The 72,089-nt window shown below is 38.3% G+C and overlaps 3 protein-coding genes and 3 long non-coding RNA genes across 7 annotated transcripts in view; 5 read left to right on the top strand and 1 right to left on the bottom strand.

The window, feature by feature from the left end:
• The first annotated feature begins 4,153 nt into the window (after positions 1-4,153).
• Positions 4,154-23,463, top strand: LOC148160725 (NACHT, LRR and PYD domains-containing protein 12-like). Of its 2 annotated transcripts, XM_088013167.1 has the most exons (9): positions 4,154-4,257; positions 5,797-5,831; positions 6,549-6,830; positions 8,932-10,681; positions 12,457-12,636; positions 13,604-13,780; positions 20,495-20,668; positions 21,192-21,344; positions 21,862-23,463. In XM_088013167.1, exons 2-9 carry the CDS (start codon positions 5,804-5,806, stop codon positions 21,872-21,874), a joined length of 2,757 nt encoding a protein of 918 aa, XP_087869293.1. In that variant the 5' UTR covers positions 4,154-4,257; positions 5,797-5,803; the 3' UTR covers positions 21,875-23,463. The 2 variants fall into 2 exon arrangements, with proteins under 2 accessions (XP_087869293.1, XP_087869299.1); XM_088013173.1 differs by lacking the exon at positions 13,604-13,780.
• Positions 15,822-17,084, bottom strand: LOC148160726 (uncharacterized). Its single transcript, XR_015765489.1, has 2 exons — positions 16,757-17,084; positions 15,822-16,120 (listed from the first exon to the last, which is right to left on the bottom strand). It is a non-coding gene; the product is annotated as an uncharacterized LOC148160726 (long non-coding RNA).
• Positions 23,464-37,712: 14,249 nt separating the features above from the next.
• Positions 37,713-38,892, top strand: LOC148160724 (uncharacterized). The gene is made up of 2 exons (XR_015765426.1): positions 37,713-38,217; positions 38,353-38,892. It is a non-coding gene; the product is annotated as an uncharacterized LOC148160724 (long non-coding RNA).
• A 1,561-nt stretch (positions 38,893-40,453) lies between these two features.
• LOC106913029 (uncharacterized) lies at positions 40,454-42,246 on the top strand. The gene is made up of 2 exons (XR_001417096.2): positions 40,454-41,672; positions 42,171-42,246. It is a non-coding gene; the product is annotated as an uncharacterized LOC106913029 (long non-coding RNA).
• A 436-nt stretch (positions 42,247-42,682) lies between these two features.
• LOC106913274 (NACHT, LRR and PYD domains-containing protein 3-like) lies at positions 42,683-67,372 on the top strand. Its single transcript, XM_088013215.1, has 10 exons — positions 42,683-42,823; positions 44,358-44,392; positions 45,712-45,993; positions 56,720-58,463; positions 59,571-59,750; positions 60,713-60,886; positions 63,218-63,391; positions 65,205-65,378; positions 65,908-66,060; positions 66,620-67,372. The coding sequence occupies exons 2-10, from the start codon at positions 44,365-44,367 to the stop codon at positions 66,624-66,626; spliced, it is 2,916 nt and encodes a 971-aa protein (XP_087869341.1). The 5' UTR covers positions 42,683-42,823; positions 44,358-44,364; the 3' UTR covers positions 66,627-67,372.
• A 3,334-nt stretch (positions 67,373-70,706) lies between these two features.
• The window catches only part of LOC148160723 (NLR family CARD domain-containing protein 3-like), a 15,379-nt gene continuing 13,996 nt past the window's right edge, over positions 70,707-72,089 (top strand). The window contains exon 1 of the mRNA XM_088013177.1: positions 70,707-70,936. The gene's annotated coding sequence lies outside the window, so the exon portion shown is untranslated. The remainder of the gene's footprint in view (positions 70,937-72,089) is intronic.

Raw genomic sequence — 72,089 nt, 5'->3', positions numbered from 1 at the left:
CCATCTTATTATAGAAAGTTGAGTGGAAGAAAAAAGTGTGGTTAAAAAAAGGAAGGTGTGCCACCAACTAATCCACCTAAGAAGCTTCACCTGGAGTCGACGCATCAAGAGTTTTGAAGCCAAGTGTGACGTTTCTACAGTCGGTGACAAACTGGGTGCCGAATCATCTACTGGTTCTGGTCCACTGAGTTTTCCGAAGTCCACAGTCAACTCGGACATCTACCAGGACATCCCAGAGCTCTTCAGGCTTCCTTCTGCTGAAAAACGTTATGGAGATGCTGATTTAATTTTCCAGCAGGCCCACACTGCCCAGCATACCAAAACCTGCTTCAATAACCTTTCAGTTAATTGATCGATTGGTGAATTGATCTGACCTGACCCCATAGCGGTATTAACAGGAGCAGTGCAGATGACCTGAAGGCCGTTGTCAAGGAAACCTAGGCTTTAATACGTAGCTCTCATGTAACGTCACACTTCTGGCAGCCATCTTAGTAGGCAGTCGCTATGGAGCCACAAGCTTAGAACTAGCTCTCGCTTCATTCCTATCTAACTTACAAACAATATAAGTACATTACAACTATTAGACAATTATAGAGTACTCACCTCTGTGTAATACTAAGATAAATATTAGTGATATTTACTGCAACACGAACTAGCAAGATTATCTTAGCTAGTGTAGCTTTTATCTGCTAGCTAAGATGGACATGTAGCCTACGTGTGTGTTGCTACATGTACCAGTCACATGAACCTGGTTATTCACCTGAAGAGTTTCACAAATTCATTTAAACATTGATTCTCTGTCTTATGTAGGTTGATCCTGACAGCAGCCATTTTGTTTCTCTCACTTATTGGTCAAGAGTGTTAAAATATTTACTTTCTGTTGGTCTGGAAGCCATGGTTCATCTATGCCTTACGTATGTATTTGCCTAACATGGCGCCCATCACTTCCGGTTCAGACTTGTGGGAACTTTGAATTTCACAAAGTCCGATCTTCTTCATGCTACGCCGCATTGATGCAGTAATTCATGTAACCGACTATGGAGGCATAGAAATTAAAATACTTTGTTTTCTGTTTAGAATCTCTTTTTTTTTATTAATCTAATGCAATGTTGTAACATTCCTGAGACTGAATATTTGGGTTTTCATTTTCTGTAAAGCATAATGACCAGAAACTACAAGAAATAAAGGTTCTCTGCATTTGTGTTAAAATGTCCCACAATTTGAATTGAGATGTCAAGTTTGCATCAACCTGTTGATTGAAAACTTTCCAAAGATGTTGAAATAACCAGTGAGTGGATTTGGAGTCCAACTTTTTGTCACCATCGTGTTTTCAGCAACAATTAAATATTATGATATACAGTCGAAACTGCTGGCTCCAAAAGCAGAATTCATAATTATATTTTCATTCAAGTTGTCTTTGAATCATAAATCTGCTCAATGTTTACGAGTTTGCACTGATCAGCTGTGAATGTGACCCATGCTGATCACATCTGTTTGAATTTTTCTATTTACTGGGAATCTTACGTTCTTGTAAATGTGGATGAAGCAAATACAGACGTCTGACACAAACTGTTTTTTACCCAGAAATATGAAGGTAAATAAAGTTACACAACTATAACATAACATTCTCACAATTTCATTTACAAAATGGTGAGTTTCTATTTCAAGCCTGGTCCACAAATCTTTACAGAAATACTATAAAACTTTTGCATGTGTGCTGGTTATATTTATATTTTGGTTTAGTTTCAACTAATAAAGTTTTGTAGGATCATATAGAAGAAAATATGAAAATTCACTGTTGTAAGAATCGCTATATATTATTCTGTGGTTCCTCCTGTCAGGACAAAATCAAACGTCTAAAGCAGTGTTTCTCAGCCTTGGTCCTCACCGCCCCCCTGCTCTGCATGTTTTAGATGTGCCTCTTTTCCAGAACAGCTGATTCAAATGATTGCATCACCATCAAGTACTGCAGAAGCCTGTTAATCACCCAGAGATACAATTCAGGTGTGTAGCAGAAGGGAAAAACCTAAAACATGCAGGATAGGGGGGCGGTGAGGACCAGGGTTGAGAAACACTGGTCTAAATCAAATGTTACACTGTAAAAACAACATTTTACCAAGTATTTTGGTTTAGTTTCCACTCCACAGATTCAGAGTCATAATTTCGACTTTCAAAGTCATATGACTTTGAATCTCATAATTATGACTTTGAAAGTCAAAATTATGACTTCCTGTTGGTCTTATTTTTTTCTTTCATGGCGGAAATGGGCTTCCATACACAAGTTTTTGGTTGAGTCCAAGTTTTTTTTGAAACTCCTGTTTTTTTGGTTGAACTCAACGTTTTTTGATTAAACACAACTTTATTTGCTTGCTAATCTCACATGAACATTCTGGGCGGGGCTTAAGGACGAGCGATGTAAGACGCGTTCCGATTGGTTTGCGCTGACCTAAGCGGATGACTCCCTGAGATCTCAGAACTCCGTCCCGAACTGCAGGGCTTCGGTGACGGGACACACAATGTGAATGGTAAGTAATCTTCACAAAATTACACCGTTTAGCAGCTACTAAAGTGTACTTAGTTTTATTCTGAATTAGATGTAATATGCCTTTTGCTGTGTTATGATATTAAATTAAATTGGTATTTCCTCCTTTCTGGGTCTTTTTCTTCTGTCCAGATAATTTATTTATCTGGACAGATAAATAAAAAGCTGACTTTTTTTTTTTTTTTTTTACAAACGATGCTAAATAATAGACATGAAAGCGAAACCTTACCCGCCTGATCCATGGAAAGACGGGATGTTGATTCCCAGGTTCAGGTGGTGTCAGACATCCAGAGGAGGAGAAAGTGATGCAACATTGTTTGCTTAATTTTTACTCTTTTGGGGACTAGATTAAATAGTTTAACCTTCAGTCTGACACGCTCAGGGTGGCAGATGTGACCCGCCAGAACCGCACACGGTATAAAGCTCAGCCGGGATCCAAATGACCGCTGTTAGAACCAGAGTGGGATCAAACTCCGCTCGTTCATTTTTAGCTTACAGAAAAAGCACCAAGCCGCCAAATAAACATAAACTGACATTTATCTTTGACGTGCCCACCGCCATAGACTCGCTACTACAAGACGTTTTGAAAAAAAGAGGGTTTTTTCTGCACGTTTTTGCTAATAATAAAGAGGGTTAGATAATAAAACATCCATATTATTCTTTTCTTTTTTTAAAGTGGGTACAAAACATTTAATTGAATATTTTTTTGGGAGTGCTCCCTAATGACAATGGCTGTTTTTAGAACTTGCTGGCGGGCGATTGACAAGGTCCCCTTGGGCACCATGTTGGTGACCCCTGAACCTGAACAATCTGTCCTGATCTGAACCAGAACCAGAACCAATAGAGAGCAAGTCAATCTCAAAAATTTCACATTTTAAGATTTATCAGAAGTTTGTTAGAAAATGCAGCAAAGACATTTCTACGTTAAATAAAAGTATTGTAGAGTTAAATGTGAGTCTGTGTGACATCAGAACCTCGACCCAAACTGAGGCATCGAGGAAACATTCCTGCACAGCAGAGAGAGAAACTGATGAACATCTCACAGTAAACGGCAAGTTAAAACCTGTTTGTAACTCAGAAGGTTTTTAATTTTTTCACTGAAACATTTGAGACAAACCAGTTAAACAACTCAGAGCCTCCAGGCTAAAAGAGGCCAAAGCTTAAAGAGCATTATGTTCAGAATGAAAGAGGTTCAGGTGAGAATCAAAGTTTCCTTCAGATCAACATTAAACACGATTAAATAAATTAATAAAATCTGTATTTGATAACATTAACATATCAGATGGTCGTGTCAACATGTGGAGAAACTTCAACATTTCAAGGTTCTTGGTTCTGTTGGCTCAGATTAGAACAAGCAGAAACTATTATTAGTTTTATTGCTCTTGTGTTTCTGAGCAGAAATTTGTTGAAGTTTTTTATAGATAAAACTGAAAATATCCATTAATTTAATAAAATATTGATTAAAAACACTAAACATATTTAAAACATAAAGAACATTTGTACCAAAATGTGAACTTGCTGTTTTTAAACATTTATTTCCTGGTATCAATGATCAGACAGGATTCCTGTCATTTCAACAGGTGAACACACCTCTTCTGTCAGAGGGGGCGGAGCCTCAGGTGGGTCCGGTTCAGGTTCTGGAGTATCAGGTCCAGTTCTCTTGTTCGCTCCGACTCGGTTTGTGTGAACAGAAGGAGAAGCAAACATCTGATCAGGTGAGTTTTAACTCCACTTTTTACTGGTTTCCAGTCCTGACTGGGTTCTCTGTCTTTGAGCTGCTGGACAGAACCAGAACTGGGTCTGGTTCTGGTTCTTGTTCTGGTTCAGAGCTGCAGCTCCTGATTTCAACCAGGATCTCTGATTTTCTCTGACTTTTCATCTGTAACCCAGACAACCAGCTGAGTTTGCTCCCAGTTTCATCGTGGAGTCAAACTGGTACCAGAAGGTTCTGAATGTTTGTGGCCCGGCTGAGATATCTGGGTTCTGGTTGGTGGATGGAAAATATTTCAATATGAAGTCAATAATTTATTGATCAGAGAGGATTTCTCTGGGCTTTTATCAGTAGAAAATCCAGATTGAATCAGTCTGTGGTGACAGAGGACAGCTGATCACATTTCAATCAATTATTGATCAATAATAAGTGATTATGGTGACATAACACAGCGCCCCCTAGAGTATTTAAAACCATCCACTGCTGTTATTTAGACCTGAACTGAGTTAAAACATCAAACCATCAGAACCGATAAAAACTATTGGACCCGATTTACACACCCAGCAGGAAGTCGGCCATTTTGGATCAAATGTTTTATTGTATTTTATTTTTTATTTTATTTTATTTTTTGACATTTTGACCTTACAAGTAATAACTAAAGTAAAAATCTGAGATTTGTTTGTGAAAGCTCAGATGTTTAAACTTCTTTAATACCAAGAAAACTTTCCTCCACTCTGACCGTCGTTCTGTTTCTGAGTCTGTTTTTAAAATAATTTAGCAAATATTCGCTTAATTATTGGTTCAATCACAGTAATAATTTTGTCTGTTTACATGTTTTATATTTTAATCACTGAATTCTTTCACTGATATTCCAGCCTTCATTTTCTCCTTTAGTCTGAACTTGTTTTAATGAAACAAATCAAAGTTCCTGGTGAAGTAAAGAAATCTACTTGTTGTTAAATCTTTATCTAGTTTTGGTTCAGTGCTAAATGTCTGTTCATTTAATATAAATGAACTGAGTCTCTTTAGAATCACTGCAGCTTTTCCTCTTTGGGTTGGTGGCAGGATTTTGACCTTTGACCCAAATGGCTGCAGTGAGTCTTTTAGTTTCCAAGTAAAACTGCAGCAAATGTGTTAAGTTGTTGTTTTGCCATCTGGTGACCGAAGACGGAGAATAGCAGAAAAAAACTGTTTCTGGAGGAGCTTTCTGCAGCTGATGCTGCCACCTGGTGGCAGCAGCAACACATTACAGTCAGATGGCAAAAATCAAGAGGTGAAGATGTTTACATTTCAACCTGAAGGAAATCAGACGAACATTATTTTTTGTAAATAAAGATGTGATAAATGTATTTTTATATCACTGATGGTTTTTAATAGTTAGCTCTGAAACTTTCATGATTACATAAATGTGTTTTTCTGGAGGGGTCTGAGCTTGTGTGTTTTAAATAAGTACTTTTAGGGTATTTAGTTTCCATTCCAACTTTATAAAATAAACTATTCATGAAATGAAGCCTCAAACATAATGAATCTTCATGTTTTCCAGGTAAAAGATGGCGCAGCAGCAGGAAGAGGATTTCGGTAAGTGATGAGAAGCAGAAATGAAGAATCTTATAGGAACAAACTGACCAATCACAGCCTGTGTTGCTGCCATGTGATGAAGCTCAGCCTCAGTGTCTTTATTGTTTTCATGCTTCCTGTTCAGTGAAGCTCTGGTGGAAACATTGTGAGTTTCTGTGAAACCTGAAGGTAAAAACTGAACTCAGATGGAAACTAAAAGGAACCGAAGTGAAGAACAGGCCAGCAGCTCTGATACTTCAGGAATATTTACTATAATTAATTTATCCAGTAAACACATCATTTATTACTAATTTATTATCTCAGACTTGCTGTGTCTTTTATTCCAACACTTGGTGACAGAGATAATAAAGCTTAGAGATGGAGATGAAGAAAGAAAAGTGATGAAAATGTTAATCGTTCAATATTTTCATCACAATATTCACCAATAATATCATAATTTCCTGTTTTCCTAAAATAGTGCAGCTCCATATTTAGAAGGTGTTTCTTTTATTGTTCTTCCTGCAGTGAGGAAAGAAAGTGATGAACCAGAAGCTTCATTTGGTCTCATGTAGACAGAATCAGTGGTCGTCACTCAGATATGAGGCAGAAACACAACAACAGGTTTAGACCTGAGGATCAACAGACTCTGAATCTCTGGATGGAGCAACATGGATAGTTGATCTTCATCACGTTTTTCTCTCAGTTTGAATTAATTATGTTTCTGATTTCTGCCTGCAGAGAAAAAACTTTTAGAGGTTCGCTCTGAGTTTGTGGAGAGAGTTTCTGAGGAAATCCTGAAGCGGCTCCTTGATGACCTTCTATCAGATCAGGTCTTGACTCAGTCAGAGATGGAGGGTATACTTCAGAAGAACCAAACCAGAGAAGACAAGGCTCGTAACACCATTGATGCTGTGATGAAGAAAGGACAGGAAGCCTGCAGACTGATGATCAAATGTCTTCACCACAGAGATCCGACTCTGTTCAACCAGCTGAGTTTGTCCTCTTTGTCTCCTGTTAAAGGTGAGACACACAGTTCATTAAAGCTGTTTTTACAGCCTCTACTGTCTGTGATTCAACTCTAAATGATAATTAAATCATTTAGATTCAAATATCGTTTCAAATATTTTCTGATTTCAAAATTTGTCACCAGAGAAAAGGTTAAATATATTAATCTGCTTGATGTGACACAATATGGATTCTCAGTTCAGCTTGTTGAAAATTAAACTGCATGAAACTTAAATTCAACTGATTATGTTATTGTGACATGTTAAATTAAAAACAATTGATGGGTAAATATAGATTGTATTTTTTGACACTGAATGATGATCAACAAAAGTTTAGAGCAACTTGTGGAGCCAATGGAGGTGAAATAAATGCTTCTGTAGATTTTTAATGATCAAACATTTTCTCTACATTTAAAAATAAATGTACCGAAGCAGCTGAGGCCAATTTTCCTCTGATGTTTGCAGCGATGGAGAACCTCCAGGTTCTGGTTCTGATGGAGTCAGATTAACCCAGATATTTAATTTTGTCTTGGAGAAATTAATTGTTGAGCCAAACATGATGACAAAGACTCAGATCAGCTGATTATTTCACTATAAATATAAATAAATTTTGGTATTCTATTTTCTTAAATGTCAACCTCTTTTGAATGTAGGAAATGCAGTCAAAAGATGTAAACCAGTAGCCACACCTGAACTTTATTTATTTTAAATCCAAATTCACACAACACCAAGCTACTATTATTTACTTTGGTCTTTCACATGTTTGTGCAAACAGCAGCTCTGACTGAACTCTGACACAGCTGCATCGTTTCTCTTTTTGTTGCTTCCTGATCTTCAGAGCGATAAACTAAAAACTGAAATATGGAATATATTTAGATAACCATTGATGTAAATCTTCCCAGAAGGCCTGAGCATATATACAATCATGGAAAGGTGGTCAGAGGTCTCAACATGGTCAGTTCAGGACAGATGATTAATAAATTCAAAGCCAAAACATTTACATAGAAAATCAGAGGATGAGTTTGAGCTACTGAGAATCTCTTCAGCTTTAGGTACTATACTGCCTTCGCCACATGAAATGCAACTAGAAAGTACAGCTAAACTCTTCCTTATATCAAGACTCTGAGGAAAGTTGACCTTTTATCCACAGGTTTATTGACTCCAAGGAAGTGTGAAACTAAAACACAAACAAAAAGGAAAACATCACTTTCACCGTCTTTGTAAACATGTACATATAAGTTTAACGTAGCTAAATTAAATACTGTCCCAAATGAATTAGCAAAGTTGTGCAAACTTACAATAAACATCCAAAAATATTTTACATCCATCTCAACAACCAGAAATAATATAAAAATAATGATGCACAACAATATATTAAACTCAGCGTACCTACAAAGCTTCGTCAGGGCAAAGATGAACGCAGATGGAACTGGATTGACTGAACACACAGGTGACCTGAATCTAACTCTGTCTGGTTTTCTGGCTGAAGCCACATGACATGCAGCTGGCAGCTCCTCTCAAAGGGAACGACCCCCACACACAGACACACCCACAAAAATCCCCAACAACACAGGTACAATAGAAAATTAGTAAAACTTTGATCTTGATGCTTTTTTCAAATCTGATATTTCACTAGACTCATTTTGATTGAGATTTCAAATTAACCAGTTTGGTAAAACTCAAAGGTCAGAGGTCGCTCTGTGGGAAACGTGTCTGAGACCTTCAACCAGAGAAAAACATGAAAGAGTTTTAATGACCAAAACTGATTCTAATCATCTCTGCAGTTTTTGTTTACAGTTTTTGTTACCTAACAGATTTTTTGTCAGGTTTTAACTTTTTGTTCATTTATTTACTTTGTTCTTTTACCAGTCGCCTCAGTAGCTCAAGCCTGAGTTTTCACAGAAATTACAAATTAATCTCAACATTTCTTCATCCTCAACGACTGAAGTCGGAATGGTTTACTTGTTTAGATGAGAAAATATTATAAAATACTATAAAAATGTATTTTTTCCTTCATTAAAGTTTATATTCAAACCTCCTCTGAGAATATCAAAAATAATATTATTCCTTATGTTTAGCTAAAGTCTCTCCTGTTGTGCCTTTGTCTCTTTTTTTAGATCTTGTTGGTCTGTATCAGCCTGACCATAAACAGTTTCTGAAGAAGAAGTTCCAGAGTCTCTTTGAAGGTGTCGCTGAACATGGAAATCAAACGTTTCTGAACCAGATCTACACAGAGCTCCACATCACAGAGGGGTTAACTAGAGAGGTCAACCAGGAACATGAGGTCAGACGGATTGAAACAGCATCCATGAAACAAGAAACAATCGGAAGAGAAGACCTCTTTAAAGCCCCACCTGGAAGTGATCAACCAATCAGAACAGTGATGACCATGGGAGTGGCTGGCATTGGGAAAACCCTGTTAACACAGAAGTTCACTCTGGACTGGGCTGAAGGCAGAACCCACCAGAACATCCAGTTCATATTTCCATTCACTTTCAGAGAGCTGAATGTACTGAAAGAAGAAACCAGTTTGGTGGAACTGATTCATAGCTTCTTCATTAAAACCAAAGGAATCAGCAGCTTTGAAGAGTTTCAGGTTCTGTTCATCTTTGATGGTCTGGATGAAAGTCGACTTAATCTGGATTTCAAGAACAATCCCATCCCGACTGACTCTTCAAAGTCCAACTCAGTGGATGTTCTGCTGACAAACCTCATCAGGGGGAAACTGCTTCCCTCTGCTCTCCTCTGGATAACAACACGACCTGCAGCAGCCAATCAGATCCCTGCTGACTGCGTTGGCATGGTAACAGAGGTCAGAGGGTTCACTGACCCCCAGAAGGAGGAGTACTTCAGGAAGAGTTTCAGAGATGATGATGAGAAGGCCAGCAGGATCATCTCCCACATCAAGGTATCACGAACCCTCCACATCATGTGTCACATCCCAGTTTTCTGCTGGATCACTGCTAAAGTTCTGGAGGAAGTGATGAAGACCAGAGAGGGAGGAGAGCTGCCCAAGACCCTGACTGAGATGTACGTAGAGTTCCTGCTGGTTCAGTTCACAATCAAGGAGGAAAAGTTTGATGGACGACGAAATACAAAATCTATCTGGAGTTCAAAGAACAAGAAGCTGATTAAGTCTCTAGGAAAACTGGCTCTAGATCATCTGGAGGAGGGAAACCTGGTCTTCTATGACAAAGATCTTGATAAATGTGGCATCGACATCAAAGATGCTGCGTTGTCCTCAGGAGTTTTCACTGAGATGTTTAAAAAGGAGAGAGGAACGCGCAACATCTCCGTCTACTCCTTTGTTCATCTGAGCATCCAGGAGTTTCTGGCTGCCGTCTACATGCTCCACTGCTTCACCAGCAGGAGGTCAGAGGTCATCAAGACGTTCCTGGGAGAAGAATACAATGAAACATCTCTAGATGAGTTCATGAAGAAAGTCATGGCGAAATCCCTCAGCAGTAAAAATGGCCACCTGGACCTGTTTGTCCGCTTCCTTCATGGTCTCACTGTGGAGTCCAACCAGAGACACTTAGAAGATCTGCTGGGTCAGACAGAGAACCGTCCAGAAACCATCCAGAGAATCATCACCAACCTGAAGGAGATGAACACTGATAGTATCTCTGCTGACAGAAGAATCAACATCTTCTACTGTCTGGTGGAGATGAACGACGTCTCATTTTATCAGGAGATCCAACGGCTGCTGGATTCAAGGAAGAGACTCTCAGAGTCTGACTGTTCAGCTCTGGCCTTCATGCTGCAGATGTCAGAGGTTCTGGATGAGTTGGACCTGATGAACTACAACGCATCAGAATATGGACGACTGAGACTGCTTCCAGCTGTGAGGAACTGCAGAAAGGCTCGGTGAGTCCAGATGTTTTCATTGTGTGATGCTGATTCAGCACTATTGTCCTCCTGTTTCTTCTTCTTTCTTCAAGTTGATTCTGGATGTTTTTGGCCTTTAACTACTTCCTTCATCCTCTGGATGGTTTCAGCCATTCAAACATCTAAACATTCAGTTCATCCAGGACAGCTGCAGCTTCTGGTTTTTATACATTTAGATCATTTAAAATATTTAACTTTTTATCAGTTTTCAGGTTGAAATGAATAGAAAACCCTGAACTCTAGAAAATGTCTATTTCCTCTAAGATCCAATCATCCAGAGAGACTTTTTAAACTTTAAACTCTCTTCACTCGTTGAGCTGCTGCTCCATAATTCACCTTTTAGGATCTTTGACTGTTTTTATAAAATAATTGTTTAGGTTTGATGGAAATTTGGACCATTAAAATAAACCATTGCATTAATTATAAACTTTGTGAACAGCGTTGATCTTCTTCATCCCGTCATCATCCTCACCTCTTCCTCCTCCACTAGTTTCCTCTGAGTTTGTAACTGAGACCAAAATGTGGTGATTGTTGTCTGGTTCCAGAAAAAGTCCTAGTTTCTGTCAGATCCTCCCAAAGCTCTGAGAACTCTGCTTCCAGAGCTGGAACCATTTTCCTCATCAACTCTTCATCTGCAGCCTTTGTTGAAGCTGTTAGCTGTCCTCCATGAAGACCTGCAGAGACATGAGCTTCAACTCTTTAGACATCCCAGCCTCTTTAGTTCTGGAGAACTTTCACTGCTTCACCATGAAGATGCTGCTGGACCCAAACGCTCCGTCTCCTCCAGGGGTTTTGCTCTTCAGCTCTTTAGGAGTTTAGCAACAATTTCTTCTGACATCCAAACCTTTGTTCCTCTGAGACGATGGACAGACCACTGCAGAGACATGTGTCCCTCTTCCAACCAGTTTGTCCCAGTTCCTCTCAGACCAACAGAGGACGGTCCAGACCTGAAGGAGCAGCAGGACCGGTTCTGCTGCTGCTCTGCAGGACGACCAGAACAATCTGCAGCTTTTAGCTGAAGCAGGTTGACGACTGTCCACTTTCTACTTTGTTAAAGCATCAAATCCAGCAGATGAACGGAGACACAACTGGGAGCATCATGTGTCTGGTCTGCTCCCAGTTTCCTCTGTGGCAGCATTTAATAATCTGCTGCTGGGAGCCACGTTTCTATAGAATATACTACTATTATTAATGATGAGGAGGATTCTAGATGCTGCAGCAGCAGATATGGGCTAAACAAACCCAGAGATGCCAGAGGTCCACAGCAGGCTGGACTTCCTGCTCTGCTCACTTCATTTATAACTCACTTCCTGCTTGGTGGAAGATCTCAAGGAGCCAAACGGTCTAGTCCAAGTCAGTGTGACTTGTCAGAGCTGTGAGCAGTTCCTCCTCCTCTCCATCATCTCCAGTAGTTTCCTTCATTCAGCTCAGTCAGCCTCTTCATCAGCTGCTGCAGCTCCTTTGAGGCTCTGATGCTGCAGAGAAACTGAACTTTCCTTCACAGATTATAGAAGATCTTCAACATCTGACTGAGCTGAAGGTCTGAGGACATGAAGCCTGGACCAGAACCAGAACCAGAACCTGGACTTTAGTCAGGAACTGCACAGACTCTCTGTCGGGTCAAACTCAGTAAACTGAAGATCAGATGTTGATCAGATGATGACATCATGATGACATCACTGTTATCATATTTTATCTGTTTATGATCCAGATTGATTTCATTAGAACTGAATTTATTTCTTCTCTCATCACAGACTTGGTAGCTGTTCGATCCGAAAGGCTGAATGTAAAGTTTTGGCTTCAGCTCTGAAGTCCAACCCAGATCTGACTGAACTGGAAATAAGTCGGATCTTCATAGATGGAGGTGGAGACTCTGATAGGAAGAATCTGCTTGAGATCCTGGAGAGTTCAGTCAGTAAAGTGAAGAATCTGAGGTTTGTTTTCTCTATTTATACAACAAAATGATTCATTGATACTTTAGTCGTTAGTTTAATTAATAATTTAATTGTAATATATTTTAAAAGAACCTTTTTAAATGTCAGATTAAAATCTCTAAAACATTTTACCTTATAAATTAATTATTTTCTCATTTCAGACTTTGAGATTATTGAACTTTGTTTTTCAGTTTTTAAAATGTTTCTGACTGATGAACAAAATGAGTAAAATAATTCAAATGAAGTTAATTAATGATGGAGATGTTTCAGTTTGGTTGGTAAAGATTCAGATTGTTTTATTTCTGATTCTCATCTTTACATCCAGAATGAAATGTTTTCCTCCAGTCGAGCCACAAACACTGACCAGTTCAAATCATCATTAATGAAACATCTAAGAAGTGACTGATTGTAGAAAAGCAAATCTAGATGAACTGAATGACAGTGAGGTTTGCAGCAGCAGCAGGTTCCTCACTTTGTCCTGAAGCTGTGGTTCTGTTGGGCCGGGTCAGAGAGGAACCGTCCTCTTCAGTCTGACAGCTGTCAGTCGGTTGGAGCCTCGTCTCTGTGATGAAGCTTCATCAGGTCACGTCTCCTTAGGAAATAATGGCCTCCATTGGCTTTCAGCAGCTTTAAGAAGAACCCAAGGCCATTCATGAATTAACTGAGTGGTTCTGATCCGGTTACCAAGTCGGGTCTCCAGCTGATGATCAGGAACCAGCAGAAATAGCTCACCTCATCCAGGCTGCTGCTCATAGAAAACTTTGAGTTTCTTTGTTGATCAAATGTTCTGGTTCTGCTGGTTTGGACTCTTTAAACCAGTTTGACTGGATCAGTTGTTAGAATCAGTTCATCATGTTTCTTTTACATTCAGGGAAATTCATTTTCTACATTTTTATTATTTATTTGTTCATATTTCAGTTTTAACTGCATCCTGTTGGCTTCAGCTCATCTTTTATTCTTTATTCAGATTGTCTCACTGCAGGTTGTCAGAGACCAGCAGCTCGACGTCTCTGTTCTCAGCTCTGAAGTCCAACCCGACCCATCTGACAGAACTGGACCTGTACAGAACCAACCTGGGAGATTCTGGACTGAAGGAGCTCTGTGGTTTTCTACAGACTGAAGGCTGCAGACTGAAAACATTGAGGTTTATAATTATATAATTATTGATATTTCAGTGAATAATTATCTATAATTGATCATAAATCAAAGTTCATTTCTTCTGTTCTAATAAATATTTTCTGAGTTTGTTCCTGGACTTGGATCCAGAGTTTAATTTAGTCCCTCTGTGTAACTGAGTTGGACCTGCTGACCTGAGGACAGAACAGGACAGCATTCGGACCCCCAGTGTGTAGAAATCCCCCTCATGTCAAGCAGGTCAAAGGTCAGATCAAAAACAGAGAATTAAAATCTCCCTTTATTGAAGTTCCTCAAATCTCACACTTAGTTTTAAATATTCTGCTATTAGTTGATAATAATCCAGTCCAGGTGTTTCAATGTTTAACTAGAGCAGATTAAAGATGCTGGTTGTAGTGAATAATTAGGTGGAATCGCCCTTTATCCATTTCCTGAATCTGAAGCTTCAATCACAAACCAACTTCAGCTTCGTCTGAAAAAATCCAGACCACTGAGTTTTTCTCTGAGCTCAACAGGCTGCAGGTTCTTCAGGACATCAGTTTTCTGGTCCAGACATCAGAACCAGCAGAGACTGCAGCACATGAATCTGGACCAGGTGTGTTAGGAGGTTCTGCACATGCTCAGACTGAAGGTTCACCGTCTGACAGAGAAAGTCGACCAACTCTGGATGAAATGGTTCCTAGAAACAGGGAAGCTTTCTGGGGACTCGACTGCCTGCTCAGATGGAGCTGCAGCTCATGCAGGAGTTTTATGTTGGCAGGAAGCAAAACAACATGGAAGCAGGTGATGAGTTTCCATTTTAGTGTCAATTCCACTGATGGAGCAAATTACAAGTCAGTCGTCCTCCAAACCACTGAGAGCAGCTTCCAGCCCAGATAGCACAGAATGATTGAAACAACATTGAATCAATGTCAGCCAGAAACATTGAATCAACGTTGAACGCTGACATTGAAACAACATTGAAAGTGGTCGGTGACTTGTATGTTGAATCAACGTTAGGGTTTCAACCATAACTGACATTATATCAATGTTGATTCAACCATCATCTGTATGTCAACTTGTATGCATATTTGTGTTGATAGTACATTGAATCAGTTATGAATCAATGTTGATTCTACATTATATCAATGTTGAGTCAACCATCATCTGAACGTGGATCTGCATCCGGATTTCGGTTGATTCTACATTGAATCAATGTTGATTCAACACTCATTTGACTGTGGATCTGCATGCAGATTTGTGTTGATTCTACATTGAATCAATGTTGATTCAACACTCATTTGACTGTGGATCTGCATGCAGATTTGTGTTGATTCTACATTGAATAAGTTAGGAATCAATGGTGATTCAACCATCATCTGAACGTGGATCTGCATGCAGATTTGTGTTGATTCTACCTTGAATCAATGTTGATTCAACACTCATTTGACTGTGGATCTGCATGCAGATTTGTGTTGATTCTACATTGAATAAGTTAGGAATCAATGGTGATTCAACCATCATCTGAACGTGGATCTGCATGCAGATTTGTGTTGATTCTACCTTGAATCAATGTTGATTCAACACTCATTTGACTGTGGATCTGCATGCATATTTGTGTTGATTCTACATTGAATAAGTTAGGAATCAATGGTGATTCAACCATCATCTGAACGTGGATCTGCATGCATATTTGTGTTGATTCTACATTGAATCAATGTTGATTCAACACTCATTTGACTATGGATCTGCATGCATATCTGTGTTGATTCTACATTGAATCAGTTAGGAATCAACGTTCATTCAACCATCAGCTGAACGTGGATCTGCATGCAGATTTGTGTTAATTCTACATTAAATCAATGTTGATTCAACACTCATTTGACTGTGGATGTACATGCAGATTTGGGTTGTTTTTATATTGAATGAAAGCTAAGGATTTATGTACATTTTACGTCTGATAGGTCTACATCATAACATGCCACTAAAAGTTTCTTCACTGGTGTTAAACACTGTATTATTGGCACATGATGCGTAAACTGTGTACAAAAGTTTATAAATGACAACATGGGTTTGATTTAACATTTTATTTAAGAAAAGAGGGACAGATCTTTAAACATATTTGATTCCTTTTTGACTGTCAAAACAACAGTCTGTTGTCCACAGAAGAACAGAGTCCATGAAGTTAAGCTTTGTACTGTATGAAGTAGGGAAACAGTACAAGTCGTGGTAACCCCAGTTTGACTCTGGTTGGCGTCACTTTGATTCCTTGTGATGTCTTCCTCTCATTCTGGCGCATAATGAAGCCACTTCTTGACAATTTTGCTGCAGTCCTCAAGAGTCAGCTTTCGGTCAAACTGCAGAGCAACAGCTGAAAAAAATAAAAGTGAGGAAGGTGCCAGTTAGAAATATGATAAACATTTGAAAAGTTCTGAAACACAATGAAAGATTAAACACTGTACTGGTTACAGGTCTGAGAACAAATACAAACCATATAGTTCCCCATGTGCACTCACTGTTAAATTAATATCTTAATCTTTCATTAATATTTATCTTAATCTTTACGTATACAACTGCATTTACCCATCAAGCTGCAGTATAGTGTAGGATTTATGATATTGATATTAAATCAATATTTAAAATAAAGGGCTGTTTATCAGAAAACCTAACAATAAAACTCAGGGAGGATCAGGTTTATTTAACACACCAGAGACAAATAAATCGAACAAAAGGTGATTTATAGTGTAGTTGGAAAAATTATAATTTATACAGGATAAACTTCCATCAAATAGCTGGTTCAATCTTCCAACTACAAATATTTCCAAATAAGTTGATTAAATTCCTTAAAAAGTGTCTATATGCTAATAAAGATCCCACACAAGTAACAATAGTCCAGTTCAATTTAACCAGTTACCAATCCAAGGATCAACAGACTGAATCAGTCATTAGCAGGTTTAGTTCAGTGTTTCAACTGCCTTACATGTTAAGTGTTTCCCTTCTGCCTCACCTGGATTGAATCTGTGGATGATTAACAACCTTCTGCACTTCTTGATGGCTGCAGACGGTCATGTAATCATACAACTCAGCTGTTCTGGTACAGAGGCTCATTTAAGCACGTCCCTAAGCATATCATAATAAAAAGTTAAAAACAAGTGATTACTATCACAACAATTTAAAGCCCACCTGGACCAGCCAGCCTTACACTTCCTTGTCCACCACATGTTCTCCCAGACCAAACAATAGGCCCCGCCCTATTTTAAAAACTCAAATCCCACAAAATCTCACAGGATTTCATACTTAGGCCTGGAGTGGTGGGTAGGATGAAAATAATACAAAAGGAGACATGACCTCAATTATTAAAAATATCCGTTTTGCCCCAAAATAACCAGGATTACTATGGGCACAAAACAATGCCCTTATTTTTCAATAAACACATTTAAGATCAAAGTAATATTGAAAAACTTACCATAAAAGTGCTCAGCGGAGAATTCAATTCAGAAGCCGGTAGCAAACAAGCCAGCAGCAAAGTGGCTTTTTGGTTGGGACAAACCACAAGTGTAAAATTGGGGAGGTGGACTGTACAACTCCTAGTACAGACTTGTAGATGTTTTTGTGTCAACACATTATGCACAGTCAGTAATGCTATTTACAGACAAGTAAGAAAATGTACAGAAAGGAATCACAACCCACTGTTCTCAACATGTAGTGCTTAATTTGAAACATGATTAACTCCCACCTAGTAATAAAATGTTCTGACCCAGAGCTCAAGGAGGGGGAGGGAAGAAGGGATGAGAGGGGGTAAAGAGGAGAAGGTTGGGAGGAGCGGCTGGGTGGGGGAGGCTTGGGAGGGAGTAGGGGGAGATGAGGAGGTGATGAGGGCTGCAACAAACTGCCCAGATTGCACACAACGGTAAATAAACGTTGAATTATAGTCAGAATGGTTGATTTTTGGTTGAGGTCAACAACTGATGGCTGATCAACCATCAAACAACCATCCACCTCCAGCCAAGTAACCAATGTTGAAACTGTCATTGAGTCAATGTTGTTTTGTGGTTGAAATCTAATGAATGAAATGCTAATGTCTGATCAACGACTGACCAATGTTGAATCAATGTCAGCTGTTTTGCCACACCCCTTCCCCTCCTCTCCTCCTCGTCAGAGCTCTGGGTCAGAGCATTTTATTAGTGAGTGGGGGGTATTACATTCTAAATTAACCTCTGTAAAGGATAGTGGGTGAAGATTCATTTCTGTACATTTTCTTTCTTTTTCATAACAAAGTCCTACTGACCATTTGTGTGTGATATATTGACACAAAAACATCTACAACTTACTACAAGGAGTGGAGCGGTCCACCCCCGCCATTTACATGAGTGGGGGTGGCGGGTGGAGGGAAGGGGGTTGGGCGTTTGAATGGCAGGCGGTGGTGAGGGGTGCAAAAAACACCTGAACACTTTGATTACTAGTTTTTCCCCAAACCTTATCCTCAAGGCAAACTGACCTGCATGCTTTCAGTTCAGCAAAACCTTGTTAATCAAATGTTAATTAAAATCATGTGTGCTGAATTAGGGAAATGGCTAAAACTTGCAGGGCAGTGTGCCTGGTGCCGGTGCTGAAAAACACTGGATTCGATGTGGCATTTCAATCAATGAATGTTAATTGGCTAGAATTGAATGGTTGTTTGATGGTTGATCCAGCTTCTGTCGTTGACCTGAACCATACATGCAGCCTTTGTGATCATAATTCAACATTAAATTAACATCGTGTGCTATCTGGGTAGTTCTTCCCCAAACCTTGACGTCAATCAAACTGACCTGCGTTTTTTCAGTTCAGCAAAACCCCATTAATCAGACTTCAATTAATATCATGTGTGTTGAATTAGGGAAATGCCTAAAACTTGTAGGGGATGGAGTACCAGTGGTGAAACACACTGGATTCGACGTTGGCATTCCATTTATTTGATGTCAACCACAAAACAACATTGATTCAATGACACAGTTTCAACATTAGTTAATTGGCTAGAATTGAATGGTTGTTTTATAGTTGATCCACCATCAGTTGTCGACCTCAACCAAACATGCAACCTTTGTGATGATAATTCAACATTGAATTAACATATTTTCCAACAAGCCAACAGCAAAGCAGCTGTGTGTTTGGGACATCCCACTCATGTAAACGTGGGGGTGGACCCCTCCACTCCTTGTAGTAAGTTGTAGATGTTTTTGTGTCAATATATCACACACACACAGTCAGTGAGAATTGTTATGAACAAGTAAGAAAATGTACAGAAAGGAATCACCACCGACTATCCTCTACAGTGCTTAATTTAAATGTGACAACCCCCGCTCAGTAATAAAATACTCTGACCCAGAGCGCTGATGAGGAGGAGAGGAGGGGAAGGGGTGCGGCAATACATCTGACATTGATTCAATATTGATCAGATGTTGATCCGACATCAGCATTTCAGTCATTAGATTTCAACCACAAAAAAACATTGATTCAATGACACAGTTTCAACATCGGTTACTTGGCTAGAGGTGGATGGTTGTTTGATGGTTGATCCACCGTCATTTGTCGTCTTCAACCAAAAATCAACCATTAATCAGACTTCGGCATTTCAGTGATCAGATTTCAACCACAAAACAACGTTGATTCAATGTCACAGTTTCAACGGTTTGATTGGATGATTGTTTGATGGTTGATCCACCGTCATTTGTCGACTTCAACCAAATATCAACGATTCTAACTATTTTTCAACGTTGATTTAACATCATGTGCTATCTGGGAGAGGAAATCTGAGTTTGTTCTGACAGTCAGACTCTGTCAGGATGACCACAGTCTTCTGGCTGAGTTCCTGACATGAAGGAGACAGAAATAATATAAAGATCATTAATTAACAGTCCTGCAGTAAATACTGACTTTGTGAAGGTTTTGGTATTAAAGTCATGTAGTTTAGACATCTTGATTCAGCTCTTATTTTGTAGGACAGGAAGTGAGATCTTACCTTTGTAAAGCTTTGTGTGCAACAAGCTTCATCAGTTCAGTGAAATCATCCTCATGTGGTTCACCTGGAAAATAGATTTAAAAATGACTCATCTTCACAATCAGGTTGTTCTTTATGATAATGTTCCCATTTCTGCAGCGTCTCTGATGGAGGATTCAGAACTTGAACTAAATGACCCAAATCAATCTGACAGAGAAAAGACTCAATATTTTCTAGTTGATGGTTCAGGAACTGAATCACCACAAAATGAGAAAATGATCAACTTTCAGAATCTGAGCTGTAATGGATGTTGTAAAACTCTGAATTAGACGGATTGAAATAAAACGTTTACATCTGTCATACTTAGCAATGAGCTGCAGTTAAAATACAACCAGCAAGAAAAAACATCATTAATAGATTAATGACCAAAAACTGGAGACATAAAATATCCGATGATAAATGAAGGTACAGAGCAGTCAGCTGATACAGAGCCTGGAAGGAAACATGGAGAGAAAAACATCCGACTGAGTTTAAGATCCTGAGAAACTTTTAGAAAAACTTTGAGTTTCTTTGTTGATCAAATGTTCTGGTTCTGCTGGTTTGGACTCTTTAAACCAGTTTGACTGGATCAGATGTTAGAATCAGTTCATCATGTTTCTTTTACATTCAGGGAAATTAATTTTCTACATTTTATTATTTATTTGTTCATTTTTCAGTTTTAACTGCATCCTGTTGGCTTCAGCTCATCTTTTATTCTTTATTCAGATTGAATGACTGCAGTTTGTCAGAGACCAGCTGGACGTCTCTGTTCTCAGCTCTGAAGTCCAAACCGACCCATCTGACAGAACTGGACCTGGGCTACAACAACCTGGAAGATTCTGGACTGAAGGAGCTTTGTGGTTTTCTACAGACTGAAGGCTGCAGACTGAAAACATTGAGGTTTATAATTATATAATTATTGATATTTCTGTGAATAATTATCCATAATTGATCATTAATCAAAGTTCATTTCTTCTGTTCTAATAAATATTTTCTGAGTTTGTTCCTGGATCCAGAGTTTAATTTAGTCCCTCTGTGTAACTGAGTTGGACCTGCTGACCTGAGGTCAGAACAGGACAGCATTCGGACCCCCAGTGTGTAGAAATCCCCCTCATGTCAAGCAGGTCAAAGGTCATTCAACCCAGTCTAGAAAAGTGAATTCCTGGAATCTGACAGGAACAAATCAATAATCAATGATTGATTCTTCAACACTTTGATCAGAACCTGGAATGATTTTACTGACTAAAATCCTCCAACACAACATGACCCAGTACCAGGTTCTGGTTCTGGTTCTGAAGTCAGCAGGTCTTTATTGAAGCAGCAGCTTGTTGGCTTTAATATTCATGAGAATCTTTAACTGGTTCTGTTGGACTGGTTCACCTGCATCCTGTTGGCTTCAGCTCATCTTTTATTCTTTATTCAGGTTGCAGAGCTGCAGTTTGTCAAAGATCAGCTGTGATTTTCTGGCCTCAGCTCTGAAGTCCAACAGCCTCCGTCTGACATTTCTGGACCTGTGGGGAAACAACCTGAATTATTCAGATGTTCAGCAGCTGAAGGATCTTGTAGATGATCTAAAGTAAGTAAATGTTTGTAGTGAGTCCAGCTGCTGTCAGCATATTGAACTAAACCCAGTTAGCATCAAAGCAAAGCTCCAGTGTTCCCAGTAAAGCTGCAGCTTCTCAGTGGGAGGAGAATGGTTCAGGCTTCCTGATTGGACACAGAGACAGCAATCAGCCAGTCAGAGGAGCAGCAGCTTGCTGTGTTCCTGTGTTTGTGTTGGTGTGAAGATGAGTGTTGTTGCTGTGTCCATGTCTCCAGGACGTCCAGCTGGACTCCAGCGTCCAGCCGTCCAACATGTCTAGAGACAGTGGTCCTCATTCATCAAACTGTGGCAGCAGCAGATCTGATCTCAGATCTGCTTGTTCTCTCAGTTCAACAGGAAACAACTGATCAGGTTCATCTTGGTCACAGCTCTGAGATCAGTCTGACTGCAGCCTGGAAACCATCTACTGGATGTGCTGCGTCACTGACTGCTGCTGGAGAGGCTGGAAACACTCACTGATCTGATCTCTCCATCCTTCTTCTCTCTGCAGGTGGAAGGACTGATCTCTGTAAAGTAGAGAACGGTCTCTGTGTCCTGCTGATCCTCAGAGGTTGAAGCTGCAGCAGTTTGACAAGATTTTCCTCCTGTTTATTTTCTCCTGTCTGTCATTTAGTGTCTGATGTTGTTTGTCTCTTTGGATCAATAAAGATCCGATTCAAACTGGGCTCCATTTAGAGGCTTCATGGAGTTTTGATCTGAACTGGATTCAACTGGAAAGTTGATCTTTTTTCTCTCTGATTCATTTTCATCCTGGAACCAGAAATGGTCTGAGATGGAAACATGGGAATCATTTTCAGTTCAGCTTTGAGTCATGAAAGACACTTCAAACCTCTTTTCTCTGCTGCTTCTTCTTCTGCTGACAGGAAAATGTTCCTCAAAGCTCCACAGATAAAAAGATGCTTTACTGGAAACTGCAGAGAAACTTCAGCTTCCATCACAGAAACCAGTTTAACCAGTTTAGAAATGGATGTCCAACAGAAACTCTGATTGTTTTTGTGTTTTACTTTTTTAACTCCATGTTTCATGTTTTACTTTAAGTTTTCTAAAGAACTTTAGGACTCGATGTGTCACTTCAGGCTCTTTACTCTGATTTTATTGACTTATTCAGACCTCAGAGAATCACTGGGATAATGTGCTGATTGGTTCATGTTTTTTTATATTTCTTCAAACTAATATGTGTTATTTGGTTAATAAAGATTTTAATAATGTTCTTTGTACAAATATAATAACTGCACCTTTTATTTTAATCCTTCATGCTGTTTAGCTTTTTGTATTGGGATAAACAGAGAAATTAAAATATATTTAAGTTTCTATTTTTACTTTGACAGGTTTATTCAGTAATAACATAAACATCCTGTTCAGTTGATTTCAGCTTTTTAAGCTTCTAATTTAGACAACAGTTTATTTTGCATTATTTAGACCAAGAATATATAAATAAAATACACGAGCTAACTGGTTTCCAGCTTCAGACTAGCAGGTTAACTGGTTCCCAGTGATATAAATGAAGGCAGATTCTTCTCCTGGTTCACTTCAATGTTTTCTCTGTCAGTGTGAACGAGAAGCAGCTCCACAGAGACTCTGAGCTATGCTAGCGATGCTAACAGATTTTAGCAGCAGCTTGTTTTAAACACAAACTGATTATCAGGAGCTGCAGATCTAAACTCTGATGCTGAACAATGGAGTCTGTCCTTCAGTTCACTGATAATCGGTCATAATTTTATAATTAAATCGATTCATCATTGAACGAGTTTGAAGGATTTTAGTGTGTAGTTACAATGTGTGACCACAGGAGAGCGGTAGAGAGCGAGTCTGGCAAAATAAAAATGTAAAAATAATCTTCTGTTTACTACAGTTTAATATTTTTAAAAGCTTCATTTACTTTTTAATTTTATTAATTGTTCTTTAGGTGGCTCCACCTGCTTGAGGTCCTGATCTCAGCTGGTTGAAGCTTATCAACAATAAATGTTTTTAGTTTAAATGTTTATAGTTTTTCCAGAGTTTGACTCAAAATTACACAGGGTAGGATATTTTCATCTAAACTGGCTCAGAGTTCTGGTATCCAGAGTGTTGCATGGATTTAAAAAAAAATAAATTTTACCAATTCTTTAAAGTAAAATTCATCAAAACAGAAAATAGTTTTCCAGTCTTGGAAGGTAAGTTTATCCTTTCATGATCTACACGTATGAAAATGGTTCAACAGTCCTAAAGGTGCAGTCAGAACTATAGAGGAATCGTTTAACTCAAAGAACACTCGTGATAAAATGACCTAGTCAAAGACCAAACTTGAATTCAAAGCTAAATCAATAACTAAAAATAAAAACTGATGATATCCACAGACTCTCACCATCTAATTTGACACATAAAATCCAGACACGCTCACATCAAAGGGCATTTTAGAGAGATTTTCTTTTGTTCTTCCTATTTTGAGCTTCTTTAAGAGTCGTTTTATGGCCACTTGCCACTTTAAATCCAAATGTGCTGCACCTAGCCACGCTCCCCGACTCGACGTTTACACTGGTAAATGAAAATGGCTGCCAACAGATGTGCAATAGTATCGTTGAATAGTAGAAGTGGAACCTCCTTCACAACCATCAAGAACGCAGCAAGAGGTTTCTGGATGGTAAGTAAACAACAAAACACTTGTCTTTTCCAGCAGCCATTGTACAGCTGACCAGATGCGCTGGAGTTCTGCTTGTGTTGGGGCTGGGCTCTGGTAGGGTTGCTATAACATCGCATCATTTTCCAGACAACAAAAAATATTAGTCACCAAAAAAGACAAATGGAAGCGTTTTAAGAAGCAGTGATAACCCAAACACAATTACAAAAATGTACAAAATGTGAATTTTGCATAATGGAGCCCCTTTAAATATAAAAACACTACATAATGCTTTCTTGAGGCATCGGATGCTAATGATAAAGATAATAGTGTTATTACTCGTACTCTCTGCTTCCAGTTTTTTATTTCTGTCATAAAAAGCTAATTTTTCTCTTGATGAATATTGATTATGTGCCTCATGTAAAGGTTCCCTAAAGACATCTGGGCCGTTTCGTTCCACCAGAAAACCTACAAAACCTGGCAAAAGTTGTTCAAATGTCACAATTACATTTACAAACTGAAGGAGCCCCTCTGGTCCGGTCCGGCTTGTTTACCTTCCGTGAATATTGATGAGCGAGGGACTCTTCCTGCTCACAGGGCCCGGCGGTAATTTGTCAAGAGATTCTCCATCAGTGTTTGGAGCAAGGCGGCCATTATTGCTTCTGTCGTTCAATCAGTTCACTTCTTTCCCCTCATTTCAACACTTCCCTGCTTTGAAACTGTTGAGAAAATACATTTAAAATAAGTTAGTTTTAAAACTTAACTTGTCTTGATTCAAATGGCCTAATTGTGGTTTTAAAATCAGTAACATATTCTGACTTTTTGACCTTTAATTTAACTGTAGTTACAGCAGATGGTTTGCTAGGATCGTTTGAACTGCCTTTTGTCTGTGTGGGAAACAATACAGGAGAAGTTGTAGCTTTTCACACTCATCTGTGAAAGGCCGTAAACACGGCAGGGGTTTCTGGCTTCAGATAGAGGGTCAGAGATGCTCCTGGTTGGATGAGCAACGATACGCCTTATTTGAATAAATTAAAGATAAGAATTAACACATTAGATTTTGCTCTTGCAACTTCTCCAAAGACGTCTTTGCTTTTTGTTTGTCGTTTCCATCTTTTGTCTTTTTCTCTCTCAGGTAAATTCATGTGTTGTTTGTGCTCTGAGGTTTCTGATGTTATGTGATGTGTTTGTCTGGTGATAGTTTGCATCTGTCTTGAATAAATGCTGATTATTGTGACGCTGTTATCTCTTTGTGATCTCAGTCTTTGCGCACAGCATTTTTCTGAACCTGGGCATAAGAGAGGATTTAACGAGTCAAAAGGTTTTTAAAGTTCAAGAATTTTTCCTCTCTTAACAAAACTCTCTGTAATTACATCCCATGTGGTTCTGGCTGCACACACCACCATCTTGTGGAGGGATTTCGCCGTTGCCAAGTTGTCTTTGAATCATAAATCTGCTCAATGTTTACGAGTTCGCACTGATCAGCCGTGAATGTGACCCATGCTGATCACATCTGTTTGAATTTCTCTGTCTAATGCGAATCTTACGTTCTTGTAAATGTGGATGAAGCAAATACAGACGTCTGACACAAACTGTTTTCTACCCAGAAATATGAGGGTAAATAAAGTTACACAACTATAACATAACATTCTCACAATTTAATGTACAAGATGGTGTGTTTCTATTTCAAGCCTGGTCCACAAATCTTTACAGAAATACTATAAAACCTTTAGATGTGTGCTGGTTATATTTATATTTTGGTTTAGTTTCAACTAGTAAAGTTTCTTAGGATCATATAGAAGAAAATATGAAAATTCACTGTTGTAAGAATCGCTATATATTATTGTGTGGTTCCTCCTGTCAGGACAAAATCAAACGTCTAAATCAAATGTTAAACTGTAAAAACAACATTTTACCAAGTATTTTTGTTTAGTTTGCACTCCAAATGTCTTATTACATTTGGATTTAGAGAAAATTAACTTACAAGTAACTGTTAAGAAATAAACAGGAGCTTGTTTTAACTAAATAATTCTTATTATTTCACTTATAAAAAGACATTTTCCTGTCAGTAGGTCTGTCACAATATAACATTTTGTCCCAGAAGTTATGATAAATAATATGGATGTTTTGAGATCATTTTCAGGAAAGATAATGCAAGAAGACATTCTGAATAAATTTTACATTTTTATGAACATTTAACACTAGAATTGGAATACATTCTAAATATAAATATAAATAAACAATAAATACAATGCATTATGAAATCTCTGTAAACAAAACTTTCCTTCAGAAAAAGGTTTAGTTGAGACCAAAAACCAGTTTTTGGTAGTGTTGGGTTTTCTTGTTCAGTTCTCATCTTTAAAATGAATCACACTTCTTTTCGTTAGACAGCTGTGTTCACTTTATTGCTAATAGTCCATGGGCCAGACCATTTTTTTTGCCCATTTCAGGGTGGCAAAGTCTATCAATATCTTTTGAAAAGATACATGTCTCTAGTTAATATTTTGGTATGATAGCCCTTCCAAAATGGTAGCTGAGTCATAGTTATCATCTCATGAAGTAAACAACCCCTTTGGAAAAATTCTGTATTTTTTTTTACTGCTGTATTTCTGGTTTAGGGTCATGGTATGGGCATTTGTCAAAGGTCTATAATGCAATATTTGGTATCATCTTAAAGGGGACAATCTTGTCTTTCATTTAAGCCATGTTTTGAGTTTCTCTGACCAACACAGAGGTCATTAGAGGTCGTTAAACCAAAATTATTAGACATTTTTCCACATCTTTTGACCAAACTAGATACACTTCTTTCATCCCAGCGGTATCCAGGGACATCAGGGACACAAGAGTTAATGACTAAAATACTCAACAGACTCGAAGGAATCAGAAAATGTATGATATGCCTACACTGTCTGTCTATGGGAGGCGATTATGAGCTGTAATTTGAAGTTACAGACTTGGGCTATGACCTTAACTGGTGTATATGTTGGGGGTTTAGTGGGGGTTTGTTTAGCGTGTCACTCTTGTCTAGTTTGTTAGTTATAAAAAAGTTAATCAGTCATAGTAGAAATGTACACTTACATAGACTTTAGGATGCTGTATTGACCTATTTATCAGATTTTGTGAGTTTTTCCATCATGGGCTACACAATAGTAGCCCAGGATGCTCACATAGAGACATAGCAGAATGAGAGAGGACACCACCCTCATTAAATGACAAATTCTGAGGTAAAATAAAAAAAATGATTATTTTCAGATGCTTAGGCTACTATTGACAGCATAATTCAGATTATTATATTACATTTCTGCCAACAGATGATAACCTTAGGCATATCGGTACCATCTACATTATGCTTGCTGAGGATGTTGATTTCAATCAGGCCCACAAATGAGTTTGTTAAAAAATACAATCAGGAAGATGTAACCATTTAGATTCAGCATGTAACTTTTATTTAAAATTTATTAAAACTATTACTATGTTGTCCTGAGACCCTCCTCCTGGCTCTGCTTGGTTGTTTCAATTTAGCACTGCGAGAAGGCAGACAGGCTTGATTTTTCTTCACAGATTATTTGTCTCAGCATACTGTGACAATATGGTGACAGTTTCAACAAATATATAACATAATTTTTTCCCTAAAATGTATATACTGCAGCATTGAACTGCCTTTGTTTGGATGCTGTTCCTACCCTCTGATAGCTACACAATTTAGCTGAATAGTCTTACTCTGTACTTTCAATTTCCACTTATCTGGAGCAAAGTTTAGTGCTGGTTTACAGTTACAGACCTGGAAATATTGTTGACTTTTTGTATTTATTTCTTCAGATGACACATAGCTATTAACAGTAAATTAGAATGTTCACCATTTGAGTATCATTAATCCATTTGGAAATAATCCGGTGTGTGTTTGTAAATAAGGATACTAAGACACCTGCAGGAACCAAAGGTTTCATTTTAAAAGCCAGAGCCGCTACCAGATACTATCTCACCTCAGAAAACAGACTTCAGTATCTAAGGTAACTTAAGGTGCTTTTCTACTAGCAAGTCGCGCACTAACCAGTTAGTGCGTAGTTCGGTTCTACCCCTGGTAGTGAGTTTTTCCATTACCCGCTCTGTTCCTCACTATTGTGGGAGGGCCTTTAGCACAGCAATTGGTCAATTCTCCGCAGAGGTTTGAAGTGACACTCAGCCATGGAGAACCTCAAGGTTATGGCTCAGATGGACTCAAAGATATTTCATTTTGTTTTATAGAAATTCATTGCTGGCCCAAAGATAATGATAAAGGCTTCGATCAGCTGATTATTTTGTGATATATGAAATCGCTTTGGTCCCTACCCTGATTGGTCCGGCTAGTACTACACTTGAAGTAGATATGGAAATCTGAGAACAGCCAGCCAGAGCCGCGCTGGATCTGCTAAAGGAAATGAATCTGGCCGAGGTGGACTGAGGCCAAACCAGTTAGAGGCAGGCTGGTAGAAAAGCACCTTTAGGAACATGACAGACAACGAGCCCACAGAAAGTGTGAGACATTATGGCCTACAGAAGCCTGGGATAGAGATGGACAGATATTCCTTTGTAGAACTTATGGAGAAAAGATGGGTAAACGCTCTAAGTCAGCCTCAGTCAGACACAGTCGGTCGTTTCACCAGATTCATTGTATCACTAAACATAGTCAGTGATTTGCTGTAAGCTCATCATGCTGGAGAGGAAGCTTATAAAAAGTTCAGAACAGGTCATTTAGAAAAATACTTACCAACAACCACATTCGTTGACACAATAAAAACATTCCTAAGCTTCAAAAATACTGGGCTCACTCTTTTACACCACTGTTTTAGCTATCTAACAAAAGGAAAGAAAACAGATTGAAATATTTTTGAGTGTATCATAATAGTTTAACAAAGAAGAGACCTTCATTTAAAAAGTCTTTGGTCATCCACTAGATCAATGGCCTTTTCTCATGTTCATAATAACTCTAGCAAGTTTCCTCTTGCAAGAGAGTTGGAAGAATCAGTTGATGTTGAATAATAGTCTCGATGGATCATTGGTGAAATGAAAGTTGTTCAAAAACTAAAAGTTGATGGCAAGACTTATTATAATAAGAATACTGATATTACTTTATACCTACGTAAGGATGCTGGATGTGGATTACAGCTCAGCTTTTAACTCCAACTCCTGACAAGTTGGTGGAGAGGCTAGAGTCCCTGGTACTAGGAGCAGGACTGTGCTGGTGGATCAGGGATTTTTAAACCAACAGACCCCAGCATGTCCAGATCAACTACCTTACCTTCTCCGCGGTCACACTCAGCACAGGTATGCCCCAAGGCTGTGTCCTCAGCCCCATCCTTTACTTCCAATTTACCCACGACTGCAAAGTCACCCAGAATAATATTGTCTTGTTCAGAAATGAGGATGACATACAGAAGAGGTTCAAAGGCTAATAACATGGTAAACCAATGGTGAAGGGAGAATTCCCTTACCTTGAATACCAAGAAGACAAAGGAAATAATCCTCAACTTCAGGACAAAGAGGACAATCCATCCAGGGCTGAGCATAGATGGTGAGCAAGTAGAAAGGGTCAGTAGTTTCAAATTTCTGGGAGTCTACATCTCAAAGGATTTCAACTGGACCTTTAAAACCAAATACCTCTTTAAAAAAAGCCCAGAAGAGCCTCATTTTTTCTGAGAACCCTCAGGCAGTGTCGTCTGTCCAAGAAGCTGATGACCAGATTCTGTCACTGACTTACTGCTGTACAGTGTAGGTACAGCAGTACCTGCACTGTACAGCACTGTACTATCTTGCAATGTACAGCAGCAGACAAAGGCACCACTCTACTCCAGTTTTCCTGGGACATTAAGTTGCTTCTCCACCATTTGCATATTTAGAAGCATGAGCATTAGGTTGATTGACAGTGCTAAAAGAACAACCAGTCAAAAACACCCAGACAGGAGGAGGGTCTTAGCACTGTCAATCAACCTCATGTTTATACTTCTAAATATGCTAATGGTGGAGAAGCAACTTAATGATCCAGGAAAACCAGGGTAGAGCAGCACCTATATGAGGAGTGTACATATGTAAGTGTACATTTCTACTATGACTGATTAACTTTTTTATAACTAACAAACTAGACATGAGTGACACACTAAACAAACCCCCACTAAACCCCCAACATATACACCAGTTAAGGTTATAGCCCAAGTCTGTAACTTCAAATTACAGCTCATAATCGCCTCCCATAGACAGACAGTGTAGGCATATCATACATTTTCTGATTCCTTCGAGTCTGTTGAGTATTTTAGTCATTAACTTTTGTGTCCCTGATGTCCCTGGATACCGCTGGGATGAAAGAAGTGTATCTAGTTTGGTCAAAAGATGTGGAAAAATGTCTAATAATTTTGGTTTAACGACCTCTAATGACCTCTGTGTTGGTCAGAGAAACTCAAAACATGGCTTAAATGAAAGCCAAGATTGTCCCCTTTAAGATACCAAATATTGCATTACTGACCTTTGACAAATGCCCATACCATGACCCTAAACCAGAGATACAGCAGTAAAAAAAATACAGAATTTTTCCAAAGGGGTTGTTTACTTCATGAGATGATAACTATGACTCAGCTACCATTTTGGAAGGGCTATCATACCAAAATATTAACTACAGACATGTATCTTTTCAAAAAATATTGATAGACGTTGCCACCCTGAAATGGACAAAAATGTCCAATTTTGGCCTCTGGCATATATAACGTTCAGCCTTCGGTTAACTTCATCTCTACTTCTCTTTGTTAGAACTGTGCTGCCTTTACACAAGAACTCACTCTCATTGCCCCCTGGTGGACAACAGCAGTACAACATGCACATAAACACAGTGACAGGATACAGAACTTGCAGCTTTACCTTTCAAAGTAAATTAGAAAACATGAACACATAACACAGAATAACTCAAAGACAAGTTAAGATGAGAACATATTCTAACAGGTAGAAAGAGAAAAAACAATAAATAGAGCAAATAGAAATTATTTTGTTTATTTTATATCAATCAGTCCCTCCAGTTTCTTGATTATTATTGTGGAAATTCACGCAACATTAACATATCCCAGAACTTTTTTGCGTTAATACATAATTTCATACTTCTACTAAACGGTTCAAGTACAATTTTTATAAATGTCGGATTATAGTCCAAGATCTACAACGAATAAAAAGTCAAATTTACCATCATAAATAAGACATAGCACCACAAACACTTTGATTTTTTTATTGTAAAGATCCTGGAGGAACTGAGAAGATGTTCAGTAATATTTAATTTAAGAATTAATTCATATTTCAGTAGTTTGTGAACAGATTTTATCACAGCCGGCCCTTCAAGACCATTCAAGGTCTTGATTTGGCCCAAAACGAAAACACCCTAATTCTGTAGTCTAACGGGCCACATAAAAACCTACTGGGGGCCGAATTTGGCCCCCAGGCCTTGTGTTTGGTACATTTGGCTTATAGGCTTATAAATGAGAAATACACACAAAAACAGTTTTGAGGTTTGTAGCCAATTTGCTTTGGACTTTTCATATTTTCTTCTCAGTCAACAGTTCAGGGAAAATGTAAACAAATGTTTTTATATTCTGTCACACAAAATATAAATTAAAAAGACTTTGTATTACCAAAATGTTGAAACTGTATGAATCCTTTAGATGTCTGCAGTAAATACAGTTCATCACATTTGGACTCATAAGAGAGAGTAAGTCAAACGCTATCATGAATAAAATCACTAGTTATAAACTCCCTCAATTAAAGTGTAATAAATGGTTTAAACAAAGTAAGAACTAAGAGACGAAACTGTTCTCTTAATATCTTTGTTTTTCAGCTTGAGGAGACGTTTTCCTGGAGGAGCGGAGCGTCTAGGGATCGTCTCGTATGTAATAACTTGTTAGGACAGAACCTACACTGCAGGTATTTCAGTTTGAGCTCATTAAGACGTCCTCTTGTCTTAAAGTCACGTTACATCAGACCTCACAGAGCTCCATATGTCACAACACATCTGCTGTAATCACTCCTGGCCTCCTCACGTCAGGTTGCAGGTATTTGCACAGCTGAAGCAGTCAGGGCGATATGTACAATCTGTAGTGATGTTACAATTGACCGACACAGTCCTGTCATTTTATTCTCAGAAGTTGACTTTGCAGAACAGTTTTTTATGTCGCAACCAGAACCAAAGTAATGTGGATACATTTCATTTCAGAACATGCCGTTTCAATTTATTACACATATCTGGTGTAAAGTTTATTAATGCCTTCATTCAGGTTCAGATATTTCACACATTGCCTCCGTGAGCAGATATTGACCTGGATCTGTTAATATGGGATTCTCTGCAGGACCTCAGATTTACAAGGTGAGATTACAGAGTCCAGTAGTGGAGATTCGTTCAGCTGAAGCTTTGATGGCATGTGAGCATTTAGGAAAGTTTATGATGGGACAGGATGTAATGTCTCCCTGCAGATGTGGAGAACATTCAGCTTTATCAGGTCCTAAAATAGAAAAGGTCCAAGTATGTTTTTGTTTTTTGGCTGCAAGCAACTTTACATTATCAAACAACTATAGGACTTTAGCACGAATAATAAAGAATAATAAAGAATGTAATGTACACATGTGGCTCTAAAAAAAGTGCAACACAGGGATGAAGCGCTTAAAAAAAGGATTTTTGTCAGTGTTCATGTTTTTAGTGTCATCAGAAGACCTGTGTAAAATATTCCTATTCTGAGCTTGAAGTCGCGTTTTAAAACTCAAACGCGTTTCTCATGTGATTGTCACGACCGCAGTCATTGGCTGGACTCGGGTCACATGATCAGAAATATGTAAACACGAACCCAGAATCCGCAGTTCGCCTCAGTAAAAACAACCGAAAGCGAAGCTGATTATCCGAGGTAAACAACCTCACTTTCCCTCCCAGCTTTCCTCGTGTTTGCGCTGCGCCGTTTGCGCACCAGCTGACGGCAAAGGCGCAGCCGCAGCGAGCCTATAGGCTGAGTCTCCGCCTGCGTGTCCTGTCAGCGATTTGCTCCAGGGTCTGACAGGAGCGCAGCCGGCGGAGCCGATGACAGTCCGAGCATGGAGAACCCGGAGAGAGGAGGCAGGAGGAACAGGAACCCGCTGGCCACCGCCAACCTGCTTTCAAAGCTGTTCCTCTGGTAAGAGAAGCGGCGCGGCGCCTTGTGCAGCCAGGAAATGTTTCTGTGTTACTGTTGTTATCATGACTCCAAACGAACCGGGGGTCGGTGCTGATCAGGTTTGGTTCTGCATGTCTGAAGTCTTTTGAAACTTTGTAAATAACTGCGGACATTTTTCTCTCCCCGCCGCTAAAAATATTCAAAATGAAAACAAGACTGTGGGACTGACGGCTGCGGTGAACGTTCAGTCTGTACATGACGGGCCATAATATGCAAATTTATAAGACGTTTCCAAACCACGTGTGGTTAAACATGCTTTGTAAGACGTTATTGCATATGTAGCACTTTTAAAACTGTATTAATTTAACTTAATTTGATCAATTTAAAAAATGGCACCGGTTTGGGTGCAGTTTTTCTGAGTATGTTTTGGTAAATTGTAATATCAGGCTAAGATGAGGTTAAATTTTATTTAACCTCTTAAGAGAAATTTCCTCTGCTTTTCTGTAGAGGAATTTTTACAAACTCTTGCAGAAAAACTTATATTTTGTCCACTTTCTTTTTTTTTAAGCTTTTTTTCATTTTACTCTTCTGGTCTCATAGTTACTACTTAGTTTAGATTTTTTTTGTTTGTTTCATTTCTTAGAAAAACTTTTGGTTCAGTAATATTTTTAAAATCTTGCTTTCAATTATTGTTTTGCCGCATAACCCAAGTTTGCTTGAGCTTAAAGTCAAAAACTTATTGTTTTAATTTGATGAAAGTTTAGACATTTATAAGTTTCCTAGGCTGGATGTAAACTCATAACTTGAGTTTGCCTCTCAGGATCCATAGACACTGGATCTGAAACAATTCGTCTGATTAAGTTTATTCGTAGCGCATTTCTCAGCAACAAGGCAGTTCAAAGTGCTTTACATCATGAAAACATAAAAATAAAAACATCAAACAGTCAGCCATTGTGAAAAACAATAACAAACATCACATTTTGTCAAATAAGATCATTAAAATCCACAATAAACATCAAATATGTTGATCAATATTCCATTTATTGTCAATCAAAGGCAGCTATGAACAGTTAAAGGAACTCAGTGTTTCAGCAGTTTTGCAGTTTTCTGGAACTTTGTTCCAGATTTGTGGTGCGTAGAAGCTGAATGCTGCTTCTCCATGTTTGGAGATTATTGGAATAACAGTCAACTAATTTAGTAATTGATTAATCGTTAACTGGAGTAAAATGACTCAAAAAAAAAATTCTGATCTGTAATTGAGCCAAAACTGTAAAAAAAAAAAAGAAAAAAAAGTGGCACAGTTCAAGTTTTTATCGCATTTTAAGCAATAAAATTTTTCATTTTTTATTTTATTTAAAAGGAGGAATTTGTTTATTTCTAAAATATTTTCCTTAACGTCTTGTAGTTGGTGATCAGCTTCACTTTGCCTCATAACTACTAAAACGATGCAAAGTGAAAACTGTGGATAAAGTAGTTAAATATCAACCAACAGTTAGGCAGTGTTTTAGATATTTAAAACAAAAAAACTAATAAATGATAGATATATTGTGTTTTTCAGCTTTTTTAAATATATTAGCTTCTTATAGATTTAAAAAATAGACAAATTAATTTCTTATACTTTTAAATTAAATTTAGCTCATCAATCATCATACTACTGATTAATCTGTCTTTAAACAATACGCAGCTTTTCCTGAAACATTCGTTTTGTCTTCTTTCCTTTTTAAAACCTTTGTAAACTCATGTTTTCGCAGTTTGCTTTTCTCTGCCTCCTGGGCTTTTTTAGCAAATGGGTCACACAAATCTTCGGCCCCTGGTGTAAACAAGATGCGACTAATCGGCAGCTGTGGCCCCCGATGTGGCGGCGGTACGATGTTTAAAGCTTCATCTGGACAGAGATGTTGACGTAAATCCTTCACACAGCAGGTATTTGTTTATTTACATCTCCTATAGATGGGAAAATGTTTTCACTTCTTTGTATGTTAGGATTATAGTGACAGTTAAACATTCACTGTTAAAAAAACATGATTCTTTGCATAGTTTTCACCACTACTTCATTTTAAACCTTGTATTTTTAAGAACTTTTGAGGGAAAAATAGCAAAAAGTAGCAACAGCAGTTATTGTTGATAAATTAGCAATGAGCGCCCTCTGGTGGTGGCTCTCTGGAACTTCATACTTGTTTATGCATTTGCTTTCTAATGAAAAAAATAATTTGCACCTTTGGTTTAAAATAATTTTGAAGTCTTAAAATGTTTTTGATGCAGCAAAAAGTGTAGAAAATCCCATTTTATCCCAACTTTATTGTGTTTTAATTCTGCTCTTGATGACTTGGGACATAAATTATGGTGACTCAATCAATTTATTTTAAGGCTTATATGGATTTGTAATACGTGCAACTTCTGCAGTTAGGGAGGTAAAATAAAATTCAAAAGTACTTTATTGATCCCAAAAGGAAATTAAATGTTACTGTAACTCGTATTAATTCCGATTCTTCAAAGAGTTATTGTAGATAGTGATGGCTTTTCTCTTGTAGTGGTCGAAAAGGTTTGTTGCTAAAGAAGCTAGTTGTTCACAAAGTGCTGACATCCATCTTATTATAGAAAGTTGAGTGGAAGAAAAAAGTGTGGTTAAAAAAGAGAAGGTGTGCCACCAACTAATCCACCTAAGAAGCTTCACCTGGAGTCGACGCATCAAGAGTTTTGAAGCCAAGTGTGACGTTTCTACAGTCGGTGACAAACTGGGTGTCGGATCATCTACTGGTTCTGGTCCACTGGATTTTCTGAAGTCAACTCGGACATCTACCAGGACATCCCAGAGCTCTTCAGGCCTCCGTCTGCTGAAAAACGTTATGGAGATGCTGATTTAATTTTCCAGCAGGCCCACACTGCCCAGCATACCAAAAGCTGCTTCAATAACCTCTCAATTAATTGATCGATTGGTGAATTGATCTGACCTGAACCCCATAGGAGTATTATAAACTGGAGCAGTGCAGATGACCTGAAGGCCGTTGTCAAGGAAACCTGGGCTTTAATACGTAGCTCTCATGTAACGTCACACTTCTGGCAGCCATCTTAGTAGGCAGTCGCTATGGAGCCACAAGCTTAGAACTAGCTCTCGCTTCATTCCTATCTAACTTACAAACAATATAAGTACATTACAACTATTAGACAATTATAGAGTACTCACCTCTGTATAATACTAAGATAAATATTAGTGATATTTACTGCAACACGAACTAGCAAGATTATCTTAACTAGTGTAGCTTTTATCTGCTAGCTAAGACAGACATGTAGCCTATGTGTGTGTTGCTACATGTACCAGTCACATGAACCTGGTCATTCACCTGAAGAGTTTCACAAATTCATTTAAACATTGACTCTCTGTCTTATGTAGGTTGATCCTGACAGCAGCCATTTTGTTTCTCTCACTTATTGGTCAAGAGTGTTAAAATATTTACTTTCTGTTGGTCTGGAAGCCATGGTTCATCTATGCCTTACGTATGTGTTTGCCTAACATGGCGCCCATCACTTCCGGTTCAGACTTGTGGGAACTTTGAATTTCACAAAGTCCGATCTTCTCCATGCTACGCCGCATTGATGCAGTAATTCATGTAACCGACTATGGAGTGCATAGAAATTAAAATACTTTGTTTTCTGTTTAGAATCTCTCTTTTTTTTTTATTAATCTAATGTAATGTTGTAACATTTCTGAGACTGAATATTTGGGTTTTCATTTTCTGTAAACCATAATGACCAGAAACTACAAGAAATAAAGGTTCTCTGCATTTGTGTTAAAATGTCCCACAATTTGAATTGAGATGTCAAGTTTGCATCAACCTGTTGATTGAAAACTTTCCAAAGATGTTGAAATAACCAGTGAGTGGATTTGGAGTCCAACTTTTTGTCACCATCGTGTTTTCAGCAACAATTAAATATTATGATATACAGTCGAAACTGCTGGCTCCAAAAGCAGAATTCATAATTATATTTTCATTCAAGTTGTCTTTGAATCAAATCTGCTAAATGTTTACGAGTTTGCACTGATCAGCTGTGAATGTGACCCATGCTGATCACATCTGTTTGAATTTTTCTATTTACTGGGAATCTTACGTTCTTGTAAATGTGGATGAAGCAAATACAGACGTCTGACACAAACTGTTTTTTACCCAGAAATATGAGGGTAAATAAAGTTACACAACTATAACATAACATTCTCACAATTTAATGTACAAGATGGTGTGTTTCCATTTCAAGCCTGGTCCACAAATCTTTACAGAAATACTATAAAACTTTTGCATGTGTGCTGGTTATATTTATATTTTGGTTTAGTTTCAACTAGTAAAGTTTTGTAGGATCATATAGAAGAAAATATGAAAAGTCACTGTTGTAAGAATCGCTATATATTATTGTGTGGTTCCTCCTGTCAGGACAAAATCAAACGTCTAAAGCAGTGTTTCTCAGCCTTGGTCCTCACCGCCCCCCTGCTCTGCATGTTTTAGCCTCTTTTCCAGAACAGCTGATTCAAATGATTGCATCACCATCAAGTACTGCAGAAGCCTGTTAATCACCCAGAGATACAATTCAGGTGTGTAGCAGAAGGGAAAAACCTAAAACATGCAGGATAGGGGGGCGGTGAGGACCAGGGTTGAGAAACACTGGTCTAAATCAAATGTTACACTGTAAAAACAACATTTTACCAAGTATTTTGGTTTAGTTTCCACTCCACAGATTCAGAGTCATAATTTCGACTTTCAAAGTCATATGACTTTGAATCTCATAATTATGACTTTGAAAGTCAAAATTATGACTTCCTGTTGGTCTTATTTTTTTCTTTCATGGCGGAAATGGGCTTCCATACACAAGTTTTTGGTTGAGTCCAAGTTTTTTTTTGAAACTCCTGTTTTTTTGGTTGAACTCAACGTTTCTTGATTAAACACAACTTTATTTGCTTGCTAATCTCACATGAACATTCTGGGCGGGGCTTAAGGACGAGCGATGTAAGACGCGTTCCGATTGGTTTGCGCTGACCTAAGCGGATGACTCCCTGAGATCTCAGAACTCTGTCCCGAACTGCAGGGCTTCGGTGACGGGACAAACAATGTGAATGGTAAGTAATCTTCACAAAATTACACCATTTAGCAGCTACTAAAGTGTACTTAGTTTTATTCTGAATTAGATAATATGCCTTTTGCTGTGTTATGATATTAAATTAATTTGGTGTTCTCCTACTTCCCCATTCTAGTATGACCAGCAGAGTGCAGATGAAGCAGGACAGGCTTGTAGGTCTTACTGATTCCTCCAGCTGCTAGAGACGATCAGAGCATGAGGATGGAGAGACCAGCAAGTGTTGAGTCAGAGAAGGTCAGGTAGGGAAATAAGTGTTGCTTTTAGGGGCCGGGTGTGTTTGGCTAAATATATTTCTCCTAGTCAGTTTATTTATTGGTTTTAAAAATAATGCAAAAAATGTAACATATTAGAAGAGGCATTATTTTTAGTACATATAATCGCTGTACTGTACTGTGTCTGCTGGTGGTTTAAATTGATTTCAGCTACATTCAAAAAAGTATTCAGTTTTTAACATCCATTTTCTACTTACTAAATATTTCAGTTTACTCTTTCGCTGTGTGATACACTAAACTGGGAGAATTTAATCATCACTTCTTGATAGTCCAGAAAATCTGCTTAAGAATATAAGCCACCACATAAATTAATAGTATTGTCATTTGTTGTTTTTTTTTTTTACACTTACATTGACCAAAATACCCTGTTAAATCAAAAGAAAGGGGGAAAAAAAGCAACCAAAATTCGGCCAGCGTTTCACCGGGGGGCCGGAAGTGAGAAGCCCCGCCCCTTGCTCTTCAGACAGAGTTTGGGGAAGAAGACGGCGGTCGTCTTTTTTTTTTCCACTGACGCTGGTCATCGTTACAGGGTCTCCACCAAGATCAAAGGGGAAGCAGAGACGCATCAGAAAAAGAAAAAAAAAAAACATCATTTGTTACAATTGTCCACTGTGAGCTGAGACGTGTAACATCAGTAACTTCAGTGTTACACCTCTGAAATATTTTTTTGCAGTTTCTCTTATTGTGGTACAGTAACTGTTTCACTTCAACATTTAATTTCCTGATAGAATAATAAATCTACGAACTAAATGTATGTAGTGGTATAGAAATATACATAATTCCCTACAAATAGTTTCCAGGTGAGAAGTTCCGGTTCTTGAAGTGGGCGTGGTGTATATAAGGGAGCTCCGGCGTTCATTCAGGCATGTGTCGTCTTTGTTCTCCCACTGTGTGGCTTGCGTCTGGTGGACTCTGGCAGCAGAAAGCAACAAATCGCTGGCTGGTGAATGTTGCGCTGATGTTTTGGTGGTAGGTGTTCTCTCTCCCTGCACTTTAGCTGATCTTGGTCAGAAAATCTAAACTGAAGTGTGATCGTAGGTAAAACGCCACTGCGCTGCGTTCCTTTTCTTCCTCGGTCTGCGAGTGTGTGTGTGCATGTTTTGTGGATCAGCAGGTAAGAAATTAACATTCATCTAAGCTCCAGTTTCTTGTTTTATTTAAAATGGTGATAAATTTTTTATAGGTTCCCCACAGTTGAACTATTGCTGCTCTGTCTGCGTTCGTTTCCCGGATCTGTTCGGCTTTGTTCTGCACCGGCCACAATTGTGGATTTCTGCACAATTGTTCTCAAGTTGGACTGTGGCGGCGTTATCCGCCCAAAGTGGAGCGGTGTTTGGGGTGTGGCATCGGCGCGCCCGTTTCATCTCCCGCTGTGGCAGGGCCACGCCTGGTCTTAATGTTTTAACTTGTATTGTCTGATTTTTATTTTATTTTTCTTTCTACTTTTGTTCACAGCCCTTTTGTTTATTTAGTAGGGCTAATATTATATTGGTTAATTGTTTTTTGTTTGCAGTGGCTGAGGTCCGGTGGCGGTGTTGGTGTGGTGACGGTGTCTTCCTCGTCTGTGTGCTGTGATTCTGGAGTTTGGGTTGTCTCACTGCGTCTTGTGTTAAAGGTTTTTTTGATTTGCTGTGTTTGGTGGATGGCGCCCCCTCCGGCCGGTAACCTCAACTGCTGCAGCAGTTTTATTTTCTTTGATTTTCTTTAGTTTAATTTTTAAAAAAGAAATTGGTTTTAAAAACATTTTTCAAAAGAATTTAATAAACGTTTTTTTTTTATCATTTTGAAATGGTTTCAGATGTTTTAATCCATGCATGACTGAACCTGTGTGCCTTAAACAAGAGGTAATCTCTGGGTGAAATTCCCAGGGTGGCGTTGTTGAGCAATTTACTGGAATTAAACTTCCACAAAATCTGAATTTCCATCTAGTATCGCCACACAGGAGAATTTCGTTCCTTGTCTTTTACTTTGAAAGAATCTAAAGGAAGTACTATTCCCATATCAGCTCTAGCTTTATTATTGTTGTAGTTACACATGGAGTCCACTAGAGGGCAGAAGGCTGCGTTAGCAGTAAGCTTGTTACTGGTCCAGAAGTTACTGGATGATAAAAAGTATTTCCTCCTTTCTGGGTCTTTCTCTTCTGTCCAGATCATTTATTTACGTCTTGATAAATCCAGTGGACATGCAGAGGAGATAATGTCCCTGTAAATGTGATCACAGTCAAAAGATGTTTTTACACCAAGATCGAATCTTTGGAGGGAAAGAAAACTAAACAAACTGACGGCTTTAAAACTTTTACACAGTAATGTTTCACTTGTAGATGTTATACTTATTATTTTTTAACCTTAATTTTTCTACTAATCTGCAGTAATGAAGACGTTTCCCCTGTTTGCTTCTCGGGTTATAAATAAATGTTCAAACTGGTGACGGAGACGCGTCTGTTGGACTGAAAGATGAAACTTTTTTCTATTATCATGAAGTTTGTTTTCTTAAGGCTGCAGAGCCGACAGGCTGGAAAACCATCAGCTGTCAGGTTCAACCTGAACAGGGGTCACCAACCTTTTTGAGACTGGGAGCTACTTCATGGGTACAGAGTAACACGAAGGGCTACTTGTTTGATACAGACATACATTTTCTTAGCTCACTCTTAATAACAATAATACATATGTACACATGATTACATGCGGTATGATCATATTGTTAGGGATTACTCGCTATAATTGTCAGTAATGATTTACCATGGCAGAAATAGTTAATTGCTATTATGTAATCAGAAGTTCTTAGTTCAGAGTTTTAAGTTTGAGTCCCTTTTGGAGCTTTTCTGTGATTCTAAATTTCCTCCAAGTGACCGACAGTATGGATTATTGCTGCAGCTGTACAGCTGTATACACTTTGAGTTCCTTTAGATTTTCCTTTTAAATAAAAAAGAAAACAATAGTTATTGTATATTTTACTATTAATGTGAAGTCAAATCAAAAAGCAAAAAAAAAAAAAAAGTCGTGCGTTCCCACACGGACCTAAAAGAGGGACGGACAAGAAAAAAGAGAAGACGAAAGTTAAAACCCAAACAAAGTGGGCAGGAGTTTGGGACTTTTTTGAATCACAGATCCTAGTCAACCTGTGTGCAACTGGATGATCTTTTAGATGAGCAGAGAGGCAGCCGGTAAGACATAAACTGTGTTGTTATGAGATTGGACCGCAAAGTTGTCTACAATCCAGTTTGGCTGATCGGATCATTAGTGACAGCTGAACTGAAGTGGCGGATTGCAGCGGCGACGCTTGCCGTTCATTGATTGATGGACTTTTATGATTAAGTTGATTGTTGTATTGACGAAGTGGATTTGGGTATCAAGTTCAACTGTTAATTAATTTACCATCAACTTCCAAGAATAATTTAAAGCTAAATTTATGATAAATATTTATTATTAATGTTGAGAAGTAGATGTTAAGAAATGTATGTGTATGAAATGTAAATATTAACTTGAAATGCACTTTAAAGTTAAGTTTAAAGTTAACATAAGTTTAGTTACTTGTGTACTTTTATTATTTTGTATGTTTAATTTGTGATGGGTTGCTTGGTATTATTTATATAATAATTTGCAACTAAGTGAAATTAATTTATACAGATTAGTAATTATTATTTTTTTGGGTTTGTTTAAAGGTTTTTACCTGCATCCTCTGGATCAATGGTGAACATGTCCATACACTGAAATAAATGGAAGTAAAAGCAAGGAAAACTGTTTGGTTCTTCGAGTGAAATCCCTGTCATTAAGAGTCTGCATGGGGTCATCCATCCCTTTTCAAGTGGGGAAGTTGCACAAGTGGGGAAGTTGCACAAGTGGGGAAGTTGCACAGTTTAGAAGAGAACTTGACAACATCAGATGGTCGCGTCAACATGTGGAGAAACTTCAACATTTCAAGGTTCTTGGTTCTGTTGGCTCAGATTAGAACAAGCAGAAACTATTATTAGTTTAATTGCTCTTGTGTTTCTCTGCAGAAATTTGTTGGTTGTTAAAGTTTTTTATAGATAAAACTCAAAATCTCCATTAATTTAATAAAATATTGATTAAAAATACTAAACATATTTAAAACAAAGAACATTTAAACTGTGAATTTGTTGTTTATAAACATTTATTTCCTGGTATCAATAATCAGACAGGATTCCTGTCATTTCAACAGGTGAACACATGTCTGCTGTCAGAGGAGTCGGAGCCTCAGGTGGGTCCGGTTCAGGTTCTGGAGAATCAGGTCCATTTCTCCTGTTCACTCCGACTCGGTTTGAGTGAACAGAAGGAGAAGCAAAAATCTGATCAGGTGAGTTTTAACTCCACTTTCTACTGGTTTCCAGTCCTGACTGGGTTTTCTCTCTTTGAGCTGCTGGACAGAACCAGAACCTGATGCAGAGCTGCAGCTCCTGATTTCAACCAGGATCTCTGATTTTCTCTGAGTTTTCATCTGTAACCCAGACAACCAGCTGTGTTTGCTCCCAGTTTCATCGTGGAGTCAAACTGGTACCAGTAGGTTCTGAGTGTTTGTGGCCCGGCTGAGATATCTGGGTTCTGGTTGGTGGATGGAAAATATTTCAATATGAAGTCAATAATTTATTGATCAGAGAGGATTTCTCTGGGCTTTTATCAGTAGAAAATCCAGATTGAATCAGTCTGTGGTGACAGAGGACAGCTGATCACATTTCAATCAATTATTGATCAATAATAAGTGATTATGGTGACATAACAACACAGCGCCCCCTAGAGTATTTAAAACCATCCACTGCTGTTATTTAGACCTGAACTGAGTTAAAACATCAAACCATCAGAACCAATAAAAACTATTGGACCTGATTTACACACCCAGCAGGAAGTCGGCCATTTTGGATCAAATGTTTTATTGTATTTTATTTTTTATTTATTTTATTTTTTGACATTTTGACCTTATAATTAATAACTAAAGTAAAAATCTGAGATTTGTTTGTGAAAGCTCAAATGTTTAAACTTCTTTAATACCAAGAAAACTTTCCTCCACTCTGACCGTCGCTCTGTTTCTGAGTCTGTTTTTAAAATAATTTAGCAAATATTTGCTAAATTATTGGTTCAATCACAATAATAATTTTTCTCTTAATAGTAAGTCTGTTTACATGTTTTATATTTTAATCTCTAAATTCTTTCACTGATATTCCAGCCTTCATTTTCTCCTTTAGTCTGAACTTGTTTTAATGAAACAAATCAATGTTCCTGGTGAAGTAAAGAAATCTACTTGTTGTTAAATATTTATATATGTTTGGTTCAGAGCTAAATGTTGGTTCATTTAACATAAATGAACTGAGTCTCTTTAGAATCACTGCAGCTTTTCCTCTTTGGGTTGGTAGCAGGATTTTGACCTTTGACCCAAATGGCTGCAGTGAGTATTTTAGTTTCCAAGTAAAACTGCAGCAAATGTGTTAAGTTGTTGTTTTGCCATCTGGTGACCGAAGATGGAGAATAGCAGAAAAAAACTGTTTCTGGAGGAGCTTTCTGCAGCTGATGCTGCCACCTGGTGGCAGCAGCAACACATTACAGTCAGATGGCCAAAAGCAAGAGATGAAGATGTTTACATTTCAACCTGAAGGAAATCAGACGAACATTATTTTTTGTAAATAAAGATGTGATAAATGTATTTTTATATCACTGATGGTTTTTAATAGTTAGCTCTGAAACTTTCATGATTACATAAATGTGTTTTTCTGGAGGGGTCTGTGCTTGTGTGTTTTAAATAAGTACTTTTAGGGTATTTATAGTTTCCATTCCAACTGCATAAAATAAACTATTCATGAAATTAAGCCTCAAACATAATGAATCTTCATGTTTTCCAGGTAAAAGATGGCGCAGCAGCAGGAAGTGGATTTCGGTAAGTGATCAGAAGCAGAAATGAAGAATCTTAAAGGAACAAACTGACCAATCACAGCCTGTGTTGCTGCCATGTGATGAAGCTCAGCCTCAGTGTCTTTATTGTTTTCATGCTTCCTGTTCAGTGAAGCTCTGGTGGAAACATTGTGAGTTTCTGTGAAACCTGAAGGTAAAAACTGAACTCAGATGGAAACTAAAAGGAACCGAAGTGAAGAACAGGCCAGCAGCTCTGATACTTCAGGAATATTTACTATAATTCATTTATCCAGTAATCACATCATTTATTACTAATTTATTATCTCAGACTTGCTGTGTCTTTTATTCCAACACTTGGTGACAGAGATGTGTTAAGAGAATACAATCATGAACTTCTGCCTCGTTATATTCTCTTGTGCTCCCGGATTCAATGATTCCATGTGTGGAAACAAAAGCCACACACACATAACAGCGTCACAATCATCAGCATTTATTCAAGACAGATGCAAACTATCACCAGAAAAGCACATCACAAAACATCAGAAACCTCAGAGCACAACACATGAATTTACCTGAGAGAGAAAAAGACAAAAGATGGAAACGACAAAAAGCAAAGAGCAAAATCTAATTTGTTACTCCTGTGTAGAAAGTTTTTATAGTCAAGAATTCAAATAAGGCGTATCTTTGCTCATCCAACCAGGAGCTGTCTCTGACCCTCTCTCTACAGCCATTTGTCCCCCTTTGCTGTTTAATGGCTTTCATGGATCAGTTCGAAAAGCTGGAACTTTTCCTGATTTGTTTTCCCAGACAGACAAAGAGCAGATCAAACGATCTGCTGTAACTACAGGTAAAATAAAGGTCAATAGGGCAGAATAAGTTATTAATTTCAAAACCATAATTAGGCTATTTCAATCAAGACATGTTAAGTTTTAAAACTAGCTTATTTAAAATTTATTTTCTTAACAGACGCTGAAGCTTAGAGATGGAGATGAAGAAAGAAAAGTGATGAAAATGTTAATCGTTCAATATTTTCATCACAATATTCACCAATAATATCAAAGTTTCCTGTTTTCCTAAAATAGTGCAGCTCCATATTTAGAAGGTGTTTCTTTTATTGCTCTTCCTGCAGTGAGGAAAGAAAGTGATGAACCAGAAGCTTCATTTGGTCTCATGTGGACAGAATCAATGGTCGTCACTCAGAGATGAGGCAGAAACACAACAGCAGGTTTAGACCTGAGGATCAACAGACTCTGAATCTCTGGATGGAGCAACATGAATAGTTGATCTTCATCACGTTTTTCTCTCAGATGTTGGTTTAATTATGTTTCTGATTTCTGCCTGCAGAGGAAAAACTTTTCAAGGTTCGCAGTGAGTTTGTGGAGAGAGTTTCTGAGGAAATCCTGAAGCAGCTCCTTGATGACCTTCTGTCAGATCGGGTCTTTACTCAGTCAGAGATGGAGGGTATACTTCAGAAGAACCAAACCAGAGAAGACAAGGCCCGTAACACCATAGATGCTGTGATGAAGAAAGGACAGAGAGCTTGCAGATTGATGATCAAACGTCTTCACCACAGAGATCCGACTCTGTCCAACCAGCTGGGTTTGTCCTCTTTGTCTCCTGTTAAAGGTGAGACACACAGTTCATTAAAGCTGCTTTTACAGCCTCTACTGTCGTTGATTCAACTCTAAATCATAATTAAATCATTTAGATTCAAATATCGTTTCAAATATTTTCTGATTTCAAAATTTGTCACCAGAGAAAATGTTAAATATATTAATCTGCTTGATATGTGATGACACAATATGGATTCTCAGGTCAGCTTGTTGAAAATTAAACTGCATGAAACTGAAATCCAACTGATTATGTTATTATGACATGTTAAATAAAAAAAATTGATGGGTAAATATAGATTATATTTATTGACACTGAATGATGATCAACAAAAGTTTAGAGCAACTTGTGAAGCCAATGGAGGTGAAATAAATGCTTCTGTAGATTTTTAATGATCAAACATTTTCTCTACATTTAAAAATAAATGTACTGAAGCAGCTGAGGCCAATTTTCCTCTGATGTTTGCAGCGATGGAGAACCTCCAGGTTCTGGTTCTGATGGGCTCAAATCAACCCAGATATTAAATTTAATCTTGGAGAATTTAATTGATGAGCCAAACATGATGACAAAGACTCAGATCAGCTGATTATTTCACTATAAATATAAATAAATTTTGGTATTCTATTTTCTTAAATGTCAAGCCCTTTTGAATGTAGGAAATGCAGTCAGAAGATGTAAACCAGTAGTCACACCTGAACTTTATTTTAAATCCAAATTCACACAACACCAAGCTAATATTATTTACTTTGGTCTTTCACATGTTTGTGCAAACAGCAGCTCTGACTGAACTCTGACACAGCTGCATCGTTTCTCTTTTTGTTGCTTCCTGTTCTTCAGAGCGACAAACTAAAAACTGAAATATGGAATATATTTAGATAACCATTGATGTAAATCTTCCCAGAAGGCCTGAGCATATATACAAACATAGAAAGGTGGTCAGAGGTCTCAACATGGTCAGTTCAGGACAGATGATTAATAAACATTTACATAGAAAATCAGAGGATGAGTTTGAGCTACTGAGAATCTCTTCAGCTTTAGGTACTCTACTGCCTTCGCCATATGAAATGCAACTAGAAAGTACAGCTAAACTATGAGGGGCCGTTTAGGACAAAATTTAGGTTTTGTCTCTCACACACTACCAAAAACTCACGCATACTCAAAAAAATAGCCACGCACACTCAAAAAATACTCACGCACACTCAAAAAATACTCACGCACATTCAAAAAATACTCAAACTGCGTATACACACACTACTAAAATGTCACACTCGCACACAAACGTTAACTTTCTCGCGCACATACACTTATGAGAGGCCCCATAGGCCAAAACCTACAAACCCTCTCACACGTACTATCAAACCCTCTCACACGTACTATCAAACCCTCTCACATTCGCTATCAAACCCTCTCACATTCGCTATCAAACCCTCTCACATTCGCTATCAAACCCTCTCGCATTCGCTGTCAAACCCTCTCGCATTCGCTGTCAAACCCTCTTGCATGTACTATCAAACTCCCTGACAGAGTTTGATTGCAACGGAAGTTATCTTAAAATTTCAGTTTCTGATTGGACCCCTGGCAGGCTTTTCAAAATAAAAGCAGACCTCCGGTTTATGTTTGATTCATGTTTCTCTCCTGCGGCTTTAAAAATGTAAAACTTTGTGTTAATTGATTTGCTAAATGTTAGAGCCATAAATAGGAAATATTTAAGTTATTTGTAAGATGGTTTGTTTGTATTTTATAAAATGTAGTTAGGACGATTGATATTTGTTTAGGCATTTTTGTTGCGCAATTTAGTTTTATTTTGAAAGGTCTAGGGAATGAAACATATATTGGATCTATTGCCATAACACTAAAGGAAATCATCTATCTGAAAATAAATTAAAACATATTATGTTGGCAAAAAATTCTGTAAACCACATATGTGCTACCTCAATCAAAATTGCTGACATTTGACATTTAACAAATCTTTCAGATTACATAAACAATACCTTACCAGGTACTTCTCTGACTTCAGGATGACACAGGGACACCTATAAGACCAATATTAACTGAGGTTGCACATATGTGCTTTACAGGATTTTTTGCCCACACAATAATTTTTTTTTTCAGATACATAATGTTTTTTCCTGCATTTTTTTGGGAGCTTGTTGGTTCCTAATTACATATCAATCATAAAATCAGACCCTGACATCTCCCGGAACCGGATTTGGGTTTGTTGCCTCAGGGCAACATTGTGCTACCAAGGGGTCTAAAACGGCAAATTTTCTACAGTGATTATGAGAAATGAAATACAAATCAAACAAAAACTATATTCATAAAAAAAAACTTTTTTCACAAAAATAAATCAGACATGGTTCCAACTCACAAAATATAAAATAAACTAACTTTCATTAATGAATGGTACATTTGCGCAAATTACTAAAATGAGCATTTGTGTGTTTGTCCATGGGTATGTTTGGCAGAGTTAGAATCACTAAGGATGTTGAAATCAGTCTTTTTCCCCATTATATGTTAAACATCAGGAAGGAATTGCTTGCTGATGTGAAAAAAAGTGTGTATCACATTTTTGGCACTTGATTACTGGCATACCTGGGAATCACCATCTGTTTATCTGATTATCTATGGGTTGTAGTGACCAGATTCATATCAGTGACAGGAGTTAGGGGTGCAGGTTATAAGAGTTTGTAGATCTGATGTTTTTGGTAGAATTTGAGCCAAGCAAAGGACAACCTTTCCACCAGCTCCCATATCTGGTAGATTTGGCCCTGTGTAGATTTTCAAGTTGTAAGGAACACCATCTGCACCAGTCAAGCAAAGTTCCCTGCAGACCCATATATTTGGGTTTAGCAGGTATTGCTTCAGTCTTTGCCTGCCTTGGAATGGGGCCATTTGTTCATTGATGACCAGCTTATCACCCTTTGGGACTGAAGTTAGTTTTGAGGATAAACAAACAATGAAATAATGGTTGTACAGTGGATCCTCATGTTTTCATTGGGAATGACCCCAGCTTATGAACCATGCACATTTTGTCCATGAAATGATCTTGCATCCATCTCCTGTTGCTGTTAGTCAATAATAAAGTAAAAAAAAATCAGCTTTGATAATTATTTTGTAGTCAATTGAATATCATCACATTAGAATAATATTGTCTGAGCAAAAGGGCCCTAACTGTGCAATGTTGCCCTGAGGCAACAAACAAAAAAACACAGTTTTAGCATATAAATTATTATTTTTTTTAAATGTCTTGAAATGATCTATAATGCTTCTTTACATACTTACAGATATTAAAATATTTTAGTTAGAGTGACCCAAATTTAAACATGAAGAAAAGTGATGTATAACTTACAACAAGGAGGCAAGGTGTAGCATGCACCTCCTCTTCATAAAAACGACTGCTCCTCTTTTAAGTAAAAGGTCACATGAACCTCAATACCTCTTTTATTTGGACAAAAATATGTCTGGAGGTATTTTAAATCATTCCCCCCAAAATAAAATTACAGCGCAATGTGAGGTACAGAAATGTGGTTTGTTGCCCGAGGGCAACGCCATGCCATAGAGGGTTTTAATTTGCAAAACATTATGTATCTGAAAAAAAAATATTGTGTGGGCAAAAAATCCTGTAAAGCACATATGTGCAACCTCAATTAAAATTGGTCTTATAGATGTCTCTGTATCATCCTGAAGTCAGAGAAGTACCTGGTAAGGTATTGTTTATGTAATCTGAAAGATTTGTTAAATGTCAAATGTCAGCAATTTTGATTGAGGTAGCACATATGTGGTTTACAGAATTTTTTGCCAACATAATATGTTTTAATTTATTTTCAGATAGATGATTTCCTTTAGTGTTATGGCAATAGATCCAATATCTGTTTCATTCCCTAGACCTTTCAAAATAAAACTAAATTGCACAATAAAAATGCCTAAACAAATATCAATCGTCCTAACTACATTTTATAAAATACAAACAAACCATCTTACAAATAACTTAAATATTTCCTATTTATGGCTCTAACATTTAGCAAATCAATTAACACAAAGTTTTACATTTTTAAAGCTGCAGGAGAGAAACATGAATCAAACATAAACCTGAGGTCCGCTTTTATTTTGAAAAGCCTGCCAGGGGTCCAATCAGAAACTGAAATTTTAAGATAACTTCCGTTGCAATCAAACTCTGTCAGGGAGTTTGATAGTACGTGCAAGAGGGTTTGACTGTGAATGTGAGAGAGTTTGATAGCGAATGTGAGAGAGTTTGATAGCGAATGTGAGAGTTTGATAGCGAATGTGAGAGAGTTTGATAGCGAATGTGAGAGGGTTTGACTGTGAATGTGAGAGGGTTTGACTGTGAATGTGAGAGGGTTTGACTGTGAATGTGAGAGGGTTTTATAGTACGTGTGAGAGGGTTTGATAGCGAATGTGAGAGGTGTCATGATTGAATGAATTATGTTTATGTCCACTAGGTGGCAAGCATGAGTTCACGTGAATGTATAAATGTAGAGAATGGAACAATAGAAGTAGATGTGACACACCTGTGAACAAGCTGTGTGAACAGGTCTCGAAAAGATGCTTTAATAAAAGTATCTGAGCATTATACAGCGTCTGGTCTTTATCAAGCACGAATACGACATGGTGTCAGGAGTCAACTAAGAGCCGACCATGGAGCTGAAACCACCGGAGAGCTTGAAGCTGACGGGAAACGTTGATGAGAATTGGCGTGCTTTCAAACAACGCTTTCAACTGTATGTCGCCGCAATGGGATTGGAGACAAAGCCGGAGCCAAGAAAGGTAGCGATGTTGCTGACCATAGCGGGAGCGCAGGCTTTGGAAGTCTACAACACATTTGTGTTTGATGAAGCAGAAGACAAAGACAAGTTGGATGTTGTGCTGGGTAAATTTGATGCTCACTGTTCACCCAAGAAGAATGAATGCTATGAAAGATACGTGTTTCGTTCCCGAATGCAGACCCAGCATGAACCCTTCGATAACTTTCTAACAGATTTGAAAGTAAAAGCTCAGTCATGCAATTTTGGCCTGCTGAAAGACTCGATGGTCAGAGATCAGATCGTCTTTGGAGTACGTGATGGGAAGCTCAGAGAAGTGGAACTGACCCTGGAAACGGCTGTAAAGATGTGCCGGGCAAGCGAACTGTCTCTACAGCAAGCGAGGACATTTTCTGAACTTTCAACAGGAACTACTTCACAGTTCAGTGACGGAGCAGTGGGAGCGGTGTCCTGCCAAAAGAAACGCCATGCTCAGACGAGGCAGCTGCAAGAGGATGCCATTATCAACTGTAAGCGCTGTGGTTCACGGCATAAAGTGAGACAATGTCCTGCCTATGGTAAGCAGTGTTTGAATTGCCGTGGAAAGAATCATTTTGCAAAACAATGCTTTATGAAGAGGAAAGAAGGAAAGAAGAGGAATCGTGTAAACTTAGTAGATGAAACTGACTTAAGTGACACATTCTTTATTGGTGTTGTGAATTGTGAAAATGAGTCAGAAAAAGTGCAGTGTGTTGATAGAGATGATAAATGGACAATTCCTTTGTTGATCAATGGAACTACAATTAAGTTCAGATTGGACACAGGTGCTAAGGCTAATCTCATAAGCATGTCTGATATTAAAAAAAATGCAAGTGAAACCTCACATAAAAGAAGTTAAGTCGGGCCTAAGAGACTATAATGGACAATCAATTGAGTGCATTGGCACATGTGAGCTGAATATGACAGTTAAAGGAACAAAACATCTTGTGTTCTTCTCAGTTGTAAAAGAGGATCGTGAGTCACTTTTAGGTGATGAATCCTGTGAAAAACTTGGACTGGTGAAAAGAGTCTATCACATAAACACCGAATTGACTGAACCTAATAACCTTGTTGATGCCATGATTAAAGAATATGAGGATGTTTTTCAAGGATTAGGTGCTGTACCCTGCACATACAAGATCCAGCTGAGAGAGGGCGCTCAGCCTGTTGTGCATGCTGCACGTCGTATTCCAGTACCACTGCGAGAGGGTTTGAAAAATGAGTTGGATAGAATGACCAGGTTGGGAGTCATTCAGAAAGTGGAAGAACCCACTGATTGGGTTAATTCCATAGTGATTACTAAGAAAAAGAATGGAGAATTAAGAATATGTATGGATCCAAAAGATCTGAATGAGAACATCAGGAGAGAACATTATCAAATACCCACTCGAGAGGAAATAATCAGTGAGATGGCTGGAGCAAGTTATTTTACCAAGTTGGATGCAGCACAAGGGTTTTGGCAAGTAAAGTTAGATGAAAGCAGTACCAAGTATTGTACTTTTAACACACCTTTTGGAAGATACTGTTTTCTAAGACTTCCTTTCGGAATAAAATTGGCACCAGAAATATTCCATAGAGCGATGGAGCGGATCATCGAAGGCTTGGAGGGAGTGAGAGTCTACATTGATGACATCATCATCTGGGGATCAACAGCTCAAGAACACAATGACAGATTGAGACGCGTCATGGAGCGCATACGGAAAAATGGACTGAAGCTCAATAAAAATAAATGCGAGTTTAGTGTCAAAGAAGTTATGTTTCTCGGAGACAAACTGTCTGCCCAAGGTGTTCAACCAGATGAAGATAAAATAAAAGCCATCTTGAAGATGCCACAGCCTGTCGACAAAACAGGTGTTTTGCGCATCATGGGCATGATTAATTTTATAGGAAAATTCATTCCCAATCTGAGTGCAAAGATGACAAACATTCGCAGACTCTTGTACAATGATAGTCAATTCCAGTGGACAGAAGTTCATGAACAAGAGTGGAAGGAACTGAAAAAATAGTTGACTACAGAACCAGTACTTACCTTTTACGATCCATCTAAGAAAATTAAACTGTCTACAGATGCCTCAAAAGATGGACTTGGAGCAGTTCTTCAAGCTGAAGATGAACAATGGAAACCTGTGGCTTATGCGTCCAGAGCCATGACCAAAGCTGAATGCAGATATTCTCAAATAGAAAAAGAATGCTTGGGGCTGGCTTATGGACTAGAACGGTTTCATAGCTATGTGTATGGTCTACCATCTTTTGTAGCTGAAACAGATCACCGACCCTTGGTTGCCATCATAAAAAAATATCTGAATGAGATGTCACCAAGGATTCAGAGGCTTATGATGAAGATGCAAAGGTATGATTTTACACTGATTTACACTCCAGGAAAACATCTGATTCTTGCTGATGGCTCTGTCTAGAGCTCCTATAGACAATGGTGTGAGTTCAACTGAAGAGAATATTCAGCGTCATGTGAACATGGTGTCCACTGTGTTGCCTGTGTCAGATAGCAAGTTGAAGCAAATAGTTGAGGCAACAGCTAAAGATACAGAGTTACAGTTGGTCATGCAGAATTTGGATGAAGGCTGGCCAATAGGCTCATGGTCACAGTTTTTCAAAGTTAAAGCTGATCTAAGTGTTGTGAATGGACTGTTACTGAAAAACAACAGAATTGTGATTCCACAAGTATTAAGACAGGATATTCTACAACGGATACATGAAGGTCACCTAGGCATTGAAAAATATAAAAGAAGAGCTAGAGAATCTGTTTTCTGGCCTGGACTAAATAAGGACATTGAGATGCTAATCAGTAAATGTGAAACATGTCAGACATTTAGAAATAAACAGAGTAAAGAACCTATGATAATGACTGACATTCCAACATCACCATGGCTGAAACTAGGACTGGATTTGTTTCATTTTAAAGGAAAAAACTATTTAGTAATCATTGATTACTTTTCAAACTATCCTGAAATGGCTCTATTAGCTAATATGTCATCAAACTGTGTCATAACACATGCTAAATCAATCTTTGCAAGACATGGCATTCCACATATTGTGGTGAGTGACAATGGACCATGTTTTAGTAGCAGAGAATGGCAAGAGTTTACAGAACATTATGACTTTAAACATGTAACATCAAGTCCACATTACGCACAGTCGAATGGAAAAGCGGAGAAAGGAGTTCACATTCTTAAGCAACTTCTGAAGAAAGCTGCAGATAGTAACTCTGACCCATATTTAGCTTTATTAAGCTACAGATCTTCACCTTTGCAATGTGGATTTTCACCTGCTGAACTCTTGATGAATCGAAAGATTCGTACAACTTTGCCAAATTATGAAAGTAATGAAAGTTCAATGAAATCATCAAAGTTGGAGTACAAGTTACGAAAGCAGAAAGTAAAACAAAAGTCATATTATGACAGATCAACTAAGATTCTACCTCCACTGTCATACAAGGATCCTGTAAGGATTCAGGATGATGAGGGATGGAATACTAAAGCAACTATTCTGCAGGAAGTAGCTCCACGTTCATTTGAAGTAAAAACTGAAGATGGACAAGTTCTGAGACGAAATCGGCGCAGTTTGTTAAAAACTCCATTAGAGCCTGTTGTTGAGTCAAGTGAAGTTTCTAAGGACGCCCAGAGTAATATTATGACTGAAACACCTACGACTGAAACACCTTGTGACAGTCTTGGGGACAACCTACCTGTGTTAAGAAGATCTACCAGAGTGGTGAAAAAACCTGACAGACTGAACTTGTAAAAAAAAAAAAGAAAAAAAGTTGAAATGTCTATTTTGTAATTGATGTTTTTAATGTGTTAAGTATAGCTATGTGGTAACTGTTTCATGCAATGTATGTTGTTCTTTGATAGGATTCTTTTTGTAACAATCTTACTTTAAAGAAAGGAGGATGTCATGATTGAATGAATTATGTTTATGTCCACTAGGTGGCAAGCATGAGTTCACGTGAATGTATAAATGTAGAGAATGGAACAATAGAAGTAGATGTGACACACCTGTGAACAAGCTGTGTGAACAGGTCTCGAAAAGATGCTTTAATAAAAGTATCTGAGCATTATACAACGTCTGGTCTTTATCAAGCACGAATACGACAAGAGGGTTTGATAGTACGTGTGAGAGGGTTTGATAGTATGTGTGAGAGGGTTTGATAGTATGTGTGAGAGGGTTTGATAGCGAATGTGAGAGGGTTTGATTCTACGTGTAAGAGAGTTTGTAGGTTTTGGCCTATGGGGCCTCTCATATTAGAGTTAGCCATGTTCGGTATAGCAAACTCTTTCTTCTGGTACCCAGTGGACAGATTGTACTACAGCAATTTTGCTATTTTTAATCAATCAGATTCATTTATTTCTATAGCACATTTAATCTACAAGAAAGTTAAACGTTCTATATATGTTTAAAAGCACAAATATACTAAGTAATAGAACATTCAGTGAGTCAACAATCGAAACTTATAGTTTAGGATCTACGCATGCGCAGTTTGATCCAAAAATTATGCCCCGCCTCTTCCGTGACAACTCTCACACATTCAAAAAGAGTCTCGCTCTCACACATTCATAAAACGAGTCTTAGTACTGTGTGTGTGTTCAATTTTAGTCTTGTGTATGTGAGAGATAAACATCTGTGTGTGTGTGCGAGCTGTTAGCAGTGTATGTGAGCGAGAAAGTTAATGTTTGTGTGTATGTGCGCGAGCTGGTAGTATTGTATGTGAGCGAGAAAGTTAACGTGTGTGTGTGTGACATTTTAGTGTGTGTATACGCCATTTGAGTATTTTTTGAATGTGCGTGAGTATTTTTTGAGTATGCGAGAGTTTTTGGTAGTGTGTGAGAGACAAAACGTAATTTTTTGGAGTGTGCGTGGCTACTTTTTTGGAGTATGCGAGACTTTTTGGTAGTGTGTGAGAGACAAAACCTAAATTTTGTCCTAAACGGCCCCTCATACTAAACTCTTCCTCATATCAAGACTCAGGAAAGTTGACCTTTTATCCACAGGTTTATTGACTCCAAGGAAGTGTGAAACTAAAACACAAACAAAAAGGAAAACATCACTTTCACCATCTTTGTAAACATGTACATATAAGTTTAACGTAGCTAAATGAAATACTGTCCCAAATGAATTAGCAAAGTTGTGCAAACTTACAATAAACATCCAAAAATATTTTACATCCATCTCAACAACCAGAAATAATATAAAAATAATGATGCACAACAATATATTAAACTCAACGTACCTACAATGCTTCGTCAGGGCAAAGATGAATGCAGATGGAACTGGATTGACTGAACACACAGGTGACATGAATCTAACTCTGTCTGGCTTTCTGGCTGAAGCCACATGACATGCAGCTGGCTGCACCTCTCAAAGGGAACGACCCCCACACACAGACACACACACAAAAATCCCCAACAACACAGGTACAATAGAAAATTAGTAAAACTTTGATCTTAATGTTGTTTTTTTAAAATCTGATAGTTCACTAGACTCATTTTGATTGGGATTGCAATTTCAAATTAAACAGTTTGGTAAAACTCAAAGGTCAGAGGTCGCTCTGTGGGAAACATGTCTGAGACCTTCAACCAGAGAAAAACATGAAAGACTTTTAATGAGCAAAACTGATTCTAATTATCTCTGTGCAGTTTTTGTTACTTAACAGAGTTTTTATCAGGTTTGAACTTTTTGTTCATTTATTTACTTTGTGAGCTGAAGCCCGAGTTTTCATGGAATTACAAATTACATCTCAACATTTCTCCGTCCTTAAGGACTGAAGTTGGAATGATTTTCTTGTTTAGATGAGAAAATATTATAAAAATTGAATTTTTCCTTCATTAAAGTTTATATTCAAACCTCCTCAGAGAATATCAAATATAATTTTATTCATTATATTTAGCTAAAGTCTCTCCTGTTGTGTCTTTGTCTCTTTTTTTTAGATTTTGATGTTCGGTGTCAAAAGGAGCTTAAAGACCATCTGAAGAAGAAGTTCCAGAGTCTCTCTGAAGGCGTCGCTGAACCTGGAAATAAAACGTTTCTGAACCAGATCTACACAGAGCTCCACATCACAGAGGGGTTAACTAGAGAGGTCAACCAGGAACATGAGGTCAGACGGATTGAAACAGCATCCAGGAAACAAGAAACAATCAGAAGAGAAGACATCTTTAAACCTGGAAGAGATCAACCAATCAGAACAGTGATGACCATGGGAGTGGCTGGCATTGGGAAAACACTGTTAACACAGAAGTTCACTCTGGACTGGGCTGAAGGCAGAACCCACCAGAACATCCAGTTTATATTTCCATTCACTTTCAAAGAGCTGAATGTACTGAAAGAAGAAAAGTTCAGTTTGGTGGAACTGATTCATCACTTCTTTGAAGATATTAAAGACGCAGGAATCCGCAGCTTTAAAAAGTTCCAGGTTCTGTTCATCTTTGATGGTCTGGATGAAAGTCGACTTCCTCTGGACTTTGATGATAATCTGATCCTGACTGATGTTACAGAGTCCAGCTCACTGGATGTTCTGCTGACAAACCTCATCAGGGGGAACCTGCTTCCCTCTGCTCTCCTCTGGATAACCACACGACCTGCAGCAGCCAATCAGATCCCTGCTGACTGCGTTGGCATGGTAACAGAGGTCAGAGGGTTCACTGACCCCCAGAAGGAGGAGTACTTCAGGAAGAGATTCAGAGATGATGAGGAGAAGGCCAGCAGGATCATCTCCCACATCCAGAAATCAAAAAGTCTCCACATCATGTGTCACATCCCAGTTTTCTGCTGGATCACTGCTAAAGTTCTGGAGGATGTGATGGAGACAAGAGAGGGAGGAGAGCTGCCCAAGACCCTGACTGAGATGTACATCAAGTTCTTGTTGCTTCAGAACAAAATCAAGGAGGAAAAGTACAGAGGAAAACCTGAAGAAGATCCAGAGAACAAGAAGCTGATTGAGTCTCTAGGAAAACTGGCTTTTGATCAGCTGCTGGAGGGAAACCTGATCTTCTATGACAAAGACCTCAAACGGTGCAGCATCGACATCAAAGATGCTGCGTTGTTCTCAGGAGTTTTCACTCAGATGTTTAAAAAGGAGACTGGGCTGGGCAACATCTCCATCTACTCCTTTGTTCATCTGAGCGTCCAGGAGTTTCTGGCTGCCGTCTACATGCTCCACTGCTTCACCAGTAGGAAGAAAATAAAAGTGATCAAGACGTTGTTGGGAAAATATTATTTTTTCATATCTCTAGATGAGTTCATGAAGAAAGTCATGGAGAAATGTCTCAGCAGTGAAAATGGCCACCTGGACCTGTTTGTCCGCTTCCTTCATGGTCTCACTGTGGAGTCCAACCAGAGACTCTTAGAAGATCTGCTGGGTCAGACAGAGAACCGTCCAGAAACCATCCAGAGAATCATCACCAACCTGAAGGAGATGAACACTGATAGAATCTCTGCTGACAGAAGCATCAACATCTTCTACTGTCTGATGGAGATGAACGACGTCTCATTTTATCAGGAGATCCAACGGCTGCTGGATTCAGGGAAGAAACTCTCAGTGACTGACTGTTCAGCTCTGGCCTTCATGCTGCAGATGTCAGAGGTTCTGGATGAGTTGGACCTGGAGAAGTACAACACATCACCAGATGGACGACTGAGACTGGTTCCAGCTGTGAGGAACTGCAGAAAGGCTCGGTGAGTCCAGATGTTTTCATTGTGTGAATGCTGATTCAGCACTATTGTCCTCCTGTTTCTTCTTCTTTCTTCAAGTTGATTCTGGATGTTTTTGGCCTTTAACTACTTCCTTCATCCTCTGGATGATTTCAGCCATTCAAACATCTAAACATTCAGTTCATCCAGGACAGCTGCAGCTTCTGGTTTTTACACATTTTGATCATTTAAAAATCTTTAACTTTTTATCAGTTTTCAGGTTGAAATGAATAGAAAACCCTGAACTGTAGAAAATGTCTATTTCCTCTAAGATCCAATCATCCAGAGAGACTTTTTAAACTTAAACTCAATTCACTCATTGAGCTGCTGCTCCATAATTCACCTTTTAGGATCTTTGACTGTTTTTATAAAATAATTGTTTAGGTTTGATGGAAATTTGGACCATTAAAATAAACAACTGGGAGCATCATGTGTCTGGTCTGCTCCCAGTTTCCTCTGTGGCAGCATTTAATAATCTGCTGCTGGGAGCCACGTTTCTATAGAATATACTACTATTATTAATGATGAGGAGGATTCTAGATGCTGCAGCAGCAGATATGGGCTAAACAAACCCAGAGATGCCAGAGGTCCACAGCAGGCTGGACTTCCTGCTCTGCTCACTTCATTTATAACTCACTTCCTGCTTGGTGGAAGATCTCAAGGAGCCAAACGGTCTAGTCCAAGTCAGTGTGACTTGTCAGAGCTGTGAGCAGTTCCTCCTCCTCTCCATCATCTCCAGTAGTTTCCTTCATTCAGCTCAGTCAGCCTCTTCATCAGCTGCTGCAGCTCCTTTGAGGCTCTGATGCTGCAGAGAGACTGAACTTTCCTTCACAGATGATAGAAGATCTTCAATATCTGACTGAGCTGAAGGTCTGAGGACATGAAGCCTGGACCAGAACCAGAACCAGAACCTGGACTTTAGTCAGGAACTGCACAGACTCTCTGTCGGGTCAAGGGTCAAACTCAGTAAACTGAAGATCAGATGTTGATCAGATGATGACATCATGATGACATCACTGTTATCATATTTTAGTCTGTTTATGATCCAGATTGATTTCATTAGAACTGAATTTATTTCTTCTCTCATCACAGACTTGGTGGCTGTTTGATCCAAAAGGATGAATGTGAAGTTTTGGCTTCAGCTCTGAAGTCCAACCCAGATCTGACTGAACTGGAAATAAGTTTGATCTGGATAGGTGGAGATCAAGACGCTGATATGAAGAATCTGTTTGAGATCCTGGAGAGTTCAGTCAGTAAAGTGGAGAATCTGAGGTTTGTTTTCTCTATTTATACAATAAAATCATTTATTGATACTTTAATCCTTAGTTTAATTAATAATTTTATATTAATATATTTTAAAACAACCTTTTTAAATGTCAGAATAAAATCTCTAAAACATTTTACCTTATAAATTATTTTCTTATTTCAGATTTTGAGATCATTGAACTTTGTTTTTCAGTTTTTAAATGTTTCTGACTGATGAACAAAATGAGTAAAATAATTCAAATGAAGTTAATTAATGATGGAGATGTTTCAGTTTGGTTGGTAAAGATTCAGATTGTTTTATTTCTGATTCTCATCTTTACATCCAGAATGAAATGTTTTCCTCCAGTCGAGCCACAAACACTGACCAGTTCAAATCATCAGTAATGAAACATCTAAGAAGTGACTGATTGTAGAAAAGCAAATCTAGATGAACTGAATGACAGTGAGGTTTGCAGCAGCAGCAGGTTCCTCACTTTGTCCTGAAGCTGTGGTTCTGTTGGGCCGGGTCAGAGAGGAACCGTCCTCTTCAGTCTGACAGCTGTCAGTCGGTTGGAGCCTCGTCTCTGTGATGAAGCTTCATCAGGTCACGTCTCCTTAGGAAATAATGGCCTCCATTGGCTTTCAGGAGCTTTAAGAAGAACCCAAGGCCATTCATGAATAAACTGAGTGGTTCTGATCCGGTTACCAAGTCGGGTCTCCAGCTGATGATCAAGAACCAGCAGAAATAGCTCACCTCATCCAGGCTGCTGCTCATAGAAAACGTTGAGTTTCTTTGTTGATCAAATGTTCTGGTTCTGCTGGTTTGGACTCTTTAAACCAGTTTGACTGGATCAGATGTTAGAATCAGTTCATCATGTTTTTTTTACATTCAGGGAAATTAATTTTCTACATTTTTATTATTCATTTGTTCATATTTCAGTTTTAACTGCATCCTGTTGGCTTCAGCTCATCTTTTATTCTTTATTCAGATTGATAAGCTGCAGTTTGTCAGAGACCAGCTGGACGTCTCTGTTCTCAGCTCTGAAGTCCAAACCAACCCATCTGAGACAACTATACCTGGACAGCACCAACCTGGAAGGTTCTGGACTGAAGGAGCTCTGTGGTTTTCTACAGACTCCTGACTGCAAGCTGGAGATTTTGAGGTTCTCTATTTATATAATTATTGATATTTCAGTGAATAATTATCTATAATTGATCATAAATCAAAGTTCATATCTTCTGTTCTAATAAATATTTTCTGAGTTTGTTCCTGGATCCAGAGTTTAATTTAGTCCCTCTTTGTAACTGAGTTGGACCTGCTGACCTGAGGTCAGAACAGGACAGCATTCGGACCCCCAGTGTGTAGAAATCCCCCTCATGTCAAGCAGGTCAAAGGTCAGATCAAAAACAGAGAGAATGAAAATCTCCCTTTATTGAAGTTCCTCAAATCTCACACTTAGTTTTAAATATTTTGCTGTTAGTTGATAATAATCCAGTCCAGGTGTTTTAATGTTTTACTAGAGCTGATTAAAGATGCTGGTTGTAGTGAATAATTAGGTGGAATCGCCCTTTATCCATTTCCTGAATCTGAAGCTTCAATCACAAACCAACTTCAGCTTCATCTGAAAAAATCCAGACCACTGAGTTTTTCTCTGAGCTCAACAGGCTGCAGGTTCTTCAGGACATCAGTTTTCTGGTCCAGACATCAGAACCAGCAGAGACTGCAGCACATGAATCTGGACCAGGTGTGTTAGGAGGTTCTGCACATGCTCAGATTGAAGGTTCACCGTCTGACAGAGAAAGTCGACCAACTCTGGATGAAATGGTTCCTAGAAACAGGGAAGCTTTCTGGGGACTCGACTGCCTGCTCATATGGAGCTGCAGCTCATGCAGGAGTTTTATGTTGGCAGGAAGCAAAACAACATGGAAGCAGGTGATGAGTTTCCATTTTAGTGTCAATTCCACTGATGGAGCAAATTACAAGTCAGTCGTCCTCCAAACCACTGAGAGCAGCTTCCAGAGGAAATCTGAGTTTGTTCTGACAGTCAGTGTTAGGTATTTTTCTCGAACCTAAATAAATGAACCACAGACAACGTATATGAATTTCAAGGCAAGCTTTTGCAAAAGGAGAAATCTCCGCCAACCGCCTCTCCAGGCCGTTCACAGAGAGTTCTGATCTGCTTCCGCGTGAGCCCCTGTTTTATTGTCACAAGCAGAGCAGTCAGGAAAACAACAGAGGTCGTAAAACATTTAACCCAAACAAACCAGCAACTCCGTTCCAGGTGTGATATCTGATCTACGGTCTGAGCCCAGTTCAACTCTAGGTCAAACTGTCAATAAAGAAGAAGAAGATAAACATCTTAAGTTAGGAGGTATTCTGGTTGATAAGAATTTAAGGTCTGAGAAACACAGAGTTAACTGTTTCACATGAAGATGAAACAGACAGTTGCGACCTCCAGGTCAGTTTATACACACATAAGGAAGAGAACACTTTAACTAAAAATCTTAACATTAGACTGAATATGAACAAAATGATAATACCAAAAAATCTCTATCAGTCAGACTCTGTCAGGATGACCACAGTCTTCTGGCTGAGTTCCTGACATGAAGGAGACCGAAATAATATAAAGATCATTAATTAACAGTCCTGCAGTAAATACTGACTTTGTGAAGGTTTTGGTGTTAAAGTCATTTAGTTCAAACATCTTGATTCAGCTCTTATTTTGTAGGACAGGAAGTTAGATCTTACCTTTGTAAAGCTTTGTGTGCAACAAGCTTCATCAGTTCAGTGAAATCATCCTCATGTGGTTCACCTGGAAAATAGATTTAAAAATGACTCGTCTTCACAATCAGGTTGTTCCTTTATGATAATGTTCCCATTTCTGCAGCGTTTCTGATGGAGGATTCAGAACTTGAACTAAATGACCCAAATCAATCTGACAGAGAAAAGACTCAATATTTTCTAGTTGATAGTTCAGGAACTGAATCACCACAAAATGAGAAAATGATCAACTTTCAGAATCTGAGCTGTAATGGATGTTGTAAAACTCTGAATTAGACGGATTTAAATAAAACGTTTACATCTGTCATACTTAGCAATGAGCTGCAGTTAAAATACAACCAGCAAGAAAAACATCATTAATAGATTAATGACCAAAAACTGGAGACACAAAATATCTGAAGATAAATGAAGGTACAGAGCAGTCAGCTGATACAGAGCCTGGAAGGAAACATGGAGAGAAAAAACATCCGACTGAGTTTAAGATCCTGAGAAACTTTTAGAAAAACTTTGAGTTTCTTTGTTTATAAAATGTTCTGGTTCTGCTGGTTTGGACTCTTTAAACCAGTTTGACTGGATCAGATGTTAGAATCAGTTCATCATGTTTCTTTTACATTCAGGGAAATTAATTTTCTACATTTTATTATTTATTTGTTTATATTTCAGTTTTAACTGCATCCTGTTGGCTTCAGCTCATCTTTTATTCTTTATTCAGATTGTTGGACTGCAGTTTGTCAGAGACCAGCTGGACGTCTCTGTTCTCAGCTCTGAAGTCCAAACTGACCCATCTGACAGAACTGGACCTGGACAGCACCAACTTGGAAGGTTCTGGACTGAAGGAGCTCTGTGGTTTTCTACAGACTGAAGGCTGCAGACTGGAGAGATTGGGGTTTATAATTATTGATATTTCAGTGAATAATTATCTATAATTGATCATAAATCAAAGTTCATATCTTCTGTTCTAATAAATATTTTCTGAGTTTGTTCCTGGACTTGGATCCAGAGTTTAATTTAGTCCCTCTGTGTAACTGAGTTGGACCTGCTGACCTGAGGTCAGAACAGGACAGCATTCGGACCCCCAGTGTGTAGAAATCCCCCTCATGTCAAGCAGGTCAAAGGTCAGATCAAAAACAGAGAGAATGAAAATCTCCCTTTATTGAAGTTCCTCAAATCTCACACTTAGTTTTAAATATTCTGCTGTTAGTTGATAATCATCCAGTCCAGGCTTTTTAATGTTTAACTAGAGCTGATTAAAGATGCTGGTTGTAGTGAATAATTAGGTGGAATCGCCCTTTATCCATTTCCTGAATCTGAAGCGTCAATCAGAAACCAACTTCAGCTTCATTTTAAAAATCCAGACCACTGAGTTTTTCTCTGAGCTCAACAGGCTGCAGGTTCTTCTGGACATCAGTTTTCTGGTCCAGACATCAGAACCAGCAGAGACTGCAGCACATGAATCTGGACCAGGTGTGTTAGGAGGTTATGCACATGCTCAGACTGAAGCTTCACTGTCTGACAGAGAAAGTCGACCAACTCTGGATGAAATGGTTCCTAGAAACAGGGAAGCTTTCTGGGGACTCGACTGCCTGCTCATATGGAGCTGCAGCTCATGCAGGAGTTTTATGTTGGCAGGAAGCAAAACAACATGGAAGCAGGTGATGAGTTTCCATTTTAGTGTCAATTCCACTGATGGAGCAAATTACAAGTCAGTCGTCCTCCAAACCACTGAGATCAGCTTCCAGAGGAAATCTGAGTTTGTTCTGACAGTCAGACTCTGTCAGGATGACCACAGTCTTCTGGCTGAGTTCCTGACATGAAGGAGACCGAAATAATATAAAGACCATTAATTAACAGTCCTGCAGTAAATACTGACTTTGTGAAGGTTATGGTGTTAAAGTCATTTAGTTCAAACATCTTGATTCAGCTCTTATTTTGTAGGACAGGAAGTGAGATCTTACCTTTGTAAAGCTTTGTGTGCAACAAGCTTCATCAGTTCAGTGAAATCATCCTCATGTGGTTCACCTGGAAAATAGATTTAAAAATGACTCGTCTTCACAATCAGGTTGTTCCTTTATGATAATGTTCCCATTTCTGCAGCGTCTCTGATGGAGGATTCAGAACTTGAACTAAATGACCCAAATCAATCTGACAGAGAAAAGACTCAATATTTTCTAGTTGATATTTCAGAAACTGAATCACCACAAAATTACAAAATGATCAACTTTCAGAATCTGAGCTGTAATGGATGTTGTAAAACTCTGAATTAGACGGATTGAAATAAAACGTTTACATCTGTCATACTTAGCAATGAGCTGCAGTTAAAATACAACCAGCAAGAAAAACATCATTAATAGATTAATGACCAAAAACTGGAGGCATAAAATATCTGATGATAAATTAAGGTACAGAGCAGTCAGCTGATACAGAGCCTGGAAGGAAACATGGAGAGAAAAACATCCGACTGAGTTTAAGATGCTGAGAAACTTTTAGAAAAACTTTGAGTTTCTTTGTTTATAAAATGTTCTGGTTCTGCTGGTTTGGACTCTTTAAACCAGTTTGACTGGATCATATGTTAGAATCAGTTCTTCATGTTTCTTTTACATTCAGGGAAATTAATTTTCTACATTTTATTATTTATTTGTTCATATTTCAGTTTTAACTGCATCCTGTTGGCTTCAGCTCATCTTTTATTCTTTATTCAGATTGATGGACTGCAGGTTGTCAGAGACCAGCTGGACGTCTCTGTTCTCAGCTCTGAAGTCCAAACCGACCCATCTGACAGAACTGGACCTGAACTACAACAACCTGGAAGGTTCTGGACTGAAGGAGCTCTGTGGTTTTCTACAGACTGAAGGCTGCAGACTGAAAACACTGAGGTTTATAATTATATAATGATTGATATTTCAGTGAATAATTATCTATAATTGATTATTAATCAAAGTTCATTTCTTCTGTTCTAATAAATATTTTCTGAGTTTGTTCCTGGACTTGGATCCAGAGTTTAATTTAGTCCCTCTGTGTAACTGAGTTGGACCTGCTGACCTGAGGTCAGAACAGGACAGCATTCGGACCCCCAGTGTGTAGAAATCCCCCTCATGTCAAGCAGGTCAAAGGTCATTCAACCCAGTCTAGAAAAGTGAATTCCTGGAATCTGACAGGAACAAATCAATAATCAATGATTGATGCTTCAACACTTTGATCAGAACCTGGAATGATTTTACTGACTAAAATCCTCCAACACAACATGACCCAGTACCAGGTTCTGGTTCTGGTTCTGAAGTCAGCAGGTCTTTATTGAAGCAGCAGCTTGTTGGCTTTAATATTCATGAGAATCTTTAACTGGTTCTGTTGGACTGGTTCACCTGCATCCTGTTGGCTTCAGCTCATCTTTTATTCTTTATTCAGGTTGTTCAGCTGCAGTTTGTCAAAGATTAGCTGTGATTTTCTGGCCTCAGCTCTGAAGTCCAACAGCCTCCAGCTGACAAAACTGGACCTGAGATTCAACGACCTGAAGGATTCAGATGTTCAGCAGCTGAAGGATCTTGTAGATAATTTATGGTAAGTAAATGTTTGTAGTGAGTCCAGCTGCTGTCAGCATATTGAACTAAACCCAGTTAGCATCAAAGCAAAGCTCCAGTGTTCCCAGTAAAGCTGCAGCTTCTCAGTAGAAGGAGAATGGTTCAGGCTTCCTGATTGGACACACAGACAGCAATCAGCCAATCAGAGGAGCAGCAGCTTGCTGTGTTCCTGTGTTTGTGTTGCTGTGAAGATGAGTGTTGTTGCTGTGTCCATGTCTCCAGGATGTCCAGCTGGACTCCAGCGTCCAGCCGTCCAACATGTCTAGAGACAGTTGGACGGCTGTCTCTAGACATCTGCCACAGCAGATCTGCTGCTGCCACAGTTCATCAAACTGTGGCAGCAGCAGATCTGACCTCAGATCTGCTTGTTCTCTCAGTTCAACAGGAAACAACTGATCAGGTTCATCTTGGTCACAGCTCTGAGATCAGTCTGACTGCAGCCTGGAAACCATCTACTGGATGTGCTGCGTCACTGACTGCTGCTGGAGAGGCTGGAAACACTCACTGATCTGATCTCTCCTTCCTTCTTCTCTCTGCAGGTTCTGATCTCTGTAAAGTAGAGAACGGTCTCTGTGTCCTGCTGATCCTCAGAGGTTGAAGCTGCAGCAGTTTGAGTCTAAAGAGACTCTGACTGGATCCTGATGATGACCTCTGACCTCCAAGATTTTCCTCCCGTTTATTTTCTCATGTCTGTCATTTAGTGTCTGATATTGTTTGTCTCTTTGGATCAATAAAGATCCGATTCAAACTGGGCTCCATTTAGAGGCTTCATGGAGTTTTGATCTGAACTGGATTCAACTGGAAATTTGATCTTTTTTCTCTGATTCATTTTCATCCTGGAACCAGAAATGGTCTGAGATGAAAACATGGGAATCATTTTCAGTTCAGCTTTGAATCATAAAGACACTTCAAACCTCTTTTCTCTGCTGCTTCTTCTTCTGTTGACAGGAAAATGTTCCTCAAAGCTCCACAGATAAAAAGATGCTTTACTGGAAACTGCAGAGAAACTTCAGCTTGCATCACAGAAACCAGTTGAACCAGTTTAGAACTGGATGTCCCACAGAAACTCTGATTGTTTTTGTATTTTACTTTTTTAACTCCATGTTTCATGTTTTACTTTAAGTTTTCTAAAGAACTTTAGGACTCGATGTGTCACTTCAGGATCTTTACTGTGATTTTATTGACTTATTCAGACCTCAGAGAATCACTGGGATAATGTGCTGATTGGTTTATGTTTTTTATATTTCTTCAAACTAATATGTGTTATTTGGTTAATAAAGATTTTAATAATGTTCTTTGTACAAATATAATAACTGCACCTTTTATTTTAATCCTTCATGCTGTCTAGCTTTTTGTATTGGGATAAACAGAGAAATTAAAATATATTTAAGTTTCTATTTTTACTTTGACATGTTTATTTAGTAATAACAGAAACATCCTGTTCAGTTGATTTCAGCTTTTTAAGCTTCTAATTTAGACAACAGTTTATTTTGCATTATTTAGACCAAGTATATTTAAATAAAATACACGAGCTAACTGGTTTCCAGCTTCAGACTAGCAGGTTAACTGGTTCCCAGTGATATAAATGAAGGCAGATTCTTCTCCTGGTTCACTTCAATGTTTTCTCTGTCAGTGTGAACGAGAAGCAGCTCCACTGAGACTCTTAGCAGAGCTAGTGATGCTAACAGATTTTAGCAGCAGCTTGTTTTAAACACAAACTGATTATCAGGAGCTGCAGATCTAAACTCTGATGCTGAACAATGGAGTCTGTCCTTCAGTTCACTGATAATCGGTCGTAATTTTATAATTAAACCGATTCATCATTGAACAAGTTTGAAGGATTTTAGTGTGTAGTTACAATGTGTGACCAGAGGAGAGCATTTTTACAAAACAAAAATGTAAAAATAATCTTCTGTTTACTACAGTTTAATATTTTTAAAAGCTTCATTGACTTTTTAATTGTATTAATTGTTCTTTAGGTGGTTCCACCTGCTTGAGGTCCTGATCTCAGCTGGTTGAAGCTTATCAACAATAAATGTTTTTAGTTTAAATGTTTATAGTTTTTCCAGACTTTGACTCAAAATTACCCAGGGTAGGATATTTTCATCTAAACTGGTTCAGAGTTCTGGTATCCAGAGTGTTGCATGGATTTAAAAAAAATAAATTTTACCAATTCTTTAAAGTAAAATTAATCAAAACAGAAAATAGTTTTCCAGTCTTGGAAGGTAAGTTTATCCTTTCATGATCTACATGTATGAAAATGGTTCAACAGTCCTAAAGGTGCAGTCAGAACTGTAGAGGAATCGTTTAACTCGAAGAACACTCGTGTTAAAATGACCTAGTCAAAGACCAAGCTTGAATTCAAAGCTAAATCAATAACTAAATATAAAAACTGATGATATCCACAGACTCTCACCATCTAATTTGACACATAAAATCCAGACACGCTCACATCAAAGGGCATTTTAGAGAGATTTTCTTTTGTTCTTCCTATTTTGAGCTTCTTTAAGTAAGAGTCGTTTTATGGCCACTTGCCACTTTAAATCCAAATGTGCTGCACCTAGCCACGCTCCCCGACTCGACGTTTACACTTCTAAATGAAAATGGCTGCCAACAGATGTGCAATAGTATCGTTGAATAGTAGAAGTGGAACCTCCTTCACAACCATCAAGAACGCAGCAAGAGGTTTCTGGATGGTAAGTAAATAACAAAACACTTGTCTTTTCCAGCAGCCATTGTACAGCTGACCAGATGCGCTGGAGTTCAGCTTGTGTTGGGGCTGGGCTCTGGTAGGGTTGCTAGGTAACAGCGCATCATTTTCCAGACAACAAAAAACATTAGTCGCCAAAAAAGACAAATGGGAGCGTTTTAAGAAGCAGTGATAACCCAAACACAAGTACAAAAATGTACAAAATGTGAATTTTGCATAATGGAGCCCCTTTAAATATAAAAACACTACATAATGCTTTCTTGAGGCATTGGATGCTAATGATAAAGATAATAGTGTTATTACTCGTACTCTCTGCTTCCAGTTTTTATTTCTGTCATAAAAAGCTAATTTTTCTCTTGATGAATATTGATTTTGTGCCTCATGTAAAGGTTCCCTAAAGACATCTGGGCCGTTTTGTTCCACCAGAAAACCTACAAAACCTGGCAAAAGTTGTTCAAATGTCACAATTACATTTACAAACTAAAGGAACCCCTCTGGTCCGGTCCGGCTTGTTTACCTTCTGTGAATATTGATGAGCGAGGGACTCTTCCTGCTCACAGGGCCCGGCGATAATTTGTCAAGAGATTCTCCATCAGCGTTTGGAGCAAGGCGGCCATTATTGCTTCTGTCGTTCAATCAGTTCACTTCTTTCCCCTCATTTCAACACTTCCCTGCTTTGAAACTCTCTGTAATTACATCCCATGTGGTTCTGGCTGCACACACCACCATCTTGTGGAGGGATTTCGCCGTTGCCAAGTTGTCTTTGAATCATAAATCTGCTAAATGTTTACGAGTTCGCACTGATCAGCTGTGAATGTGACCCATGCTGATCACATCTGTTTGAATTTTTCTATTTACTGGGAATCTTACGTTCTTGTAAATGTGGATGAAGCAAATACAGACGTCTGACACAATCTGTTTTCTACCCAGAAATATGAGGGTAAATAAAGTTACACAACTATAACATAACATTCTCACAATTTAATGTACAAGATGGTGTGTTTCTATTTCAAACCCAGTCCACAAATCTTTACAGAAATACTATAAAACTTTTGTATGTGTGCTGGTTATATTTATATTTTGGTTTAGTTTCAACTAATAAAGTTTTGTAGGATCATATAGAAGAAAATATGAAAAGTCACTGTTGTAAGAATCGCTATATATTATTGTGTGGTTCCTCCTGTCAGGACAAAATCAAACATTTAAAGCAGTGTTTCTCAGCCCTGGTCTTCACCGCCCCTCTCCTCTGCATGTTTTAGATGTGCCTCTTTTCCAGATGATTGCATCACCATCAAGTACTGCAGAAGCCTGTTAATCACCCAGAGATACAATTCAGGTGTGTAGCAGAAGGGAAAAACCTAAAACATGCAGGATAGGGGGGCGGTGAGGACCAGGGTTGAGAAACACTGGTCTAAATCAAATGTTACACTGTTAAAACAACATTTTACCAAGTATTTTGATTTAGTTTCCACTCCACAGATTCAGAGGTAATTATGATAATTATGAGATTCAAAGTCATATGACTTTGAATCTCATAATTATGACTTTGAAAGTCAAAATTATGACTTTGAAAGTCAAAATTATGACTTCCTGTTGGTCTTATTTTCCCTTTCATGGCGGAAATGGGCTTCCGTACACAAGTTTTTGGTTGAGTCCAAGTTTTTTTTTGAAACTCCTGTTTTTTTGGTTGAACTCAACGTTTCTTGATTAAACACAACTTTATTTTCTTGCTAATCTCACATGAACATTCTGGGCGGGGCTTAAGGACGAGCGATGTAAGACGCGTTCCGATTGGTTAGCGCTGACCAAAGCGGATGACTCCCTGAGATCTCAGAACTCCGTCCCGAATTGCAGGGCTTCGGTGACGGGACAAACAGTGTGAATGGTAAGTAATCTTCACAAAATTACACCATTTAGCAGCTACTAAAGTGTACTTAGTTTTATTCTGAATTAGATGTAATATGCCTTTTGCTGTGTTATGATATTAAATTAAATTGGTGTTCTCCTACTTCCCCATCCTAGTATGACCAGCAGAGTGCAGCTGAAGCAGGACAGGCTTGTAGGTCTTACTGATTCCTCCAGCTGCTAGAGACGATCAGAGCATGAGGATGGAGAGACCAGCAAGTGTTGAGTCAGAGAAGGTCAGGTAGGGAAGTAAGTGTTGCTTTTAGGGGCCAGGTGTGTTTGGCTAAATATATTTCTCCTAGTCAGTTTATTTATTGGTTTTAAAAATAATGCCTCTTCTAATACGTTACATTTTTTGCATTGTTTTTAGTACAGATAATCGGTGTACTGTACTGTGTCTGCTGATGGTTTAAATTGATTTCAGCTACATTCAAAAAAGTATTCAGTTTTTAACATCCATTTTCTACTTACTAAATATTTCAGTTTACTCTTTCGCTGTGTGATACACTAAACTGGGAGAATTTAATCATCACTTGTTGATAGTCCAGAAAATCTGCTTAAGAATATAAGCCACCACATAAATTAATAGTATTGTCATTTGTTTTTTTTTTTACACTTACATTGACCAAAATACCCTGTTAAATGGAAAGAAAGAAAGAAAAAAAGCAACCAAAATTCGGCCAGCGTTTCACCAGGGGGCCGGAAGTGAGAAGCCCCGCCCCTTGCTCTTCAGACAGAGTTTGGGGAAGAAGACGGCGGTCGTCTTTTTTTTTTCCACTGATGCCGGTCATCGTTACAGGCTCTCCACCAAGATCAAAGGGGAAGCAGAGACACATCAGAAAAAGAAAAAACAAAACATCATTTGTTACAATTGTCCACTGTGAGCTGAGACGTGTAACATCAGTAACTTCAGTGTTACACCTCTGAAATATTTTTTTGCAGTTTCTCTTATTGTGGTAGAGTAACTGTTTCACTTCAACATTTAATTTCCTGATAGAATAATAAATCTACGAACTAAATGTACTTACAGGAGAATTTTGTTCCTTGTCTTTTACTCTGAAAGAATTTAAAGGAAGTACTATTCCCATATCAGCTCTAGCTTTATTATGGTTGTAGTTGCATATGGAGTCCACTAGAGGGCAGAAGGCTGCATTAACAGTTAGCTTGTTACTGGTCCAGAAGTTACTGGATGATAAAAAAGTATTTCCTCCTTTCTGGGTCTTTTTCTTCTGTCCAGATCATTTATTTATGTCTTGATAAATCCAGTGGACATGCAGAGGAGATAATAATGATCCTGTAAAGGTGATAACAGTCAAAAGACGTTTTTACACCAAGATCGAATCTTTGGAGGGAAAGAAAACTAAACAAACTGATGGCTTTAAAACTTTTACACA

Source organism: Poecilia mexicana, unplaced genomic scaffold (genome assembly GCF_051168715.1).
Source record: "Poecilia mexicana isolate PSO_F unplaced genomic scaffold, ASM5116871v1 scaffold_2, whole genome shotgun sequence".
NCBI lineage: Eukaryota > Metazoa > Chordata > Actinopteri > Cyprinodontiformes > Poeciliidae > Poecilia > Poecilia mexicana.
This window is presented reverse-complemented; position numbering and strand designations above follow the sequence as displayed.

Bases quoted from the DNA above. Each gene is read 5' to 3' on its own strand.
- LOC148160725 (XM_088013167.1), top strand. From the start codon at position 5,804: ATGGCGCAGCAGCAGGAAGAGGATTTCG. The intron at 13,781-20,494 runs GTTTATAATTAT...TTCTTTATTCAG, and splicing joins TGCAGACTGAAAACATTGAG to ATTGAATGACTGCAGTTTGT. The intron at 20,669-21,191 runs GTTTATAATTAT...TTCTTTATTCAG, and splicing joins TGCAGACTGAAAACATTGAG to GTTGCAGAGCTGCAGTTTGT.
- LOC106913274 (XM_088013215.1), top strand. From the start codon at position 44,365: ATGGCGCAGCAGCAGGAAGTGGATTTCG. The intron at 45,994-56,719 runs GTGAGACACACA...TCTTTTTTTTAG, and splicing joins CTCTTTGTCTCCTGTTAAAG to ATTTTGATGTTCGGTGTCAA. The intron at 65,379-65,907 runs GTTTATAATTAT...TTCTTTATTCAG, and splicing joins TGCAGACTGAAAACACTGAG to GTTGTTCAGCTGCAGTTTGT.